The 66,191-nt window shown below is 41.5% G+C and overlaps 1 protein-coding gene across 1 annotated transcript; it reads left to right on the top strand.

Moving 5' to 3' along the window:
• Positions 1–33,276: 33,276 nt before the first annotated feature.
• CTR9 (CTR9 homolog, Paf1/RNA polymerase II complex component) lies at positions 33,277–60,697 on the top strand. Its single transcript, XM_036763548.1, has 24 exons — positions 33,277–33,502; positions 35,188–35,286; positions 36,488–36,727; positions 38,493–38,610; positions 39,163–39,252; positions 41,136–41,284; positions 41,930–42,037; positions 42,861–43,205; positions 44,148–44,237; positions 44,353–44,481; positions 44,599–44,782; positions 45,287–45,375; positions 46,150–46,335; positions 46,428–46,515; positions 46,732–46,880; positions 49,805–49,921; positions 50,078–50,223; positions 51,213–51,284; positions 52,341–52,476; positions 52,674–52,829; positions 53,355–53,509; positions 55,653–55,752; positions 56,929–57,041; positions 59,644–60,697. Exons 1-24 carry the CDS (start codon positions 33,458–33,460, stop codon positions 60,050–60,052), a joined length of 3,513 nt encoding a protein of 1,170 aa, XP_036619443.1. The 5' UTR covers positions 33,277–33,457; the 3' UTR covers positions 60,053–60,697.
• The last annotated feature ends 5,494 nt before the right edge of the window (positions 60,698–66,191 follow it).

The following is a 66,191-nucleotide window of genomic DNA, read 5'->3' on the forward strand; positions in this document are numbered from 1 at the left end:
AAGGGATCAAAGTAGTTCTGACATATTCTCACAGCCTTTTATAGACTGAAAGTCCTGTTTTCTGGGAAACCCCCTCCCCAGACTCTGCCCAGTTTGAGAAAGGTGCCAATGGATGCCAGAGTCAGAACCTAGCCTAGGGCCCTATGAGCACTCCTTCAAAGGCAACAAACATTTGGCCAGAGCCAGTGGTCCTACCTTTCTCTCCTCTTTGAGCCTCCCGCTGACCCCTTCATCTACACTGGGCCAATTTGTACTTCAGCAGCCTCCAAAAGCAGTCACACCCTGAGGAACAAGCTTCTACATCCCCAGCAGAGTCACTGTGGCTCCCGTGAAAATGTCAGAGCTACATCCAGGACCCTGAGGTTTGGCCAGGAGGAAGAAAACTTTGAGGAAATCCTGTTATCTTTAGGCAGCATGCATTCATCTCCACATATCCCCCAGCAAAGATACCCTGGTAACCACATCTCCACCCCACGATTAACACAGGAATTCACACATCAGCCCTAGCAACAGCTTCCTTCTCCTCTTCCCACACACCAGCCCGGTGGAATCAGACCAGGGATTGCTGTTGGATAGCCCCCGCAGGAAACACTGGCTCCTGCATGCCAAGCAAGCCTTCCTGCTGGCTGTTTCACCGGCAAATAAATAAAGCCTACCATTAAGGAGGACCAGGTTGGCACTAGGTGACTGACATAGACAAAAGGGAAATAGTACCTGTCCTAGAGGAACTTACATTCCACTTGGGAGTGGGGGGCAGAGATAAACACAAATGAGTTACATTGCAAAGGAAGGGACGAGGGAAGATCCTGACAAAATGTTAAGGACAATTTGAGGAGGGACCGCTTGTAGTTGGGGTGGAAGGTTGATGGAGGAGTGAGCATTGGAATTGAAGTTTGAAGGAAGAAAGGGTTTATGAAAGGAAGAGATAAGGAGGGAATATGTTCTGGGTATGGGGGAATTTGCCTGTTCAACCATGTTAGGTGGGGGAGCAGATAAGAGTCCAGTTTGACTGGGGCATTGAGTATGAGAAAAGAAATAATAGGGAAGAAGGCTAGAAAGCTGGCAGAAAGATGGTGGAGGCTCAGGTTAAGGAGCTTGTAGTAGGTCTCATGAACCACTGAAAGTTTTTAGGCAAGTGAATGACATCATCAGACAGCTAAGTGGCACAGAGGACAAAGCGTTGGACTCAGTCAAGAAGATGTGAGTTCATAGGCTACCTTGGAGCCTTAATAGCTGTGTGACCTTGGATAAGTCACTTAACCTTTCCCAGCTGAAGTTTCCTGATCCATTAAGTGGGGATAATAATAACATCATCACTGGGTTGTTGTGAGGTCCAGTGAGATAACATAGAAGGCCACTTTGCAAACCTTAATGGGCCAGACACACTTTAGCAGACCTATTAATGAGGAAGATTATTTTCATAGTTATGGATAGACTAAAAAGGAGAAGGGTTGGGGGAGGGGAAACAAAAAAGACGTCATTACAGTAGTCCCAGTAAGAAGCAAGAAAGGCCTGAAGTCCAGTAATGGCCATTTGAGTGAGGAAAAAAGAGTGGATGTAAATAAAAGAAATGGTGGAGATAGAATCCATAGAACTTAGCAGCAGGTTGAATGTTGGGGGTGAAGAAAATGGGACATTCAAAGATAATCCTGAGGTTTTGACTCTAGGGAAGTTGGGAAGAGGGGCAGGCTGTTTCGTTTTGTTTTGGAGCAGGGAAGAAATGAAAAGTTTAGTTTCGAACATACTGCATTTGAAGTGCTTGTGAGACATGTGGGTGAAGCTACCCAGCAGAGAGGTGGGGGTAGAGGCCTGGAGATCAAAGGAGAGATTAGGGATAGGACTTTGGCACAGGTGGTAACAGTGCACAGAAGAAGGAGTGCTCAGTTTTTATTTTGCTTGATTTCTCTGGCAAGGAAGATGCCCATTAGACTGGAAATGAAGAAACAAAAATGGCTAACCAGAAATTAAAAGCCACAATAATGAGAGCAAGGGGACAGTAAGAGAGTATTTAGCAGCCCTTAGTGAGTTAAGTTGGCAAGCCCACGTGAATTATATTCTGGGGCACAGGAAAGGCTGGCAGATATGATTGCTGGTCTAGCCATTACCAGTGATCTTTCAAAGACTGTAGACAAGAGGAGAGAGACTAAAGGATTGGAGAGGAGCCAATGTACCAGTTTCTAGAAGAAGGAAGAAGATAGAATCTGCAGACGATAGGCCAGTGGGCTTGACCACTTCTTTGATAATTCCTGACCAAATTAGAGAACACATTACTAAAGAAATAGTCAATGAGCTTCTTGAAAAGTTAGTTGTGATCACAAAGAACTACTATGGTTTTGTCAAGAACGGGTCTTACCAAACAAGCCCCATTTCTTTTTCTGCTGGTTCCGGGGTGGATCAGGCAGTGCTGTAGATGTGATTCCTCCAGATATTAAGCAAGCATTTAATAAAGTTTCTCATTGTATTTTTGTGAACAAGATGGAGAGATGCAGGTTCCCCACCCCTGTATAGTACAGGGAAGTAGGAACTGTTTGAATGGCTGGACTCAAAGAGTTGTCATTAATAATAGTCCAATATCAACCAGGAAGGAGTGCCCCAGGAATCTGTCCTGTGGTTTTGTATTGTTTAACATCTCCATCAACAACTTGGATAAAGACAGAGGACAAGTTTATTGAATTTGCAAAAGTCACAAAGCTAGAAGGGATGGCTAGAATGTTGAATGACCGACTTAGGTTCTCCCCAAAGAGTCAGTAAATAATAAAACGAAGTTTAAATAGGGACAGTTGTAAAGTGATATGTGACATGACTTGGTACGGGTTAAGTACTCACAGGGTGGATGTCCCAGATGACTCTTGGGGTCCTTGTCAGCATGGCCATTCTCACCCAGATCATATTCTGCTATCAGTAAATCTATAGAAAAGCAAACTATCACCTGCCTATTATTAATAAACCAATGAAGGATACCTTATGCATCAGCACAGATCATTTCAGATGGTGAAGCAAGAAGGAAACCGTCACTAACCTGAGGTCAATATTGATCTAAGGGTGTTATGACATGAAACATCAAGATTATTAAAAGATGAAAATCTCTACAGCTCCCATATCCCAACCCTGTACTTGGGAGATTTCCTCCTCTGTCAACTATCTGCCACATCCATAGCACTCAGGTTAGTAGAATTTAATGTAGACACATAATTTATTATACATTGTAAAATTATATAAAAATTCTAAGCTCCTTGAGGGCAGGGACTATTCTATAATCTCACCAGGGGCTTCAAAGGGGACTCCTTCTTGTGCCTTTGTTTCCACTGTGCATTCCAGTTCAGCAGTGGTTTCCTGATTCTTAATACGAGCCAAGCCATGTGCTAGGTGCTAAGAGGGAGACACAGAGGTATGGAATCCAATTCGATTCAACAACCATTCATTAAGCACTTACTAAGTGCCAGGCACATAATATGTGACAGAATAGACAGAACAAAATGAAATAGTTCCTACCCTAAGAAGCTTGCATTCTCCTCTGGGGTGGGGGGAATGTGGAGGGGGACCATTGCCACTAGGTCTGGAAAGAAGGAAGGAAGGAAGGAAGGAAGGAAGGAAAGAAGGAAGGAACTGTTGAACAGCAAAGCTTCTAAAGGTGAAATATTCTCTTCATTAGGAGGGCTGTCTGTTCAGGGGAATAGTTTCTGTTTGGGGAAAATTTGACTGAATTCAAAAAGCCCTAGTGAAGGTGGTTTTCCTCCCTATAAGAACATGGCACAGGAGGCTTATGAATAGTTTTATCTGGGGCACTGATCAGGAGCTCCCCCTTGTTTCTTCTGCTTGCTCTTCTCCTTCAGTGTTCTGGTCACAGTGATCTCTGCCCCCCCCCCCCTTTTATAAGCACTGAGAGTAACATAACTCCCTCCTCCAGCTCAGGCTCATTGTTTCTCACCCGGTGATCTGTCTCATGCAAGTGCTCGTGACTATCTAGGTCAAGGCCATGAGCTTCAGATGGGGTCTACCCACCACCAGCCTTTCCAGACCTTGTGGCGCTCACCCAGAGAGAAACGAATTAATGCTCCTAATCAGTCGACATTAATATCGCTCTCCTCCTGTGATTCTTTTCCAGGCTGAGATCGTTCTGGCTGTGCTTAATGAACCAAGCAAGGATCACCAAAGGAAGACTTTGAGAGGGGCCTTTTTCCCAGTCCCCCCATCCTCCTGGTATCTGGAGAATGAAGTGATTCAAAGACAATTTCCAAGGAGAACTCAGGGCTCCATTTCTTCCCCTCCCATTGAGCTATTCATCCTGTGGGGCTTTTTGACTGTAGCAATGATTAAGTAACTCCTTCCAAGAAGATCCTCTCTTAGCCATCTCCTACCTGTGCAAGTGATAGGCACACACACAGAGGGCACTGCCACACTCTGCACTATGTACACAACAGTGAAGGGGTGAAATATGGTTAATATAAAAGGAAAGCATGTACATTCATAGGGGTGCCTACAAAAGGATAAAAAGATACATTTGGAGAGAGAAGAGCTATTTGGAAGACAGCAGCTTTCTCACTGTAGTGGATAGAGAACCAGACTGAGAGTTACGAAGAGGTGGGTTCATATCTAGCCTCTGTCATAGCCTGGCTGGGTGACTCTGGGCAAATCACTTAACCTCTTGGTACCTTTTAAGATACAAGTTGCAGAGAAGGTATCTATCAGTGTTAGCAGAGGGAGTTTCATTATAGTTCCCTACAGAAATCAAACTATGAAAAGGAAGGAAGGAAGGAAGAATTGTACACAGTTGTATTCTCAGGGGTCTCTTCTTTTTCTCTGCCTGTCACAGGTCAGCACATGGCACACAAACCTCTCACCATGGGAGAACACTCTCCTCCCTCCTCTCGTGTATGGCACATACACGGCCATAGCCATGGGGCCATGGTACTAAGAGACTCACTGGAAACAAGCACTTAGGAGTCAGTCTTTGGCTGTGCAGACTCATTGGATGTGAAGGGATTCTGGCCAAGGTCTTAACTTAGCAATGGACTTTTTGCCAGTTAATGTGATTAGCAAGCTAAAATACAGAAATTGAAGAGCCACAGACCACATTTCTTCCCAATGGCCCCATTTTCTACATGAGGAAACAGATACCCAAAGAATGGGAAATGAACAATTCAAGGCCCCAGATTTCGGGAGTGATTCAGGATTGTAACCAAGGGATGCGAACTCTGAGCCCAGAACTTTTTGTTCTGCCACATAAAGTGAGAAGGCTTATCATGTAGAGGTCACAGTTTTCTCCTCTGTAAAAGAAGGGGTTAGATTAGATGACATCTAGTTCCCTCCAGAACTAATTCTGGATTCAATTGTTAGATCACCTACTGATTCATTTTGTCTTTGAGCCTCCAGTGCCTGGCATAGTGCCTGGCACACAGTAGGCACTTAATACATATTCACTGAATTGAATTAAATTCTTAGCAGCAGAACCTTGAGCACTGCATCTCTCTGAGCTTCTGTTTCCTCATCTGTAAAAAGAAGATGCAGTGAGACTCTGTACCTACTCTTCTAAGCCACCCATCTCCCTCACAGAGAATAGCCCTGAAGGGCAGTAGGGTTCTTCAAATGCTATTGGCCTGAGCCCTGATCAGGGATGTCTTCACAATCCTAGTCAACAGGGATTACTACTCCAATATCTTTTGCCAGTGCCAGTTAATATCTCTCCAGCATTCTTTGAAAACCACTTAACAACAATTTACTTTTACAAACTTTTACTGAAAAGATATAGCAAGAACCACATTCCAACAGAGGAGGGGGTGAGGAACAATATGCAAATAATTATGTATATACAAGATATATACAGGGTGTCCCATAAGTCTTAGGGAAAATTTAAGATATTAAAGCTTAAATAGTGTCCTGTGTGAAGAATAGCAAGGAGGCCAGTGTCATTGGATTACAGTAGGTGGAAGCGAGTAAGGTGTAAAAAGACTAGAAAAGTAGGAAGGTGCCAGGTTATGAAGGGTTTTAAATACTAAACAGCAGACTTTACATTTTATTCTGGAGATAATAAGGAACCCCAAGAGTTTATTGAATAGGTGGGTGACAGGGTGAGACCTGTACTTCAGGAAGATTGCTTCAGCAGTTCATTGGGCAATGCTTTGTAGTAGGGAGAGACCTGAGGCAGAAAGACCATCCAGCAGGCTATTGTCATAGTACAGGCAAGAGGTGATGAGAGCCTGAACTATAGGTGTGCTGTGTGACAGGAGAGGATAAGATGTATACAAAAGATATAAGGAAGATAGAAAGGACAAGACCGGCAACAAACTGGATTTGTGTGGTGAGAGTGAGTTGAGGATGACACTGAGGTTGTAAACAAGAGTAACTGGGAGAATGGGGGTGTCCTCAACAGTAATAAGGAAGTTGGGAAGAAGGGAGGGTTTTGGGGGAAAGTGCTAAGTTCAGTTTTATACATATTGAGTTTGAAATGCCTGTGGGACACTCAGTGTGAGATGTCCAAAAGACAGTTGGTGATATAAGACTATAGCTTAGGAAATATAGATTTATATGGATATGGATATATAGATTTGGAAATCATCTTACATAAAAATGATCATTGAACCCATGGGAGCTGATAAGATTACCAAGTGAAATAGCTTAGAGGGAAGAAGGAAAGAAGAGATATAAGATGATAGCTAGCATGGATAGTAGAATCAAGGGAGGGATTTTTTTTAAGAATGGAGGAGGTACGGACATGTTTATAGGCAACAGGTAAAGAAGCCAGTGGTTATTGGGGATACTAAAATGCGGAAATGGTAGAGGGGCAATCTGCCAAAGAGGATAGGAAGGGATGAGATCAAGGGTGCATATAGAGGGGTTGACCTTAGCAAGAAAAAGGGCCACCTCTTCATCTGAGTAATGGTTGGAAAAGATGTCAGAGTGATGAGAGATGAGGAGGAGAGGAGAAGAGGGATTTCTGGGAAATGTCCTAAATTTTTTGAGGGGGGGTTAAATTTGAAGTGAGGTCCTCAGCTGGGAGGAGAGAGAGAGGGGATGCTTTGGAAGGCTTGAGAAGGGGCATAAATCTGTAGTGGACTCCATCAGCACTGTTTCATGATTTCCTCCAGCTCCTTTCAGCAGCAAATGAATAACAGTGAAGGAGACAGATGGCAGGAGTAAATCAGGGTTGGGCCTTGATGACATGTGATCTGCAGGTAGGAGGCAAGGGATTTTAGGGTAGATGTTGGTGTAAAGTTGAATAGGTTCACCAAAGGGTTGAGATAGAAAATGGTAGAGAATAGTTGAGGGGTGATGACCTGAGGAATTGAGGGAAGGGAGTCATAGTGAAGACAGAGAACAGACTTAGGGGTCCTAAGGCATAAGGAGAGATGGAATGATAAAAGATTATGAGCAGATAAAGTAAATTTGGGAATTAATGAACATGGAAGTACAATAGTTTTGGATGATGGCAAAATTAAGAGTATAACCTTCCCCATATGTAGCTGAGGTGGAGTGGAGGAGCGGGTCATAGGTAGTGAATAGACTGGGGAAGTGAGAGCATTTGAAGGAACATTAATATATATGTTGAAGTCTCTTAGTATGAAGGAAGGAGTTGGAGATGGGGAGGTAGAGAGAAAGACTGTAGTGCAGGCATTGAACTCACTGAGGAAGAAGGAAGGAGAGTGTCCTGGGGGTTGATAGATAACAGCCACTCTGATTTAGATTGAATGATAAATTTGGATGGTATGAACCTCGAAGGAAAAGTGGATGCTGAAGGATGCTTTTAGAGGTAGAGTATGGAAGTGGCATGGGGAGCCCAGGAGTATTCTGACTCCTCTACAACATAGGAGGCAGTATAATATGTTGGGGAAAGTATTGCACTTGGACCTGGATTCAAATCCTGGTTCTATCACTTACTACATGGTTGACCTTGGGCAAGACACTTAACTTCTATATGCCTGAGTTTCCCCATTTGTAAAATGAGGAGATTGGACTAGAAGATTACCTGTCAGATCCCTTCCATCTACAAATGTATGAATAATGATAGTAACACCCTTATATGACGCAATTGGTTTTAGTAAAGTGTTTTATAATCAAAAAGTACCCTGTAAATGAAACTATTGCTGTTTTTGTCCGGACCTGTGCTTTTATTGATGTAGTACATCCCATGAGGAAACTCCCTCCACCAATACAGATCTGCCCCAGCCCTCTCCCCAACCTATTCTGCAAATTATAATCTTAGAGGGAAGCTGGGGGACACCGAAAGATTCATGATTTGGCCAGGGGTCATCCAAGCACCCAAGCAATAACTCAGACCCTCTCTTCTTGGTTCTGAGATTAACTTGATCCTCACAGCAACCCCTGCAGTGGGGTGGTACAAGTATTGCTGTACCCATTTCACAATGAAATAAACTGAGGCTCAGAGACGTGATTTGCTCAAGGTCAGTGTCAGAGTTGGGATTCAAACCTACATCTCTTAGCCCCAAGTCCAGCACTCTCTCTGTTGTGCCGAGCTTCCTTTTATGGGCATGCAGTTGCCAAAGTAATCTATGTGGTCCCTACTATTCATACTGGTTTCCTTCTGTTTCCCAGAGTTCCTGGGTCAGGCTGCCCCAGCGTGTCCACATTTTGCTTTTGGCCATCCAGATAGGCCATTATCTGCCCCACTTGACTCCAATTTTCTGTGAAAATTCAGACACAGAGGATCTGATCTGTAGAATGAGGGCAGCTTGCTTGATTTGACTCCAGTAAACATAGATAACAATGGAGATGGCTGGCATTTAGAAAGATTTCCAAAGTGATTTCCTCCAAATAGACTGGTTGGGGAGGGGGTGCAGGAGGGGCAGTCTTAACGAAGGGAGATGGCGTGCTGGGGTCCTACAGCCCAGAAGGGTAGGTGCTGTCCTCCTAGAAGGCATCCCCTGTTGCTTTCTCCTGATAACTAGGGGGCCCAGTGGAGAATTCTGGCTGGAGGCCTGTAAATCTTTGCTCTCTCCAGGTAAATAGCCCATTTTTTTTCTCTATAGTTCATTTTCTTGACAATAACATTCTACACTCCTGTTCTTTTTCAAAATTCCTCCTTGTTTATATATTGAAGCCGATTCATACCCACCATAAGAGCTAATAGGTGGCATTTATGTAGTGCTTTAAGTTTTGCAAAGCACTTTACAAATACTTCATTTTATCATCCCAACAGCCCTGGGGGGTAGATGCTACTATTTTCCCCATTTTATAGATGGGGCAGACAGAGATTAAATGATTTGTCCATAGTCACACACTTAATGAAGTGTCTGAGCCTGGATTTGAAGTTGTCTTCCTAATTCCAGTTCCAGTGCTCTATCTAATATACCACCTATCTACTTCCTACCACTTGCCTGTCCATCCACACAAGAAAAACCAAGTGGATGAAGAATGTCTTACGCCCAGATTATGTATTGTCCCTGCATTTGGATGGACAACTTACAGAGTCTCTCTATCAGCAGGAATGTGTGGGGACAAGCTGGGCCCTAGAGTTGAACTTCAGGAGGAGAGCAGGCTAGATTGCTTTGGGAAATTGTAAAACTCTTGTGTGGACTCCAAGATTCCCATGAAAGCCAACATTCATCTCTTCATTGCTGACGTTCCAATTGTGCTGCTAGATAGCAACAAGATGTCTCTGAAGAAATCTAAAAATGGATATTACATTCTACTCTCAGCTCTCCCTCTATAACAGTTTAGGGCTTATAAAATAATAGCCTTGTGAGGTAGGTAAAACCTCTGATAATAAATAAAGTAAATTACACTGGGCAAATAATCTATCTGAATTTATTTGCTGAGTATTTAATTTAATTGAAAACATAACTATTAATAGCACAACTCTTCTCTCCACTTTATCCCTTATAAATTGGAAAGACAGTTTTTTTTTCAGCACTGGTAGCATCTTGGTAGCTCTCAGGACAGCATTTTTTAAACCTTTATATCAGGCAAGTTGAATAATAGACAGTTATATCAGAAGATCCCAGCCCATGGTACAATGGAAAGAATTTTACCAGGAAAGAATATTGGCTCCGGAGCCAGAGGCTGTGGGTTCAAATCCAAACTGGGATGATTCCTATCAATGTGACCTTGGACAAGTGGATCTTAATTTCCTCTGTGGATCTTAGCTTCCTCATTTATAAAATAAGAGCAGTAGATTTTTCAGGCCTTTGAGATCCCTTCTAGTACTACTGGCTGCCTGGTAAAGCCTATGGATGCCCTATTCTGAATAATATTTTTAAATGCATTAAAATAAAATACATAGGATTACAAAGGAAACTAAAGACAGTGTTCCAGGGAGCTAGGTGGAACAATAGATAGAGTGGCTGAATCTGGAGTCATGAAGTTCCGAGTTCAAATTCGACCTCACACACTTACTATCTGTGTGACCTTAGGCAAGTCACTTCACCTCTGTCTGCCTCAGTTTCCTTAACTGTAAAATAGAGATCATAGTAGCACCTACTTCCCAGGGAGGTTGTGAGGATTAAATGAGATGATATTTGTAAAGCTTTTAGCATAGGATCTGGCACTTAGTAGGTGCTATGGAAATTTTGCTGTGGATACAGATGATACCCCTCAAAGAAAACCAAGTCTCCCTCTCCTTATAATGAAAGACATTGGGTTGGAGACTCCATTCGGAAGGGGAGAGTCAAGAGCCACCAGGAAGGCTCTCAGATTGAACGAGTAGATAAGATCTCTGATGTTACCTCGCCCAGTCCTCTCCTTTTACAGATGAGAAAACTGAGGTCTAGAGAAGTTCGGTGACTCCTTCAAGGTCACACAGGGAGTGGCAGAGCCAGGGTTCAAAGCCAGGGTTACTGACACCATTGCCAGCATTCTTTCTTCAATAGGAAGTTGCCTTCCAACCACCTCTCTTTTGTAGATGAAGAAACTAAAGCCCAAGGAAGGGAAGAGACTTTGTCCAAGGTCACTGACTAATGATGAAGCAAGGTCCAGAGCCAAGATGGAGCCTGGGGTTCCTTCTACTCTACCATAGACAAGCTTGTATGCTGGGAATTTTGAGTAGAAGATGGACCTTCGCATCCCAGCTTTCCCATTTAACTATGAGCTCTTTGTCCTTAAGCAAACGCCCTTACCTTTCTGAGCCTCAAATGGTCATAATCCCCATCCTATGTCTCCCATAGAGTTGGGCCAAATGAGATGGTGGCTGTAATCAATAATCAATCAATCAACATTTATTAAGTGCCTAATGTATGCCAGGCACTGTGTTAAATGATGGGGATACAAAAAAGAGTATAGGACTTGCCTTGAGGAGCTTACAATCTAATGGCAAGAACTTTGGGAAGCACCATGTTTTAAGGAAAAGAACTCTAGCTCTGGAGTCAGAGGAAATGGGTTCAGAAGTCCCCACTAAGCTTACTACCTTTGGGACCTGAGGCTGGCCCCTTAACCCTCACGAGCATGAATCTCCTCATCTGTAAAACGAGGGGGTTGGACTAAATGGCCCCTGAGGACCCTTTCAAGTTATTGAGCCAAGAAACCATGTAAACATGAGTGCATGAAGTTACAAGCAGAGCTCTAACCAGGCTAGGCCACCTGGGATTGAGGCCACCATGCAAAATGTAGATGGTGGCAACAGCTGTTGCATTCCTTCAGTAGAGCAGAAACAATAAAGCCCAATATCAAATTAGTAAGACTAATTAAGGTAAAATCAGAAGCTACAAGAATTGGGATGAGCTCCTCCTCTGCCTGGTCTTCTTCACCATCCACCTTCCTCCTCAGCAGTAGCTGAGTGTTCTGAGACCTCCATCTCTCTTCCACCCACCCCAACTTTACCCTACCTCCCTATTCCATCCTCAAGGATTGCCATCCCCTGCCAATAACCCCCATTTGGCTTATGGTATTTGCTCCTATTTCTTATACTTGTTCCAGGGACAAAAATTCCTAATTACTCCTAATGATAATTACCAGTAGTGTAGTGAGGTTACCAAACACCATTACAAGCTCTCCCAGGTAAGAATCCTCCTACTGCGTGCTTTTCTGGCTGTCTTCTTCAATGTCTGTTCTAAAAAGAAAGTTATTAAGACATCTGGAGATCACAAACACACTTCCATAAAATGGAAAAACATCAGTTCATGCCTTACATTTCCAACTCAACACTGCCCTCTTTAGACCTTGAGGATCTGCCTGATGGACAGTTAATTCAGCCTCATTCTCAATCTATCAGCAGGCATGCCAACTATGTGGGCACTGTGCTTGGCACCAGGAATACAAAGACAAAGATGAAAAAGTCCCTGTCCTCGAGGAGCTTACATTCTACTGCTAGGTTTCAGGAGAGATGAGTGGAAGTTAAAGAGAGGTAGATTCAGGCTCAGTGGAAAGAAAATCTTCCCTGGACCTAGATGAACAAATACAAAATGTGCATGTGAAGTAAATACAAAGTCATCTGGCTGGAGGCACTAGCATCTGGGGGGCTCAAGTTTGAGCCGAGTTTGAAGGAAGTGAAGGACTCTAAGGGGTAGGAGTGAGGAAGAGGAGCAGTCCAGGTAGAGAGCACAGCCTGAGCAAAGGCACGCAGAAGGGATATAGAACATCATATAAGAGGAGCAGCAAGTAGGTCCATTTGTCTGGAGGGTAGAGTACATGAGCAGAAGTAATGAGTTTATTGTGAAAGCCTTTTGTACTTTATTTTAGAGGTAGTAGGGAGCTACAGGAGGTTCTGGAGGAGGGAAGTGACAAGGTTTTCTTATGCTTACATTTGCACAGGCTGGTTTTCAGAGCTGTAACAGTGGAAAGGCAGGGGCCACTAAGCATCCTGTTTGTATACCACTGGATGTCCCTTCCCTTCCACCACCATCACAATAGTAATGGAAGGGGAGGTAAATACTCCTTGCTCCCCACTGTCGTCCCTGGACTCCCCCTTACCTCCTTCATTCAACAACCTTTGCTTTGAAATCAACTCAATCAAAATATTTCACTTAGTCTGAATTATGGTAGCCTTGGCATTCTGGCCCCCATATCATCCTCCCTCCTTTCTAAAGGAGCTTAATAGCTGGCTCATCATCTTCAACATTCCCCTCTCTGGCTCCTACCCTTCTATTAGGAGACCTTAATATCTACTTAGATGGCCCCCAAACTCCCTAATTCCCTGATTCCTCAGCTTCCTTAAGCCCCATGACCTACTTCTTCATTCCCCTTTAGCCACAGGGATGGTAACACACTGGATCTTGCCATCACCAGTAAATGTTCCATTTCCCTAATTAGAAACTGAAAATCCCCTGAGATTAACCTCCTATTACTGTACCTTATCCTAGGCTTCAACTCTTATAAATCCGTCTTCATTCTCATTGAGGCATCCATTCTCTCTACCCCTGCAATATTTTTCCAGGCCATTAATCCTACTCTGACTTCACTTGTCTGCCTTTCCAATGTCAACCCAGTTGTTGGCCATTTCAACTCTACACTGTCTTCTGCTCTTGAATCTCCTGCCCCATTTCCCTATCAGAGCTCTTCTCTTGCCAAACCTCAGTACCAGATTATTACCACCATACCTATTCAATAGCTCCTGAATGAAGCTGGAGGAAATCTCATAATTGTTCCAAGGACATTAGAAATTCATCTTATGGCACCTCCACTGGACCCTCACCACAGCAATGCAGTCCTTTTATTCCTCCCTAATTGATTCCATGACTCACTCCTCACAGAAGCTGTTCCAAGACCTCTTGTCTCCTCAACTCCCTACATCTCTGCCTTCTCCTCCTCTCTCATCTTCCCTGGAAAATTGAGACCATTCCATTTGGGCTTCCTCTCCCCCCATTCTCTTCATCTCAAAACCCTTTGACATCACCACTCTTTCCCCCAACCTTTGAGAGAGATCCAGCCCTTCTCTTTGCCGAGATTGATAGCTCTACATGCGCATTTGACCCCGTTAAACAAAACAAAAACTGCTCTTTCCAAAGTCACTGATTCTCTCTCTCTCTTGTGTATGTGTGTGTGTGTGTGTGTGTGTGTGTGTGTGTGTGTTCAAATTTATAGCAAATGGAGTGAGGCCTGGTATGTCAGAAGGAAGGGGGTAAAGGAATAAGCATTTATATAGCACTTACTATGCACTAGGCATTAACCTTACCAGGTGCTTTACAAATAGTACCTTATTGGATCCTCACAACAACCCTGTTATTCCTGTTTTACAGTTGAGGAAACTAAGACAATTAAGTGACTTGCCCAGTCTCCCAAAGCTAGTACATGTCTGAGGCAGGATTTGAACTCAAGAATTCCTGACTCCAGGCTCAGCACTCTATCTACTGCACCACCTACTGAGACTCGGTGTACACACAATCCACATAACTGAAGAAGATGTAGCTTGAATGAGATGTTGGGGAGAGGGGAGTAAATATCACAAGCATATGAGAAGGGGGAGGGAGGTTGCCAATTCCTGAGTGAGAGGGTCAAATTAAGGGCTTACTTTTTGAATTAGATGATGTCTCTAAATTCAGGCTTAAGGGAAGCTTCCTTTCATCAGCCTAGGTAACTACATCCTTACGCTTGACCCCTGACAGACACAGAGCCTCTGTAATGATCCTGGTAGATGGGGCTAGAGGATCTCAGATGCAGGTGGGCCTGCTGGGGCGGTGTTGTCTTGCCAGTACAATAGCCCAGACTGGCTCACAGGCGAGGAAGACTTTGCTCCAGTCCTTCACATTATTTGCAGTGGCCTTAGTCTGTTCAAAAACAACCTTCTCGCTCTAAGACAACTTTGAAAGGCCCATGATGGAAAATGCTGTCCACATCCAGAAAAAGAACTATGGAGTCTGAATGCAGATCGAAGCATACAATTTGCTCTCTCTTTTTTGTTTTGTTTCTTTTTTTTCGTGGTTCATTCCATTGGTTATAATTCTTTGCAACATGACTAATGTGAAAATATGTTTAATGTGAATGTATATGTAGAACTTATATGGGATTGCATGCTGCCTTGGGGAGGCCATAGGGGAGGGAAGGGAGAAAATTTGGAACTCCAAAGCTTGTGGAACTGAATGTTGTAAACTAAAAATAAATAAATTTAAAAACCAAAAACAACCTTCTCAGTGATTCCAGCTTCCCTCTCATCCAACTTTTCATCAATACAGGCAATCACCTCCAGGTCTTCTGGTTCCCCAAAGATATGTTTTCTCTCCAAGTATCCCAGGATTTCCCAGCTGTCCCCACAGTCTTAATCATGGCAGGACTGATCTCCCCAGTAAATCTCCCCATTGCCAATTTGTAAAAATACTGAACAACTATACCCCAATGCTATTACTCTCCCTTCCAAAATATCTTGATTTAACTACTCTGTATTTTATATTTGTTCTCTTTATGTTCATTCGGTATATGCTTATATATGTATATAACACATACATATACATATGTCTGTATATATGTACTTGCCTCCCCCATCGGAATGTAAGCACTTTGTGCGTGGGCATCACTTCATTCCCTGTACTTGTATCCCCAGGATCTAGGAGCTTAATAAATGCTTATTGATTGACAGCAAACTAAAGAAAATCATGTAACCTCTCGGTTTCTCACTCTTCTCTCCCTCAGTTTCTGAGATAAAGCCTCAGTTTCCTCTTCTGAAAAATAAAACTAGTCACCCTTGCCGCATCTTCTCATATGGCAGTTATGAGCCAGTTTTACGAACTGTAACAAAGGCTTCGTAAACTGTCAAGCGCTCAAAGATGGGCTGAATCACCTTTATCCTAAATACTGAGCATTGGTTAGTGGCCACTTTGCCTATGATGGACCTTGCAGGGAAAGAGGTCCCCATCCTGGAGTGCTCCCCTGCTGGTTTTGATTCTCTTTCATTTGTCACTGGGCCTGGAGATTTGAAGATAGACTTAAGCAACATCCAGCTCCTACTCCCAGAGCCTCAGACTACAATTCAGTCAGTCAACGGGTGCATATTAAGGGCCTACTATGTGCAATTCTAGAAGCAGCATGTGAAGTAAATGCAGGGCTGGCCTTGGACTCGAGGAGACCCAAGTTCAAGCATTGAATCTGACGGGCACATACTGACTGGGCAATGACCATGGACAAATCACTTAACTTCTCAGTGTCCCAGGAAGTTCCAAGATGACATTTATCCCTTCAGTATTGTGGGGGCTAGGGGTGCAAGGCCTCCATGATCTGGAAAATCTGACTAAAAATTTTTGGCCCTCCCTTTATCCCAGAGAAATCTGATTTTTTTTCTTTTTCTTTTATGGAGTGTTGAGGGTATCTTACTATAAAATTTGGGTTAAGTGTTTCATTATAGGTTTTGTGTCATCTGCTGTCTTTCACGTGTCATCTGTGGCTGTGGCAAAATTCTAAAATTTAATTTTTTATGCCGACCTGCAATATACCGAAACCACGATGGGGAAAGTCCCAATATGGAAGGGATAACTATATAAGTTGCTGATCTGCTCACTGCATAGAAGGAGTTTCCTCACCCAGTTGTTCCTTCTACTGATGAAATAGCAGAACCAACCCAACTCTCCTCCTTCGGGGTAATGCTCCGGGCTAGTTACTGTGGGATACAAATAAAAATGAATGTGCTCTATTGGGAAGGGCTCTGGACTTGGGGTCTGGAAACCAAGCTCTGACACTGACTAACTGTGGGTTGTTGGAAAAGTCACTTTTTCTCTCTGGGACTCGGTTTCTTTATCTATAAAATAGAGCTAATACTTGTACTACCTACCTAATAGGGTTGTTGTAAAGAAAAACTAAGGTGATGTATGGAGCATCCTTTCTGTAAAATGAAAAGTATGGCTACTTGTATCACATTATTATAAGACACAGTCCCTGCTTGCAAGAAACAGGATCTAGTAAGGGTGATTAGACATACACCCCCAGAGTAAATACAGAAGACAATTTTTACTGTAAGTCAGGGGAAAAAGATAAAGAACAGAGTGGAGACCTTCTAACCCTCTTCATCAACCTTATTCTGAAACCATGGGCAGGGCTGGAAGAGACCTGACAGATCCTTTGTAGCAGTAACTCTTCTTTCATAGTGGTCTAGAGTGCAGTGGAGAAGCATTTTCTCCATGATGGCCCTGTGAGGTGGGCCATTAATGCATCGTTCTTATGTGGAGGTTCAGCAGGGACAAAATGCCCCAATCACCCAGTTAGCACGTGTCAGAGCTGGAGCTAAAACCCAAGCCTTCTGGTTCTAAAACCACAACTCCTTCCACAGAACCAGAGTGTCAGAGCTCAGCAGTGATTCCTGGATATATATGTACCACATCCTAAAGTAGGACTCAACCCATCCAAAGTCTGTGCAGCTCACACTGGGGGATGCTATGCTTCCTTCCCATTTCCTCTTCTGGCTCCCCAAGGCTTCTCTACAGACATCCTGCTGCCTCCAGCCAGAAGGCAGGCCCCATGTGGGGAGCCCAGATGATAACAATCAACAGAAAAATAAAAAAAAACAGCTTGCAATGATCAACAAACATTTATTAGGCAGGTGCTGATTATGTGTCAGGCACTGTACCAGGGAAAAAATGAAATGGAAAAGTCCCTGCCCTGGAGGAGGTAACATCTTATAAAGGGAGATAGCATGAACACATTTAGGTATATACACAATTTGGTGGGGGGAACTAGCCAAGGGGAAGATGAGGAAAGGCCTCATTGTAGGAAGCAGAATTTGAACTGAGCTCTGAAAGACATTGAGGAATGGAAAAGGTGGAGGTGAAAAGAGAAGACACTCCAGGCATGGGTCACAGCCTCTGCAAAGGGAAGATGAGGGGAGATGGCCTGTCATGTGAGAAGAATAGCCAAGTCAGTTTGCCTGGACAAACGAGACTGTGGGAAGGAGTAAAACATACTAGGCCAAGGAAAGGAGGTAGGATCCAGGTTGCAAAGGGCTTTGAGCCCCAAACAGATTGACACCCCAAATTTCCACTGGGTATCTCTTTCTAGAGCCTCTCTGCTCTAGGCCTCACCCTTATTCTGCCACTAAGAATGCTGATCCCTCACCCTATTACTAAGAATACCCAATTTTCCCCACCAATTATCTGAATACCTACATCCTGCCACCAGAAACTATTAACAAAGCGGCCACAATCCCAAACATGTTAAGGGCCATTACCATTTTCCCACTACAGATCTGTGCTAATGGTGGCCTTCCAAATGCTTGGTGGGCTGAACCCTACTAAATAAATGCACAATCAAGAGAGATTTAATAGGAATCATCTAGCACATGGATTATCAGGGGACATTCCAAGTCCAGTACAAACATCCAAGTTCATCAAAACTGAATTCTTCATGAAGAAAATAGAATTCTTAGCAATGATCCTTTAAAAATGAGACAATAAGTTTTGGGGTGCTCTTTTTTGTTTTCTTTTTCACATTGCAGTCACTTCCCACTTACTCCCTTCACCTCAACCAATAGATTCTTCCCTTCCAACAAAGAAATACAGCTAAGCAAAACCAACTAACATGTTGGTGAGATATGTCTGACAAGAAATGCATCTTTCCACACCAAGAGTCCCTCACCTCTCTGCCAAGACGTACACAGAAAGCTTCATCATCAGTCCTTTGAAGCCATGATGCACCACAGCTTTTGGCCCAAGTTCTCATACCTTTCAATGTTTTTCCCCTTTTACATTATTGTGGTCATTGTGTAAATTGGTTGTCCTGGTTCTGCTTACTTTACTCTGAATCTAGTGATTCTGTGCCCAAAGGTGAGTGTCAGATTCGGGGCACATGGGGCCTTCTGAAGAAGAATAGAGGAGAGAGAAGGTATTGGTGACCTATTTGCCTTTGGGGTGTCTTTGTCTCTCTGATTGCTTTGGTAGGTGACCAGACAGTTTGCAACCCATGGGGAAATGCCCTAGGACTCTGCCTATGATATAGAGACAGTGGTACAAATTAAATGTACACCTCAGAATGAGCTAGAGTAGATTCTCAGCCTCTTGGAAGTAGGGCCAATACCAATCTATTTATGTAGCCACCTGTGCCATCTGGCAGAAACAGCGGCATATCACATTTCTGTATCCTATTAACAGTCTGGACTCTGATCTCCCATGGAGGTTTGCCATGAGAGAAAAAGCCCTAAGCAAATACTCCTAGCTGGCTCCCTACTGACAGCAGCTGGGCAGATCTGAACTTCCAGCCTTTAGGGCCCACCTGTATCTGGGGACTTGATGTGAGGACTGAAGGAAAACTAGAAGAGACAGGGAATGTGTAATCACTGGGCACCATGATGTTAACTTGCTGATTTACTTTTCTTCTGATTAAAGATTGGATACAAGGATATGATGGGTATATGTAAGAACCTTCACAGACACACAGCAGGAATTGGGCCAAGGAGAAGAGAGTTTCCCTAAATGGAATGGGGGCTATGTGTATTGATCTGATTGGGTAATCCTCGTCAACTCATATAAATGAGAACGATGGTGGATCCAAGGGGTAGGTGACAGCCAGCTCTCAGAGAGACAAAAAACTGTTCTAAGAGTTTAGTATTCACCCCAGAGTGCTCTGTGGTGGTGTGTGATACATGAGACTCGTTGGGCTGAGCATTTTGATCACACTACTCTGGCCATGACTCCAGAAGAGTACTTAACACTGTTTAGAGTGAATGAATAATGCATTTATTATGTGCTTACTAGGCACAAGGCATCTCAATAAGCACCGCTCTCAAGTAGCTCACATTCTAATGGAGTGTCCTCCCCATCCTCAAATGAATAACCTCTTTAGAACTGGCCAGTAAACATTTTAGACATCTTCCAAACTCAAGTACATTTGATAAAAGGGAAATTTGTGCATCATGAAAAATTTTTCTGGAAACAAATATTTTTAGATGGCTGTCTGGTTTTCATACCCACTAAGCAATGTTTATTCATATTCACATGGAATAATTGAATAGTTTTAATACCAAGGTTGGAAAGCAAGGTTGGAATAGCCCTCTGGGAGGTAGATTCTACATTCCCACAAGGACTCTGGCATTTATAGTTTCAGATTATGAGACATGGGAGCTCTCTGAGGTTCAAGCCAAAACTACAAATCCCAGCATTATCATAGGGAAAGTGGACTGTCCTAAGAATGTAGTTATTCAGAATCATGTGGTTGATATAAAATTAATTCCTTGAACCATAACTGCTTGTAGCCCCCTTAAAGCATATCTCCCTAGCTCTAATCCATAGAACCCCCTAACCCTACACACATACCTTATCAAGAGAGGTACCTTTTGCATCAAATTTCTAATTAGAATTTAGTCTGATGAGGGCTAATGTAGTCCTGAAGATTCTCCATATTTGTTATTCCCTGTGGCTTGTGAATTTGGTATCTCCCATCCTTGACATTCATCGTTATGTCCCAATGAGACAATCCATCCTACACACTTGTATGTATCCATGCAGCTCAGCCCCACCTCTTCTGAGTTTCTCTGCTCCTTTGCCCTCTCCTCCCATCATGCCCTCTGGAGCCCCTGCTAATCATCTCTTTAATAATATGCCCTACAATTCTGCCAGGAATCCAAGCCAAGCTCTTTTTCCTATAGTGTACAGACTCTCTTATTATCCCTTTTTTGAAAGTCAAGACATCTGCCCTTGTAGAGTGCTGGCTGTGGCATTATCTCCCACTGTCCAAAAGTTTCCTGTAGTCACTGAGAGTAAATTAGCAATTATATCCGCCAGTTGTTTCTCCAATGCAGGATGTAGTTTGTCTGGGCCTGAGGACTTGAATTAGCTACATTTGCTCTGTTCTTTCTAAGTCAACGATCATCAGAACAAAAATCAGAACTAAAATGAATAAAGCCTTCTCTTCATCACCATTATCATAATTTCATCTATCTTGAGCTGAAACAATTTAGAAAGAAGACAAACTCTCAGAATAAAAAGGGGTCTAGGTTTTTGTTTTTGTTGTTTTCTGTTTGGGGTATAGCAGGGATGATGGAGGGAATCCCTAGCGTTGATCTGGTAGGACCTCATCTACCCAATGAGATTAAAAGATGTAGACCTATGACAGACTAGAGTCCTTTCCATGGAGCCGGACAAGTGCCCTTGACACCACTTTCTGAGGGATGTTTTTCTTGTAAAGAAAATAAAGGGGGCTTCTCTGATTGATTTCAGGTGGCTGTAGCTGTCTTCTCATGATTATTTGAATGAGGCCCAGGAGGATGAATTACAGGAAGAACCTTTCTCTCTGCAACCTAGAAGAGGTGCAAGGAAAAATGGCTCCATTGTATCTTTTGGGTGTCTCTCAAGTTCTTTCTGTCCCCTGTGCTTCCAGAGAGAGTATGCTAAGAAAGGGAGGAGGGAATTGTTCCTCCCCAGCCTGGCAGAAAATGATGACAGATCCATCAAATCGCCTCAGGAGATAAGCACAAAATTCCTAGACTTCCCAATCACTGACTCCTTCTGCCTTTCTGGTCCCTTCTCTTAGTTTAGATTAGTGTCTATAATACTTGAGAAATGGATGTTTCAAGCCTTGGGAGATACCTCATGAGTCATCTTGAGTTCAGAATCTCCTGAGGTCCAGAGTTAAATACCCATCACCCAGAAGAATGCCAATGAGAAGAGGATCCTGCAGCTGACAGACCACAGAAAGCCATTTGTGGTGAGAGTGTAGAAGACCTGGACCTGATCAACCCTCTAGGATACTTGTTGTGAGTTGCTCATACAGTACAGCTCCAAGGTAAATGTAAAAAAGAGAAACAAAAGCTTATTTCTTTCCTTCTATATTCTTCAACTAGTTTGTTGTTGTTTTGCAAATGTTAATGACTTTCACACAGTTTGTCTTCTGAGCCTTGGGCCCAGCATCACAGACTGAAGAGAGGGAGTCAGGTTCATGTTGGCCTTGGCCTCAGGAACACTGAATTGTGGTACGGTGGATAGAGTGCCAGGCCTGAAGTCAGGAGGACTGGCCTCAGACGCTTACTAGCTGTGTGACCCCAAGCAATTCACTTCACCCTATTTGCCTCAGTTTCCTCATCTGTAAAATGAGCTGGAGAAGGAAATGGTGAACCATTCCAGTATCTTTGCCAAGAAAACCCTAAATGGGGTCATGGAGAGTCAAAACTGACTGAAGAACAACAGAATGCTTTTTATGGATCCACTTGACTTCATTCTCAAATGCCAGAAAGCACATGGCAACCCTCTTCAGTATCTGGAGCACAGACACATGTTTGTCCTCTACAGAAGCATTCTTCTTAGAATGACTTCTCTTGCAAGTCGTTTGGTAAATATTGTAAGCTTCCCCCAGGGCAGCTTTGGGCTGTGAAGTACAGGATGTTAATCCCAACCACATTGTCTTTAATAGGCAACACTCCCGTAAGTGGAAGTTGTGGAGCCTGCCTCATGTCAGCTTGGTTTATAAATCTCCTGAGGAGGAGGCAGAGCAGCCTGTGGGCACTCACTAGCTACTTAACTCCCTGACTGAGTCACTGAGAGGCAGAGACCGCTCACAGGACCTTGAACATAGTAGGTGCATAATAAATGCTTGTCGACTTGCAATACTGTTAACAATACTGTTAAATGCTTTTGTGGTCCCTGCCCTCTAATAGTAATGATGAGAATGATAATACTGCTTTATGGTTTGCAAAGTATTGATAAATATTATTTCATTTTATGCTCAAAACCATCCTGGGAGGATTGTCAGTTCTATTTTGTTCTTGTTCAGTTGTTTCCATTGTGTCCAACTCTTCATGACTCCATTTGGGGTTTTCTTGGCAAAGATACTGGAATGGTTTGCCATTTTCTTCTCCAGCCCATTTTTTACAGATGAGGAAACTGAGGCAAACAGGGTTAAGTGACTTGCCCTCTGTCACACAGCTAGTAAGTGTCTGAGGCCAGATTTGAACTTAGGAAGATGAATTTTCCTGATTCCAAGCCCAGTGCTCTACCCACTGTGCCACCTAGCTGTCCTATCCCTATTTCACAAATGAGGAAACTGAGGTAGACAGATTAAGTGACTTGCCCATTATCACACAGCTAGGAAATATCTCAGGCTGGATTTGATCAGGTCTTCTTGACCTGTCATTCTATCTACTGCTCTAGGAGGACAGAATCTAACAATGGAAGAGACAAACAGTCTAAGCTAATATGTTGAGAAAGCTCTGACTCACTGGCTTTAATTATCAATCTGGGCCATCCCTGCCTTCCTGCTGACTCTCAAAGGTTTGGAGGATGAGGAAGGACCTTTAAGGCTTCCATAGATCCTTCTTTAAAGCAAAGCAAAACCTTAAGCATGTACTTCCACAAGGTTGTGTTTGTTCAAACCTTTAAGTCTTATTCCCGGACCTTTCCACTCTGTTTCAGCCTCCTTGCCTTATTGCTGGTTTTTAGGTTGAAATGGAAACACAACTAGTCTCAAAAGATAAAGGCATATGGACATTTCGTTAAGACAGAGTCAACACACTAGGACCTTTATTTCCTCAAATAAGAGGCCGTGTTGTTTTGGGACCACCAAACAGAGGAGGGCTGCTGATTTGAACAGTAACTAAAATGATACAATAGGACTACGTATAAGCCTGAAGAGTTTGAAGAGAACCTGGGTTCTCTTCCTATAACAACAGGCAGGTCTGTCTTGGGAGGGACAAGGTGAGAGCATAGACCCATCTCAGGGGTGTCCTTGACTCCAAGGGTAACAGGCTTTTTTCTGGCAAGAAATCTTTGCTACAAAACTATCTATGATTCCATATTTGACCAACCACATTGGATGCTTTTAGCACAAGTGGGCAAGGAATATATTTAAAAACATCACTAAAAATGCAATAAATGGTTTGTGAACACTTAGAAAAGAATGTGATGATCACTAGAAGTTTGCTTCTGGGTTCACTGCAAAAAGTCAGACCAAACTGACCTTACTTCTTTTTCTGATAGTTACTAGATTGATCCTGTTGACATACTGAATTATGACATGAGGACTGGAGAGTTATTGTGAGTTAAGCCTTTGTCACACATATTTCTTACACATGTGCCTCACTACTACTATGGGCATTGCCTCAGACAAACTGAGATCTGGGAAAGACCTAATTTAGAAAGGCCAAGGTCACCGACTGCATCCTGGGCCATTGCCATTATCTTGACTTATCTTTCCACCGGACTTTGATGACTACAGAGAAGAAATGAGGCTGATAAGTTTGTGCAGCTCTGCCTCACTTCAATCCAAAATGGGCAAATTAAGACATCACCCTTGTGATGACATTGGTCCTCTTTGAGAGTGAGGGAGGAACAACAGCTACTCAGCCTCATTGCATATTACTATCCTTCACACTGGCCTGCTACACACAACATTCCACCTGTATGCCTGGGCCTTTGCACAGATTATCCTCCATGCCTAGAATACATTCCCTTCTCATCTCAGGCATCATTGGGCGGCTAGGTGGTGCAGTGGAGAGAGTAGTAGGCCTGAAAGTCAGGATAGACCTGGATGTGTTGCTACATACCATATCACCCACAGTCGTGTTACCTTTTTTTTTTTTTAAAGAGCCTTAATAAAATGGACAAAAGGAAGAATACTTTAGATGGAAGCACTGCCATTGCAGAAAGAGAGAGAGAGACAGAGAGAGACAGAGAGAGAGAGACAGAGACAACGAGAGAGAGGGAGGAAGAAAGGGGGGGAGAGAGAGAGAGAGAGAGAAAGAGAGAGAGAGAGAGAGAGAGAGAGAGAGAGAGAGAGAGAGAGAGAGAGAGAGAGAGAGAGAGAGAGAGAGAGAGAGGCTTGTTATTACATTAGAACAAAGTCTTGGTGCAATTGAATCATAGTCACTCTTACACAGGACAAGATATTGGAATGCCTCAATTTATAGTACAATATGTTGGGTATTAATTACTGTAGGAGTGTCTATGATGCAGAATATTACAAAACATTCAGGCAAAATAAAAGAAAGAAAAGGCAAAGTTGCATCAGCTTTTTGTGATTTGCTAACCACTCCAAAGAAACAAGGTATTACAGTGACAGAAAGAAGTGTCTTTTGGTGGTATGGACTGAAGATTGCAATAAAAAATGCATTCCTCTAAGCAGAGCAGCCATTTGGACTGTGTCAGGTTTACTTAAGGCAAGAAAAGAAAACAGAAATGAAGCACATAGTGAAGAAACTTCAACTGCAAGCATTAGTTTAAAATGAAGTTCGATTCAATAATGTTAAAATTGCAGAAGAGGAGGTCAGTGTAGGTGAGGGTGTAGCAGCTAGATATCCTGATGTTTTCAAGAAAATCAAAGACAGTGGATACACTGATCAGAAAATTTTAATGTGGATGAAACAGGAATATTTTTGAAAAGGATACCTTTTAGAACTTAAATTTCTAAGAAATAAAAAACTCAACCTGGATTTAAAGCATCCAAGGATCACTTACCACTTTTATTGAAAGGTAATGCTGAACAGAATATTAAATTAAAACCAGTCCTCTTGATCTGAAAGGTGACAACCATGGATTGCTTCCAGTTCTTTCATGGTCAAATAAGAAATCTGGGGTTGCTAAAGCTGTTTTTGAATACTGATCTTCAAGTTATTTTAGCTCAGCTGTTGGAAAATATTGCAAGGGCAACAATATACTCTTTAAAATTTTACTCATTTTAGATAATGCCATAGGCAAGTTATTGTAACCAGAATGGCCTTTGTTTTCTTTGAGTGACTCAATTTATCTCAGCTTTACTAGGTGCTAAGCCCCAGGCCCAAACCCCATTAGGTGGTAATGTAATCCATGTGGATGTGAACCTCCCAGGGTCCTAAGGGGAGGGGCCAACTCAAGAACCAATCACCAGAGCCTGAGCTCTGGTGATTCAGATGATGTTTGATGATGTCTGAAGCCCTATAAGAAGGGAGGACAGAGCCATTTGTGCGGGGCTCTGGAGGTGGTGTTGATGAGGAGACTCTGGGCAGCTGTAGCTAAGGAGCCCTCCAGCTTGTAAACCTGGATGTTGAGACTTTGTTGAACTCTGGTAATTATGTGTTGGGACTTGAATCAGACAAAGTCTGTTGATGTTTGTAATTTGCTTGCATTTTGTTTTGAAGTTCAGGGTGCTGGCTTTTTCCCCTGAACTAACTGAATGATATTTGAACGCTGAATTAAAAGTAAGCTTGTCAACCCCTTCACCTTGCTTTCCTTAATTAAGCAGATCAGAAGAACCTGTGCTGTTGGCAGCTTTCTGGGTGCTGGCTGTGGGTGAATCTTATACCCCCACAGAAGCTGCTAGCCAGATTGTTCAAACAGTTATCCAGTCACACTTGGTTCACTGTGTGAGAATGTAAGTATACAAATTTACAAAGATGTAGATAAAGATCTTTGTACCTACCAGGGTATGTATAAAGGTTTAAAGAGAAGATAGCTCAGTTTATGTTGTTAAAAATATTTTAAATGACATTTGATAATGACATTTTTATCATATTACCAGTGCAGGCTTATCTTTAGGTATGATATTTAGTAATTTTTTAATACTTAAAATTTTGCTTTTGGTAATTATTACTTTGTAATTAATTTGAATTAGAAATAGAATTTTCTTATACTTTGCTGTTATTTTAATAAAAGATAAAAAACTTATTTAAAAATTTTCATTACATATTTCCATTGGGCTGAAATCAACTACCGTATTCTACATACAATTATAACTTCCAGTAGTGCGAATTCAAGTAATGAGGCCACTTAACAGGATTCATTATTTGCATTAATTGGTATCTAGCTGTGGTTGCTATTTAATAAATGCTTGTTGAATGAATAAATGATTGATGCAGTCGGGTGGCTTCATAGCCACTTAAACAACCATGTGTTAACTGCTGATGGATTGACGTGAACCTAGAAGAAGGTTTCTAGTTTCATGTTTCAGGGCTCTATCCTTGATCCTACCCTGTACAGTATTTTCGGCAATGACTGAATGAAGATGGTGACGGGGGCGGGGGGGATGGGGAGCATACCTATAAAACTCACAGATGACACAAGCCAGAAGTCATTAAGTGATAGGAATCCAAAATGATTTGGCAGGCTAGAATGTGGAGTTGAATTTAGTAAGATAAAATTTAATATGATAAATATAGTCATATTTCTTGGTTCACAAAATCAACTTCATGAGCAAAAACTGGGGAGATCCATGGCTAAATCACGGAAGCTCAGAGTTGAAATGGACCTAGCAGACCTGTGCGAACAAGAATCCCTTCCACAACATTCCACAACATCCTGCCAAATGGTCATTCTGCCTTCTGTTGAGGACCTCCAATGAGGAATCCCATCACCTTCATTACACTTTTAAATATTTCTAATTGTTAGGAATTTTCTTTTTCCATTACACCAAAATTTGTCTCTTTGCAACTTCTTGCAATAGTCTCAGCCCTGTGTTTAACATCTCAAAAAATCATTTGCATAAGTATGAGATGAAGGTGTCAGTCATGGTGGCAGAAGAGCTAGAGGGGAGAGTGAGCACCTGGAAGAACACCCAGGGCAGCCTTAGAAGAGGTACTTACCGGATGTCGATCTGATGAGAGGAAATGATGTTAGTCTTTCTTCTGGTGGCAGGGATGAGCAGATCCCAGCACAGATAGAGCAGTTGCCAGGCCCTGGTTTGCCTTTGTAATGAAAGAAAAGATAGCTCAAAAGAATAATAATTCATCTAGAAGGACAAAAAAGCAAGAATATCAAAGGAGTCAATGGAAAAAAAAACTGTGAAGGAGGGTGGTCCAACAGTCCCAGAACTCAAACTGGTTTATAACGTGGCAATCATCAACAGTCTGGTGCTGGCTAAGTGGTACAGTGATGGATCAGTGTAATAGATTAGAAACACAATACACAGTAGTAAATAACCATAATAATCTAACCCAAAGATCCAAACTTTTGGGGTAAGAACTCAACATTTGACAAAAATTGTTGGGAAAACTGGAAAGCAACTTTGGCAGAAACTAGGCATATACCAACATATCATATCACATACCAAGATAAGGTCAAAATGGATAAATGATTTAGACTTAAAGGGAGCATAAGATATAAATTAGGGGAGCATGAAAAGATGTACCTGTTAGATCTATAGATAAGGGAAGAGTTTGTGACCAAACAAGAGATAGAGGATTACAAAAAGTAAAATAGATAATTTTGATTACATGAAATTAAAAAGCTTTTACACAAACTAAAACAGCCAAAATTAGAAGGAAAACAGGAAACTGGGGGGAGGGGAGTTTACCTCAATTTTCTCTGATAAAGGCTTCATCTCAGCCAAATTTATAAAAATAAGAGCCATGGGGCAACTAAATGGTGCAATGGATAGAGCACTGGCCCTGGAGTCAGGAAGACCTAAGTTCAAATCCAACCTCAGACATTTGTTAGCTGTGTGACCCTGACCACTTATCCCTGATTGCCCCTTGCCCCCCAAAATAAGAGCCATTCCCCAGCTGATAAATGGTCAAAGGGTATGTGTAGACAGTTTCAGAAGAAATCAAAGCTATCGATAGTCACATGAAAAAATTCTCTAAAAATCATTACTGATTAGAGAAATGCAAATTTAAATAACTCTACCTCATACCTATCAGATTGGCTAATGTTACACAAAAAGCAAATGACAAATGCTGAAGGGGATGTGGAAAACTAGGACACTAATATACTAATATGTTGGTGGAGCTGTGAACTGGTCCAGCCTTTCTGGAGAAGAATTCGTAGCTAAGCCCAAAGGGCTATAAAACTGTCCCAACCTGTTGACCAGCAATACCACCACTAGGTCCCAAAGAGATCAAAGAAAAGGGAAAATGATCTATTTGCACAAAAAAAATTTATAGCAGCTCTTTTGTGATGACAAAGAATTGGAAATCAAGGGCATACTTGTCAATTGGGGAATGGCTGAACAAGTTGTGATATATGATTGGGATGAAATAGTATTGTGTTAGAAGAAATGATGAGCAAGATGGTTTCAGAAAAACCTGGAAAGACATATAAATTCGTGCAAAGCGAAGCAAGCAGAAGCAGGAGACCACTGTACACCATAACAACAATATTGTAAAGATGACCGACTATGAAAGACTTGGTGGACAGATTGGAGGAAGTAACCGGTCTACTATAATCTGAGCTGGTCAAACTGCATGTGAAGAACTGGACTGAGCCCTGGTCGTCACATTTTAGGAGGAACACTGATAAGCTGGAAGTGTGTATGGAGGAGGGTGACCAGGAGGGTAAGGATGATGCGACATCCTAGGAGGAAAACATATCGGTTGAAGGAAATAGTGGTGGTGGTGGTGGTGGGGTGTTTAGTCTGTAGAGAAGATTTAAGGGAGACAGGATAGTATAACAACAATTTGGCTAGCAGCAGCTGTTGAGGTATAAGACCCAACAAGACTAGTAACAAGAAATGCCAGCATAGGTTCTTTGATCTGCTTTGCTAAGGAAAGTAACTTTAGGGTGTTAACAATTTCACTTTAATCCATACAAATATCATTCACTTAGTTCAGGAGGAAAAGCCAATAACCTGAACTTCAGAGCAAATACAAACCAACATTTGGGTTAGCAAAGCCGGGGGTGGGGGTGGGGACAGTTACAAGTTACAAGTCACGGCTTGCCCAGAGTCTCACTCCTTCCATGAGTGAGTCCCCAAACAAAACATCTGGATTTCTTCAAAGCTGGAGGGCTCCTAACAACGGCTGCCCTGAGTCTCCACATCAACACTCCTCCAGTGAGTGAGAGACCCAAACAAAGCATCTGGGTTTCTTCAAAGCTGGGGGGTGGGGTGTTCTTAACAACAGCTACCCAGAATCTCCACACCAACACTCTTCCAGTGAGTGAGAGCCCCAGACAAAATGCTAACCTCTGAGTTTATACACCCTTCTCAGGGCCAGAAGGGTTCACGTCTAATCAGCAAAAGGGTGTAAGGCTGGGGCTTTGCACCAATAAGACGTAATCAAAGGCACTTGATTACTTTAGCATTCTCAAAGAGAAAACAGTAAAAAATAGAAAAGTCCCACCTTAATTAATATTACAGATAGCCATCTTCAAATATTTGAAGAGTAGTTAGTCAAACATTTACTAAGCACTGGGTAGTCATGTGAAAAAGGAGTTAAAACTTATTCTATATTGCTCCAGAGAGCAGAACCTGGATCAATGGGCATAAGTTTGCAGGTTTTGAATCAATATTAAAGAATTTTCTAAAAAGCAGGACAAATTACAGCTTTCCAGCTACCTCACAAGGTAGTGAAATCTGTCTCTGAAAGTGTTCAAGCAGAGGCTGAATGACCTCCACTCCAATATCCCTGGAAAAGAATACTAGTGTGATGGGAGGTGCACTAGATGACCTCCAAGTTCCCTGCCAACCAATTAATAAGCATTTATTAAGCACCAATTATATACCCCACACTGTGCTACACTAGGGATGCAAAGACAAAGAATAAAACAATCCCTGATCTCAAAGATTCTCAAACATTCTCAAACAAAGATTCTCAAACATTCTAACTCTAAGATTCCATTCTTTAGTTCCTTTGTGGAAGTGATATGTCACCAAAACACAGAAAATAAAATGCTTTCTCTAAAACTTCAAGTTCTCCCTTTATTCCACTGCAAAATGAAGTAAATTATTTTATAAGTAGGTTTTTTGGATATTGGGAAATAATTTCTCCAAAAAAAAGGAGATGAATTAAAAGTCAACAACATTAGTGCCCTGAACTCAATGGTTTTTTTTTAATTTACTTTTGACCTTTGTAAACATCTAAAGCTGGCCAGACAACTCCTCTTTGGTGTACCTGTGTCAGTATGATGGATAATTAACATCTTATTCAGAGATGATCCTAAAACTGTCTGTTAGCAAATCAGTGGGAAATTAAGTAAATTTTATACTAGAGTATGAACCACTAAATTGTTCACAAAGAAACTAAAGAGCCAACTTGATTACCTATGCTACTGAGAACCGCCAACTTGTTACCTATGCTAATGAGCAGACAGGTTCTTAGGATAATATGAAAAAAGTTTACATGGTAATTATTAAGCAATCGTCAAAATATAAAAAGATCCCTCAAAATGACTAATAAAAGTCCATTATGCATCCCATGCACATTCTCCTCTGCCCCAGAAGGTTTTAAACCACAATGGTGTGTGTGTAATGTAGACAGAGATGGAGTAAGAATTAAACAAAAAGATTTTTGAAACATTTTAAGATCCACTTCATAAACAAAAATCTCTTAGTATGCAAACCCAAGTAGGTTCAGCTAAAACAAACTTTTTTTAGCTTCAAATCTTGGTAGCTCATAGCAATGAAGTTTTTTTTTTTTTCTTAACAGTTAGAAAAACTTCTTATCGTTCTTTATGGGAGGAATGGGAGTAACCAACAAACAATCCGAAGTTTCCAATGCCTATCCTGTCATATCTTCTAAATACCTTCATAAACACTGCACTAGAAACTGCTTATCTGTATAAAATAAAAACATGCAAAATATATTTTCCAACTTGCCTCGGAAAGAAATAGATTCTGCTGACTTGTTCAAACTTTGCTATCACTACTAAGAGAAGAGGCTGCCTGTTGTGAGGTATTTTACACTTTACAATCCATTTGCATCATAGAATCTTATGATTACAGAATTGGAAGGGAGTTCGTTGGTCATTTGGTTCAACTTGAAATAGAATTCCCTCAAATCCTCACTTTTGTGTAGATGATGAAGTAGTCCCTTTCTGGTCAAGACCTGTTCCTCTACTTTTAGTCATCATCCTGTTATCTATCACATCTAGGAGCTTGTTGCTTTCCATCATCCTCCCTCTCTCATCTTTAATTTTTCCTTATCTTTTGTTCCTGCTACATACATTTTGTTTCTTATATTTCTTCCTTGCTACCCACAAACAGATTAAAAAGAGACTCTCCCATTTTCAAAAAACCACTGGACCGTACCATCCCTTCAGGCTATGCCTCTTCTTTCAAAGCCCAATATATACAATCTTTCCTCCCCCACTCCACAACTTTTTATATTCTGGTTTCAGAGCCTACCACTTAACTGAAACCATTCTCTCTTAAGATACCAAATCCAATGCTCTTTTCCTCAGTCCTCTTCCTTCTTGACCTCTGTGTGGTGTTTTACACTGCTGACTGCCCGCTCTTCCAGGATACTCTCTCCCTCTTGGTTCCTCTACTTGTCTGACCATTCCTCAGTTTCATTTCTTCAACTGTCATCCAAATCCCACAAGTCACTAAACCATGAATGTCCCTGAAGTCTTGGTCTTGGGCTTTCTTTTCTCTTTATACCCTTTCTTTTAGTGATTCCATTGACTTCCACAGGTTCAAGGATCATCTTTATACAAATGATGCCCAAATCTACACATCCAGTCCTAATCTCTCCTCTAATCTATCACCACCATCCACTTATCTGCTTTTGAACAAACAGGGCTCTCCCCCATGCCTGAAATTCTCACCTTCCTTACCTCCACCTCTTAGAATCTCAAGCTTCCTTCAAGACTAATTTCAGGTGTTATCTCCTTCTAGAAATCTTTCCAGATTTCCTTAGCTTTCCCTCTCTTTAAATGTACTTATCTGATAAATTGTATCCACTCAGTAGATATGGAAGCAATGTGGTGGGATGGAGAAGTGAAGGGGGAGAGAGAGAGAGAGAGAGAGAGAGAGAGAGAGAGAGAGAGAGAGAGAGAGAGAGAGAGAGAGAGAGAGAGAGAGAGAGAGAGAGAGAGAGAGAGAGAGAGAGAGAGCCTATTAATTGGGGAAATTTTCGTGTAGTTTTAATAAAAGACAGCCTGGTTAACACCACTGAGGAAGTCCTTCCTTCAAGCTCTGCTCCTGACGTTAATAACCGTGGCCACAAGCAATTCTCTAAGATTACAAATAATGGACAACATCGGCAGAGGGAATTTCCACACTGGGAGATCCCCACACCAATGACACGAAGCCAGTTTCCTAAGGTCACAGAGGCAGTTAGTGGCAGAACGGAGGTTTGAACCCTGGTCCTCTGACTCCAAATCCAGGATTCTTCCTGAGACCTTCCTTTCCCTCGGGTTATTGCAGGGGAAGCGTCACAGAGTGACGTAATTACTGCCACTCTACTTAAATCGATTATGACGCAAGTTCCTTTGCACAGTTGTTTTGTGTGCGCCATTTAAAATATTCCCTTTGAGCTATGCCCCCGTGCGCACCCTCCGCCCGAAGAGATGAGGACCACAGTCTTCCTGAGTTTGTTTTTACTTTTGTCATTAGTTAGACAAACTGTTGTTCAGGCGCTGGGGCTGGACCCGGAGTCAGCGAACGAGAACTCCAAGCCTGACTCTGACTGCTGTTCCTTGGCTCCAGTGACCTTGGGAGTCCCTGCCCCCACCTCCGGGCCTCAGTGTCCCCGTCTGTCAGGGCGAGGGGCGGGGACGAGTGAATCTCGTGGCCTCCTCCAGCCGCTCCCGCCCCGCCCCCTGTGGAAGCCCCGCCCCTTTCGCGCTGGTGAGTTCTTCCGGTTCAAAAGGGTCGGGAGCCGGAAGCGCCTGGGCCCCCTCGGCTGTGGCGGCGGTGGCGGCGTCTGCTCGTTGTGTTCGCGGCCGGAGGGGAGTTGCAGAGGAGCGCTTGACGCCGCCGGAGCCGGGCGCCGAGGAGGAGCAGGAGCCGGCCCCGCCAGCGTCGGCTTCCCGGCCTCACCATGTCGCGAGGCTCCATTGAGATTCCCCTCCGGGACACTGACGAGGTGAGCGGAGCCGGGGGCCGGGAGGTGCCCCCGCCCCGCGAGGGGTGGGGTGGGGCGGGGCAGCGTGGGACCCCCCCGCCCAGTTCCCTCCTCCTTGCCCTCTTCACCACCCCCCACCATGCCCCGGGTTTGCCCCGAGCCCTTACCCCCCAGTCCGGGGTCTGACCCGCCCCCACCCCCGGACCCGGGTCCGAGCCGACCTGGGACGCCTGTACGGACCAGAGGTAGGGGTGGCTCGAGGAGGCAGAGAGCTCACACACCCTCCCTCTTTCCTTTAGTCCGCGAGCCCTTCTACCTCGCCCCGGCTCGAGGAGCCCTGATAACTTTGCCTGGGACCCCTTACCTGTAACACCCCTCCCCCCTCCCGTTGACCCCATCCAACATTTGCATGAGCGCCCGGAGCCCCCCACCCCCACTTATTCATAGGGTCCCAGCTCTAGAGCTGGATGGGACTTTTACAGAGGTGGAAGCTGAGGGAGGTGGAAACTGAGGCAGGCGGAGCTGAGGGAATGAACCGATTTTACCCAAGGTCGCAGGGGCGGTTTGACAGCAGGGGCAGCGTCTGGATCCAGAGCCCCTGCTCGGGAAAGACCTTCAGGGGTCTTTACTCCTCGGTCTAGCAAGGAGGCACAGAGGACCAGAACAGTTAAGGGGCTTTCCCGGGGCTAGCAAGAAGCGGGGGGTCTGTGATTGCCACAGTCCAAGTTTCCTTCCTCTGCACCCTTTCCCCTCTGTGAGAGGTTATAGATAGCGCCTTCCTTCAGTGAGGTCCCGCCGCTCTGTCTTCACCCGAATTTTAGACTTCCGCCGATGTTCCGTTGTGCTATCTAAAGTCATCAAAAGTGCAGTTACATCCACTCGTGGTTGGTTGTGCACACATTGAAGTGTTTCTCCGACTTAAAGTTGCATGCTTGGATCCATTTGCAAAGCTGATTATTATGCAGAGAGTGTAGTTGGCTTTATACCTACTCTAAATCAGTTCTCCACTGAAGTCCTTCCCTCAGGGTGGTGTTGAGGTGATTCTGGGTTCTCGAAGACTGTACCAGTTCCGTGTAAACTTGGGGGGTGGGAGTGGTATTGTACCAGCCTGAATTAAGGGCCATCACAGACTGTATGTCTGTTTCCTGAGGGCTAGCCTAGCTAGCAAAGGTCTGTTCATTAACAGTTTGGTTATATGGTGATATGGTATTTTTGGCCACAGAAACTCCTGAAGGCCTGCTAAGTCATAGAGGAGACTTGCAGTCTGTACCTACAGTAATGAAATCACAGGTTATTGAAGTATTAAAATATATCCAACTTAGGGCCATTTTCCTTAGTAATTAGGGTGGCATACTTGGGTTCTAAGTACAAATGCAAAGCAGTGTTTGTTGCATAGAGCGTACCAAGACATCTGTGGCATTTTATAGCTAAAATGGTTCTGCTTTATCCAGCAATGCCAACTTTTTTTGTGCTGATACTTATGAATATATTTCTTGTACTTGCCAAAAGCATTTCTCTCACATTGAATGGTATCAGTATTTTTGAGCCGGGCATTTTGTCTCAGTTGAAAATGAACATAAGCCATTTTTTTTCTTGTTTGTTACATAAATATGCATACGTGTACTGATAAATAAAATTAGTGCTTTGGGAAAAATAACTGTGAACAAGGATGCGAATAATGAGTAACAAATATTTTTGTATTTTAGGTCATTGAACTTGACTTTGATCAGTTACCGGAGGGGGATGAAGTTATCAGTATTCTGAAACAGGAGCATACTCAGTTGCACATATGGATCGCCTTAGCGGTTAGTGTTTATTTAAATAAATGTTTTTCATTTACTGACCAGGAAAATAAGTTCAGAGTATGTATCTTTTAAGACGCTATGTATATCTGATTTCTAGTCAGGCAAATTTTAGGTCCATTGTAGAGTTATATTGTGTCCAAAGAAGTTCACGCTCTTATCGTCTGTAGAACAGTTCTGACGTGTTAAAAATATTTCATCGTTTTTTAAAGAAAAGTTATTTAAAATAATCCATATAGCATAAGGTTTTTTTTATTTTCTTTAAAGTGAAAACTCATATCAGCTAAAGACTCTCCCTCCTCCCAAGTTTCTAGGAAAACAAAAGCAATTGCCTGTACAAATACAATAGATGTTTCTTAAGTGCCTATCATGTGCTGGCCTTTTTGCTAGGAGCTTAGGATGTAAAGGCAAACCCAAAATCATATCTCCTTATCCTGCTTATATTCTCTTGAACGATGGCACATAGAAAAAGAGTTATTTTAGAGAGAGGTAGAGTTTCAACCATCATCTCTATGCACAGGATTCCCAGTTTATAATACAACATTAATCTCTTTCCTGAACTCCAGTCCCATGGCACCATCTGCCTTAGATCTCCTGTTAGTATCTCAAACACATGTTCAAAACAGAACTAACCTTCCCCAATAAACTGACCCCTCCTCCAAATGTTCCCATTTCTTGTTCCAGTCTCCCAGGTGCTCACCCTGGGAATAATCTTTGACTCTTCCCTCAACCCCATGCCCAGTCACTTGATCTATTAGGTTCCACCTCCACAAAACTTCTTAAATCTGCCGTTTTTTCCATTTATATAATTTTTACTTTTATCAGGGTTTTATCATCTCTTGCCTAGACAATTGTAGTAGGTTCCTAATTCCTTGCTTCTAATTTTTCTATTCTCCGATATATCTTCTGCATACCTGCCAATTAATATTCATGAAACAGATCAACCCACATCACTACCATGTTCAAAATCTGGCTTCCGCCTCCTTGTCCAGATATATTTCATGCTACTACTCCCCTCCACACACTCTTGAGTTGCAGTCAAATTGAGTTACTATTGTATCCCAAATTTGGCATTCTATCTCCTTTGCACATCTGCACAGACTGACCCCTGTGACTGATATGTCTGTGTCTCTGAATCCCTAGTTTGCTTTAGGGTTCAGCTCAGTTGCCATCTCCTATCTGATTTTTCTTTTTTACTTTCTAGCTGGAGTATTACAAGCAAGGAAAAACAGAAGATTTTGTGAAGTTGTTGGAAGCAGCTCGAATAGATGGCAACCTGGATTATAGAGACCATGAAAAAGACCAAATGACTTGCTTAGATACATTGGCAGCCTACTATGTCCAGCAGGCCAGGAAGGAAAAAAACAAGGACAACAAGAAGGAGCTCATCACCCAGGCAACCTTGCTGTATACCATGGCTGACAAAATTATCATGTATGATCAGGTAAAAAAGAAAGCTGTCCCTACCTATGGTTTCAACAGATAGCTGCTGAGTGTGATTTACATCAAGGTTGCATCTTGTTGTTTAATGAAATAGACTAATTTTTCTTAAAGAAATGAATGTTGATTTAACCAAAGTAAAAGAAGTTTCTGATGAAAAGCATCTTTGTTCTGTAAAATCTTTGGTAAAATGGCTCTAGTGAATCTGGGCTCTCTTTGATATGGTTGGTGCTCCCCTTCCCCCAGTACAGATCACACAGCACTTCCCCTCCTCACCCTGTGCTGTTCTCATTCCTCTTCTTCCCAAAGTCCTCCAGTAGAGCTGCCCAGCACACTGCGCATCTCGTACAGGCCTCTTAATATTCTGGAAGCACTGTGCAGGCCTCCAACTGCCTGTCTCTTCTTATTCGTTGCTCTCACTATGTGACCAGCCTACCTTGTTTTCTGGAAGGCGTGTCCTCAATGACATTTTACAGGTCCCAGTCACTATTGGTAACACAGGTTCATAGAGTCATTGTATTGGTAATTAAGATGGGACTTTTTTTTTACTGTTTTAGAATGCTGAATTAATTAAGTGCCTTTGATTAAGCCTTACTAGGTGCTGACCCCGGGCTCACGCCTTTTTGCTGATTAGGTGTGGCCCTGAACAGAATATAAAAACTCAAAGTTTAGCATTCTGCCTGGGGCTCTCACTCATAACTGCCCCCCAGCTTTGCTAATCCAAATGTTGGTTTGTATTTGGTCTGTTTATAATGTATGTTTGTAATTTGTATTTGCTCTGAAGTCCAGGTTGCTGGCTTTTCCTCCTGAACTGAGTGAATGATATTTGTATGTTTAATTAAAGTGAGATTGTTAACCCCTTAAAGTTACTTTCCTTGGTAAAGCAGATCAAAGAACCTGTGTTAGCAGCCCTTCTGTATGCTGGTTGTTGTTGGCTCTACACAGCCACAGTAGCTGCTAGCCACATTGTTATTACAATCATAGATGTAGAACCAGAAGGAAACCCAAAGGTTATCTAGTACAGCTCCTTCAGTTAAAAGATAAGGAAACGGAGCCCCTGAGAAATGAAGTGATTTGGCCAGAATCAGTAATGTGCAGAACTGGATTTGTACTTGGGTGCTATGAATCCCACCTTGAGTACTTTTCACTCTGCACCATGCTCTGTGGAGCCTTTTGCATCCATCAGTCAACTTTCCATTGCTTTTTGGGTTGATTCCAGGGCTGATTCTCCAGGATTGCAGTGGAAATGATTTGTAGCCATGTAGCGTCCATCATCTGGAGAGTGTTAGTGTTAAAAAGATGACATTTATGGTAGGGAATAGCTTGGGTTGGTTTAAAGTACCACTTATACCTTCCCTAATTATAGTGCAATGCATTGTTATCCTCCTAATTCACTTCTGATTGATTTTTATGAAGAAGTTAGTTGCATGAATGTAACAGGTAAATTCTCCTATATAATGCACATTTTGAATGGGCAGTTCAAGCATCATCATATTTTCTTTCAGTGGAGGATCATAGGTTCCAGACAGAATTTGGAAACTTGTAGTGTTTTTTATCATCAGAATTACTGGTGAAAAATAGGCATTTTAGCACAGTTTTTTTAGATTATAGTTAAGAACTGTCCATCAACTACTTATATGTTACAATTAAGGGAATTTACCTCCATTTATGACATTTTACCTGTCTTTTCCATTGTCACAAGTTCTTTGGAAATAAATATTGGCCACCTGCCATAAAGGAAATCTAATTTGGTGCTTCTTTTTATCCAGAACCATTTATTGGGAAGAGCCTGCTTCTGTCTGTTGGAAGGTGACAAAATGGACCAGGCTGATGCACAGTTTCATTTTGTACTCAACCAGTCTCCAAATAATATACCAGCCCTTCTTGGTAAGCTATCATTGGTAGACCTCTTAGGAATCTCACTTCTTTCCCTGTGTCAGGGATACAGCTCTCATTAATTGAAAGTCAAATCCCAGCCCTTCAGCAAAGGGGAAAGAATTTTGTTTTTAATAAAAATGAAGTTTATCCTCTGAAGAGTGCCTTAGAAAGTTCAATTGGAGAAAATCTGTGGTAAAGAGAAAACACATCCTGTAGGTTATGCTTTGAGGAGATTCAATTATTTTGGCAAAAAAAATTTTTATTGTTGAAATTAATAGAAATTAATCACTTTCTGAATTAAGAATAATACATTCCTCAGCACTGAATGTGTAATAAACAGTGATCTCTCTTTATGTGGACAGTATACCACACTGGTTTAGAGAATCATTTTAAAGATAAAGATAGAGCTGTTCTGTTTATAGGCATAAATTATTACTGCTATGTGGGGGTTAATTGCTTTTTGGGTGTATTTATTTGTACTGAAATCTTACGCTTACCTTACATTCTTTCAACTTAGCATTACCTACTGACTTTCCCTTTTATTTTTTTAAATCGTGACAGGTAAAGCTTGTATTTCTTTCAACAAGAAAGATTACAGAGGAGCCCTTGCATACTATAAAAAAGCACTGCGCACTAACCCAGGATGTCCGGGTAAGAGAAGAGCAAGACTTGGTAGTTATGTTAGGCTAAAACTGTGACCCAACGTAAAATCTTGATAGTTTAGTGGAATGTTTTTTAACTCTGAGGTTACAAGAGAAAATGTACTTCAGGTGGATGACATTGAGAATTTTAAAAATCTTCAGTTGGTCTTTAAAACAAAATAATAGGTGATATTGTGCCCCTTTAAGTCATAGAATCACACTAGAGTTGAAAGCGTGAGTCCCTTCCACAACATTCCCACCAGTCTTATAATTTAAGAACTCCATCGACAAGGAACTCACTGCTCTCCAAGGTAGCCTGTTCACTTTCAGATAGCTGGGAAATGTTGCCTTACACTGAATTAAGATCTGCCTTGCTTTGGCTTCCACCTTGGTTCTTCCCTCCTGAGCCAAGTAGAACAAGTCTAATAGCCTCTTCCTGGTGTGAACCCTTGAGATATCTGAGGATAGTCATCATACCTCTCCTAACCTATGTTGTCTCTCATACCAATACTCTGAGATTCTTCTGCTGGTCCCATCTGGCATGGTTTCAGCCCTGGTGGCTTCCTTGAGGCATCTTCTTTCTTGATATGTCCTTCCTTGAATGTCATTCCTAGAACTGAACGCAATGATCTGAGTGTGGTCCAACCAAGGTGGAGGACAGTGGGACTTTCCTGACTGCGCCCCCCCCCCCCCAAAAAAAAACCAGAACCCAACTAGATTGTATATTTTCCATTTACTAAAATGCGTTCATGTTCCCCCTGATAAAATGTCAGCTTGAGCACAAAGACTGTTTGGTTTTTGTCTTTATGTCCTCAGAGCCTAGCACAGTGCCTGACACATAGATATTTAATAAGTGCTCATTGATTGACTCGGTGAGATACTTTGCTGAAATCCAGATCTACTCTATCTACCTCTTTTGCCTATTCTTGCAGTCTCATAAGCCTATCAAAAAAGGAAGCAGGAGTAATCATTACGCTGTCTTTTTCTCTCTAATCTCTTAGTGCTAGGTTGCACTCAGGGAAGTAGATACCATCATCAATTGCTAAATCAGAAACATTTGTTAAGTGGTCACTGTGTGCCATGTACTATGATCATACCCCATAGCCAGAGATGGATTTCAGTGCTTCAGTATTTCACTGCTCTGCCTTTTGGCAACCTTCTTATATATAAGCAACAAAACTGTCAGGACCATTATGTCTCAAGAGTGTCTGTCAGTCTTATTGCTCTCTATTTAAAGAGAGTGGTTTTGGCCACAGGTGTCTGGTGCTCTTTCTAATGACACCACTGTATCACCTAAAACGTTTTCTCCTGTAGTCACTGTAGGAGTCTGCCTAGCTGTGGCTTGCTGCTTGTAGCTCTGACTCTTCACTGCCTGCACTGAACCTTTTCTTTAAATAAGTGCCCTTTCATTCTGTCAGACAAGCAAGTAGTGGTCAGTATGTGTGTGATAGCAAACCATCTTTGGCTAGGCTTTTGTGTTACGTAAGATGCAGATCTGCGAAAGGGATAAAAATGTATGGATAGTACTTCGTTGTTGATCACAGAGCTTTTCACTTTCGAGGGAACCTCTTGCTCTTTCTGTCTGCCTGAAAATTGTCATTCAAAGGACAGTCTAACAGTTGTGTTGGGAGATGTAAAACACACCAGTATTAGATATTTTGCATTCTTGTGGGGAAGGTTTATATCATTTAGTACATGGGGAAGGAACTATCAGGGAGGATATGATTTGGCCTATTGAAAAAACAAATCAGTAATGTAACAGTACTCTTGTTAATGGAGTTTTACTGTAGTTAAAGTACAGAAGGGTTGGACTTTGATTTTCATTTGATAGAAGTAATAGAACTTTAAAAATGCCTTAGTTTAACAGGTTGAATGACTTGATATTTTTTTTAGCTGAAGTCCGCCTCGGAATGGGACATTGCTTTGTGAAACTGAACAAACTGGAGAAAGCTCGTCTGGCGTTCAGCAGGGCCCTGGAGCTCAACTCCAAATGTGTGGGAGCGTTAGTCGGGTTGGCTGTCCTAGAACTCAATAATAAAGAGGTTTGTGAATAAGAAAATCATCCAGGCATCGATTGATTTGCTTAGCAATAGAGAATTCCTCAAAGAATCTGTTTAGCAAAAAAGATGAGTCCAAAATATAGGTTGGGAAAAGGAACCATATTTTCCTCTGTAAACAGGTTCTTTTTTCTCTGCAGAATATAATGATATCTTCTTACAGATCATCTAGAAAATGGTTTGTAAGATGGACTTAAGGAAGAGGAGTAATTCAGCCAGGCACTTAAATATAGATGTGGCAAACTGTTATGAAAAGTTCCTTTATGGCTAAAAATGGAATTCAAAATAGAATGTATTGGAGTATTTTCTATTGCTTGCCATATCGAGCTAGTGCTAATTTTAAATAATTTGTGTCAAATGATGTTCATATACCCAAAATTAGAACGTGGGGGAATATTTCCAAAACTAAAACTACAATAAAGTTGTACTTGCATTTGATTAATTATTGAGAGACGTAGGTGCCTTAAGTTAAATATTCAGACAAGTAAAGTAAGAGCTGAACTGTTTATCTGGGTTTGGCTTTGTGTAGTGTTCATAGCTCTAAAAGTTTGAAAAGAAAATATAGTAGAAGAAGTGTTCTCTGAATATTATTCATTCATACTCTCAACCCAAACCCTGTCTTTTGTTTAGGCTGACTCTATCAAAAATGGTGTCCAGCTTCTTTCCCGAGCTTATACAATTGATCCTAGCAACCCTATGGTACTGAACCACTTGGCAAATCACTTTTTCTTCAAAAAGGTTTGAGCAGTCTTTTATCTTTAACTCTTGATTTTGCTTCAAAACATATGATGTTTCACCCTCTTCAGTAGGTATAGGTTGGGACCTGAGTTTTGATATTGACTCCTCACTTGATTGACTTGCTCTGGGGTGTCTTTGTATTTGATGTGGAATTGGAAGAGGAGTGGGGCTAGAGTTAGCAGAAAGGTGGCTTCAAGTCCTGGCTCAGACACTTTCTAGCTGCATGCCCCAGGACAAGCCACTTAGACTCTCTGGCCTTCAGTTCCTTATCTGTAAAATGGGAAATCATAATATTTGTGCTCCCCGTCTTTGAGGGGTGTTGTAAAAAGAAAACCTTGCAGACCTTAAAGTTGTATGTAAGTTGAGCCATTATTACAAGAGTGTGATGCATGTGCCTCTTTATAGTGACAAATATGTGGAGGACATTCTATACCTCTGTTAGTGATGACAGCTTTGGTGTGGTCCCTATAGAGTAAAATTTGAGCCTTTTAATTTGTAGGAAGTGGTTTCTTATTTCTGTCAGTTTAAAATTCTAACTGGTAACTTTTAATAAATAAAACTAGGAATTAGGAATTCATTCTTTTCCTAACATACCCCACTAAAGTAAAGGATGATTGAGTGCATGATGTCCTTTTCATGGCATAGTTTTATTGAACAAGGATAATGGGAAAAACTCAATAAAAACTCAGGTGGTTTAGTACCAATGATAATACTATTTTAGTTACCTAATTTTTGTATTACTTTGGAAAAGTTTTGTATAACATCATCTTTTATGAGTGAGGTGGTTGGGTGTTTTATCTTTCTTGTGCTCTTCATTTTTCAGGATTATAGCAAAGTCCAGCACTTGGCTCTCCATGCTTTCCATAACACAGAGGTGGAAGCTATGCAGGCAGAAAGCTGTTATCAGCTGGCTAGGTCGTTCCATGTTCAGGAAGACTATGACCAAGCTTTCCAGTACTACTATCAAGCCACCCAGTTTGCCTCATCCTCTTTTGTATTACCCTTTTTTGGTTTGGGCCAGATGTATATTTACCGAGGGGACAAGGAGAACGCATCTCAATGCTTTGAGAAAGTTTTGAAAGCCTATCCCAACAATTACGAAACAATGAAAATTCTTGGCTCTCTCTATGCTGCCTCAGAAGATCAAGACAAACGAGACATTGCCAAGGTATCTCTGAAAATCTTAGTTATCCTGAAGTGATCTCCTAATGGATGTCAGTTGGTCAATAAACATTCATTAAGGACCTACTGTGTGCCAGGCACTGTGCTAAGTGCTGGGGATACAAAAAGAGTCAAAAGACAGGCCCTGCCCTCAAGGAGCTCATAGGCTAATGGAAAAGACAACAAACAAACAGATGTGTACAAGCAAGCTGTGTATAGGATAAATAGGAAATAATTAAAAGAAGGAAAGCACTAGAATTGAGGGGTTGGAAAGTCAGACTTGAAGTATTCCACGGGAAGTCATCCCTTATATCGTATGTTACTACTAGAAAAAAGCTAACAGTAGAATGCAGTATTTCAGAGAAGTGGTTATTTTATCTGTATGCCACCCTCTCTACTGACAAATATCACACAGCCCCTCTTCATCTTAAAAAGTGGTGTTTGTGACTTGTTATAACCAAAATAATTCATGCCCTGGGGCCACCCTTCTGGGGAAGCATTTAATTTCCCAGCATGGACCTAGGGCAGTAGATACCTGGAGCTAATCTTCTGAGTTGGCTTAGGATCCCCAGGGTTTGTGTTCCATTGACCTTAGCCCTTTCTAAACTCACTTCAAGGGAGAATCTTCTCAATAATAAATACACTGTTGTTATGTTTTGCCAAGGTCTTTATGGATGGGGTAACTCTAGTTTTCACATTAGCTCGGGCTCATAAAGGTTGAGTGACATGCCCAGGGCTAGACAGTGAAGTCATAGCAGATCTGGTATCCAGCCCACTTCCTAACTGCTAGGCTATGGTCTTTCTCTTCCTTGGTGCTTCCTAAACATTCATGATACAATTTTTATCGCCTTAATAAGCACCACTTTGGATGCTTGAATGCTGCATTCATGGTGACTTATCTTGGTGACTTGTGGATATCACACTGATACTGGTTTCTCCTCTGTCTCAGGGCCACTTGAAGAAAGTCACAGAGCAGTATCCGGATGATGTTGAGGCCTGGATCGAGCTGGCACAAATCCTAGAGCAGACTGACATACAGGTACGTGGTGTAGAATTCCCTTTTAGCTGAGCGCTGCCCACTCTGTGATGTAAACTGCGTAAGGCATTGGTCATCATCATGACTTGGGTCTGCCTCTGTCTTTGTGGGCTCGCAGGGTGCCCTGTCAGCGTATGGAACAGCAACGCGTATCCTGCAAGAAAAGGTTCAAGCCGATGTCCCGCCAGAGATTCTGAATAACGTCGGCGCCCTCCATTTTAGGCTCGGAAACTTGGGGGAAGCAAAGGTAAGAAAATGGGATGTCTGTATCCTACTGGAGTGGGTAGTTGATTTTTTTTTTTTTTATAAATCAGCCTTGACCTAACATTTTCTTTTTTGAAAGCTGTTTTTCTATTTTTAACAGAAATATTTTTTGGCATCTTTGGATCGTGCCAAGGCAGAAGCTGAGCATGATGAACATTACTATAATGCCATCTCAGTTACAACGTCGTACAATCTGGCCAGGCTTTATGAGGCAATGTGTGAATTCCATGAAGCAGAAAAGCTGTACAAAAATATATTACGAGAACATCCTAATTATGTTGACTGTAAGAATTTTAAGTTACTTTAAAAAAAATCCTGCAAGTCATTCAGTTATTCATTCAGCATACATTTGTTTAACAAATAAGGCAAAAATGAGAACTGTTGAAACATGTTAAATCAACAAATATTTATTAGATGCCCACTATGTACTTAGTACAACGTTAGCTGTAGAACAGAGAGAAGACACAACCTCTGGCTTCACAGAACTAAACTCTTTGCTGGGCAGATTTGAGCATGGCTTTAAGAATGAGTAGGATTGAAGCAGAAGGAGGAGATGTTCCAGGTGAGGGGGGATGGCCAGAAAAGAAGTATAGCTGAAGGGAGGTGGGAAGGGTGCATAGGCATGATGCCTGTGGGCCATAGGAAGGAGGCAGAACTTTCTTGAACTGGAGTGAATATTGGGAGAAATTTGGGTGGTGGGCAAGATTTGGGCCTTGAACAATGGTTTGAAGAAGTAGAACTGAAGTTTGATTTTGCAGAGCTGATCTTTCAGTGTACATTTCTTTCAGGCTATTTGCGCCTAGGAGCAATGGCTAGAGATAAAGGAAACTTTTATGAGGCTTCAGATTGGTTTAAAGAAGCTCTTCAGATCAATCAGGTTGGTAATCCTTTGTGAGAAATGAAAATTTTCAGGTAATTGTCTAATGAATTATTTCCTTTTAGGCTATGATCTATTGATCCCAGGTCTGTTATTTCCCAACTTGTATTTCTTTTAAACAGACAATGATGGTAGAATAATGTAGGTTGTATTATTGTATACTGGTTTTATGGACTTTTGGAAAACATAGACTCATAAAATGTCAAGAGTTGGAGGGCACCTAAAAGGTCATTTAGTCCCACCTCCTATTTTATGCATTAATTCCCCTCTACTGCATCCCTGGCAAGTGGTAATCCATTAATCAGTACTTGATACCCAATATTATGTATGTACAACTATATTCCGTCTGGTCTTATCCTCAACTACTACCCCTCCATAAAAGTAAAGTAACCTGCACTCACCTTTTCACATGACTTGTGATGAAATTCATCCCTATGTGTAGGCTGAACATACTTTTTTGTGTGATGCCTCATCCTTCAGATCTTTGGAGTTTTAATCCCAGTCCATTGGGCTTTCTATTATACCATAATATTATACCATAATTGGAGAGTTAGCATGGTACAAGAGACCACAATATCTTGGAAGTTCTGAATCTCGTCCTGGCTCTTCCATTGCCTGCCTTATAATTATAAGGGCGACCCTTCCCCTTTGAGGCTCAGTTTCCTCTTCTGTAAAATGAGGTAGGTGGGGTTAGACCACATGATAGCTAGAGTCCCTTCCATTTCTTAACTTTCTTGGACCTGAATATTTGTAATCTTTTAACATGTGTTTCAGGATCATCCAGATGCTTGGTCTCTGATTGGCAATCTTCATTTGGCCAAGCAAGAATGGGGTCCAGGTCAGAAGAAATTTGAAAGAATATTAAAGCAACCATCCACTCAAAATGACACATATTCTATGCTGGCCCTTGGCAACGTTTGGCTACAAACTTTGCATCAGCCCACTAGAGACCGAGAGAAGGTAATGTCTTTACTTACTGAGGGTGGGATTTGACTGTCTTTGACCGAACTACCCAGCATCTCTTAACTACCGTTGTTGTTTCTCTTCTTTAGGAAAAGCGACATCAGGATCGTGCACTAGCCATCTACAAGCAAGTCCTCAGAAATGATCCTAAGAATCTCTATGCTGCCAATGGCATAGGTAGTGTAAGGCTTGTATATTTGCACTAGTTTGAAATTTATGATTCGGAGACGAGTGATGGTGACCCTTAGTGCATCACTGAGGTTATTACCCTGAATTTCTCTATAAATACAATTATTCTGAAATATGATTTGCTATTTTTGTTTGTCCTGATTTCCTACTGGGCACTGTCAGCTTAAATAAAAAAATGTTTTTGTGCATTTCACTTCTCTTTAGGTGCTGTGCTGGCCCACAAAGGATATTTCCGTGAGGCTCGTGATGTATTTGCTCAAGTAAGAGAGGCAACCGCAGATATCAGTGATGTGTGGCTAAACTTAGCGCACATCTACGTGGAGCAGAAGCAATATATCAGTGCTGTTCAGATGGTAATGTATATATCTTTTCCTTGGATCATCTAAAAGTAATAGAAAACTTGGGATAAAAATATTGTTTTAAGACCAGTTTTATTGATGGACTGAAACTCTTACTTTCTTAACCACTTCTGCCCTCTAGTGGAATTAAATGTCATTTTTTGGTCATTCTTTCTAACGGTGTCCAGTATTTATGAACAAACTTAATGGGGATATCCAGGATTATAGTTTGATATTGTTATAATTGTGTTTTTAGTATGCATTAACTTGAGGCAAGATAGTGCAATGCCTGAACTCTAGTAAGTTAGGAAGTGCCCTAAATCTGATAGAGAAATGTACACACCTTAAAATTGTGAAATTTCCAAGGTGAAAGGCTAGAGATTATTTGGTCCAACGTAGCTAGCAAATGGTCACTCAGCCCTTTTCTTGAGTACCTCCAGTGAAGGGAAGCTCATGGGCCAGCTTATTCCACTTTGGGAAATATTTTTATTATCTTTTGTTTCTACATCACTTATATTTTAAGAGGATAAAGAATGAGTTCAGCAAAACTAACGAACACAGTGAAAAAATCTGACTTCTGTGTAGTATTGTACACTCATAGCCCTCTCACATGTGTAATTGTTTTTAGTGTTTTCTTGGTTCCACTTCCTTCCCTTCGTATCAGTTCATCCGTCGGGGGTGGGGAACCTGCGGCCTCAAGGCCACATGTGGCCCTCTTGGTCCTAAGGTGAGACCTTTTGACTGAATTCAAGTTGAACAGAACAGATCCTTTTATTAAGGAGATTTGTTCTGTGAAGTTTGGATTTGGTCAAAGGGACGCACATGGGGACCTAGAGGGCCACATGTGGCTTGGAGGCTGCAGATTCCCCACCCCTGGGACTCTAAATCTTCCCATACTTCTCTGTATTCATCACATTGATTCTTTCTTCCAGAGTACCACAATTGGTTTCGCCATTCCCCAATCGATGGGCATCTACTTTTTCAATTCTTTGCTAGTATAAAAAAAGGATGCTATAGATATTTGATGTACATGGGGCCTTTTTTCTTGTCAACAGCCTCTTTTGGATATATACCTAAGTAGTGGAATTTCTAGGTGTGGACAATTTAGGGTCTATCGCAAATTCAAAGATAGACTAGTCACATCCCTTTGCACATAGTAGAAGTTAGTATTTGTTGAATTGAACTAAAGGTTCTCATAGTTTCCACTCAGACAGTTCTTTTTGGGTAAGAATCGGGTCCAGAATACACATTCCCCTTTTTTCATTATTCTACCTTTTTAAAGGTGAAATTAACATTAAAACAAGTTCTGAAATTGATTTGCTCTTAGCAGAGAGAATGTGCCAACATATATCCAGGTATTTGAAGCCCCACCATCACTACTAGAGCATGTTCCTCTTTAAGGCTTATGACCTCTTTAGTAATTTCTTCATCTTTTTCCTCTTGTAGTCTAGCTAGTCTATGAGATAGTCCAGATACAGTATCCTTGATCTTTACCTCAGTGCTTTCCTGCCTTGGTTCCCAAATTTTCTCAGATGAGCGTATCTTCTTAATGTAGAATGCTGTCTATGCAATATATAAGGGAGAGCCTAGTCATGGGTCTCATCCCACCAAGTCTTAGTGATCTTTATGGGATCAAATTTGCCTCCTTCAGTAAATGTCTCTTTCTTTCCTTGCTTATTTCTTGTATTTGGTACATTTGTGATTAAACATCTCAGGCCAGGGGTTTTAAGTAATTGTCCACTTCTTTGGATTTTGTTTCCGATAAATTTCAGAGTATCACTTTCTAGTCTTTACGTAGCACTTCTTTATAGTATCCAGCATAATGGATATTTGTAGTGGTTTTCTCCTCCCTCTTATCAGTTTAAGCTCTTTTTGATTCCATTTGCAAGTTTCCAGGCAAATACAATATAATTGGCCCTTCTTAGATGTACTCCCTCCCTGACCAGGATCCTGTTGATGAACAAGCATTTATTAAATGCCTACTGTGTGCTAAGTAGTGTTGATACAATTCTAACTTGTGGTCCAGAAATCCAAATGCCATTCCCAGAATTCACCTTTCTAACTGCCTGGCCACTTCCCTTTCTGTGCCTGGTTTACTTGTTTATAAAATGGAGCTGATAATAACATTTCTGCTTACCACACATAGCTGTTGTTGAGGATCAAATGAGATAATGACTGTGAAGTGTTTTATGAATCATTAAACACTATGTAAATGTTAGCTGCTGCCATTTTATGCAGTGAGACTTAGGTAAACATGGACCAGAGAAGGCATTTATTTTACATTCATTGCAGAGATTGAGATTAACTCCAGTTGCCATCTGCCAGGCTGTGAAAATAACCTTTATTGTACAGAGCCTTATTGCAATAGTAATATTTTTGGGGGGCATTCTACCTATAAAAAAAATCACAAAGTTCTTGTGTGAGGTACTATAGTCGTCTTGATTTATCTTGGTCATCTTTAGTAGCCAGTAGGCTCCTTCTTTCTTGCTATTTGATCAGGCCCCCAGCCACCACCAGTAGGGCTGAACCAGGACAGGGTTGAAAATAGAGACTATGTGGTTGGGGCTGGGAAGAAAACATGGGAGGGCATGTTGTTGTTGTTCAGAATTATATTTTGTTGTCACCTAGTCCTCCAAAGTCATATATTTTTCTGCCTGCCATTGGTGCAGACATTTCAGAGTTGCTTGTGCCCCAAATTATAGAACAACAGAGCTTTCTCAAATACGTTTTTGAATGGTCCAGATTTATGTTACCAAAGTGTGACCTGAGGAAAGTTAAAACAAAAACACAACTGAGGTAATTTTCTGAAACTGTAGAACCTTTTGAAAAGGCCTTGCCCTTTTGGTGAGCAGAGCTTTAATTACATGGACTCATGCTGTCAGACTGGAATGGTTTTGTAATCTCCATTGTATTTCAAGCACTTTCTCTTCCCTTTATAGTATGAAAACTGCCTCCGAAAGTTCTACAAACACCAGAACACAGAGGTGGTGCTGTATTTGGCCCGTGCCCTCTTCAAGTGTGGCAAGCTACAGGAGTGCAAGCAGACTTTGCTCAAGGTAAACCAGATTGGATCCTTGGGTGGCATGAGATAGCTTTTTGGTTCATGTTTGTGCATCTCTGAAAGCTACCTGGATGAAGATGATAGACCAAGATCCGTCTCTCAGCTGCCTTAGCTCATGGAACCTATTTCCTTTTGCTTTGTGTGAACACAGGCTAGACATGTGGCACCCAGTGATACAGTTCTCATGTTCAATGTGGCTCTGGTACTTCAGAGGCTAGCTACTTCTGTTCTTAAGGATGAGAAGAGTAATCTCAAGGAGGTGCTTAATGCAGTTAAAGAACTGGAACTTGCTCACAGGTAAAGAAAGAACTTTCAGAAATGTCATTTGGGATACTGTATTTCCTTATTCTTTCAACAAATATTTCTTAAGTGTACAAGGTACTGAGAAGAGGCATCAAGAAAGAAACCTACAAAGACAAATAAAATAGGTTTGCTACCTTCAGGCTACTTAAAATCTAATTGTCGTGATCTACAAACCTGGAGTTCACAAAGTTTGCTTAAGTTAATTTCTTGACTACAAAATAAGGAAACAGTATTGCTGGGAATACATTTTGTAAGGGACTTGATATATTTCCAGCAATAGTTGACCTGGTCAAACTATTTTATGTGAGCCCTTCTTTGACTTGTCAAAGTATTCATTTTCAGTACTTAAAAAAAAAATCCACAGTTCCATTTGTGTGGTTACCTCCTTCATGGACACAGAATACTTCTTCTTAGAGGATTTTAAAGCAAGTAGAGAAACCTTTTTCCTTCAACATATCTTGTGTTTATGTTTTGATTTTTTTAAAACCTCCTCGAGGGCAGAAAACCTTTTTTAAAATAATTCTTTCTGTTCTCCCTAAGTGCCTAGAGTACAGTAAGTATCATCGAGTGGTTTTTAGGACATGCTGGCTTAATCAGAGGTTAATTTTTGGTTTAACCAAGGACAGCATTAAATATGAATTTCCTTATATTGATGAACTTTGCTACATTAAAATATTCTTCATTATTGCTTATAACTTTACTCATTATTGATTTTAATTATAAGTATATTTTGTCTGCTCTTTAAAATGTCTTTGATCTCACTTTACTTTTGATATACCTTTTTTTGGTAGAGCTAGAGTCATGGTAAGAGTCATGCATGAAAGCTAATATATGAGTCTTTTAAAGGTTTTTAAAATTGTAAAGCAAATTTAAAATTCTAAAATGATTTGTTTCTTTAGACATTGAATAATTTAAAAAATAACATAGAGAATATTCTTTCAACTTACTATCAAATATCCTTTTTTCCCTCATATTCAAACTAGGTATTTTAGTTATTTGAGTAAAGTAGGAGACAAAATGAGATTTGACTTGGCCCTCGCTGCTACAGAAGCCAGGTAAGAGTCTTCATGTTGCTAAAACATGGCATTGTTGGTACCAATAAACTTTGTCAGGTGTGGCCATTATTTTATGTCATTAGTGATTGCCTGGCAGATGTAACAACAAAATCAAAGGTCAAGACAGGCCTGAAGGGATGGTTGTAGTATTGTGGAAAGAGTCTTGGATGGGTTGGGTCTTGGGACAGCTGGGTTCTCTTCCCAGTTCTGCGACTCACTACCTGTCTGTGTGAGAGTGGAGAAGTCTTTATTCTCCCTCTCTGGGCTTTAGTTTGTTCATCTGTAAAAGTAGGCAGTTGTACTGCTTTGTATTTACTCACGTTTGTGTGTGTGATGTTTTGTGGAAGAGAATGTATGCTCCTTGAGTTCAGAGACTGCTTTTGTTCTTGTATTCTATTTTTTTTTTTGTCTCTATATCATTGCCAGCACCCTACCTGCTTCATAATAGGTGCTTAATAAATGTTTATGGGTTGGTTGATTCTTTTCAAAGGTTCTTTTCAAATATGTCATTCTCTGCCTCTGTGATGTTATAAACTTCTAAAAATGTCAACTATTCTATGAACCCTCCCTGTGCAGACCAAGGTTACTCTTGTTGAGGCCTGATATTCTCTTAGAGAATTTGAAAAACTGATTATGGACAAATGCTCTTCATGGAAAGATGATCTTAGGCCAGTCATAGAGCAACCTCTCTGGGTGTCTACGAGGTGAAGAAGTTGGGGGTTGGAGGTGAAGAAGTTCAAGGTTCCTTCCACCTCTAAACTCTGTGAACTCTGAATTTCAGTAAAGGACTTGTATGGTGTTTGCTGTGTCCCCAGAATCAAATGCACATCTCAAGTCCAAGTCACAGTTGTATCAGTCTGAGTTTCACATCCTTTCCTCCTCTCAGATGAAAAAATATTTCTGGGCATTGCTTTAAACTTGAATATATGTTTTTGATTAAGTAACTTGTTATTTTTATGAATTAAGGATTGTCATAAATATCAAATTATGCTCCTTGAGGAGTTATTTGCATTATGAGAATCAGCCCCGCCACCTGTGTTTCTCTAAACATTCTAGACAGTGCTCTGATTTACTGAGCCAGGCACAGTACCACGTGGCCCGTGCACGCAAACAGGATGAAGAGGAGAGGGAACTACGAGCCAAGCAGGAGCAAGAGAAAGAATTGTTACGGCAGAAACTGCTAAAGGAACAGGTTCTGTTGACTTGTTCACTATGGGGTGTGGCAGCGTAGGGGGGAGGTTCTAGGGACACCAAGAACAGTCATCCTATCAGTGGTGGGGGATCTTTGGGAAGACCCTACAGATTTAGCATCTATACAGCCGGGGCCCTTGGGCATGCGTTCATGGGGCATACTGACTGACTTTCTCCCTTGTTTTTTGTATTTCACAGGAAGAAAAGCGTCTTCGAGAGAAAGAAGAGCAGAAGAAACTCCTGGAGCAGCGAGCCCAATATGTAGAGAAGACCAAGAACATCCTTATGTTCACGGGAGAAGCCGAAGGAACGAAGGAAAAAAAGAGAGGTGGCGGCGGCGGAGGCGGGGGCAGGGTGCGTACTCCTCTCTGTGATGGTAGAAATAGGCCAATAAGCCCAACCCACAGTTAAAAAGATCTGACAGTATTCTTTCACTGTAGAATTGTTAAAAATTGGACCTGGCTCAGGCGCCATTCCCTGGGTAGTTACTAAATGGGATTTAATGGATAAATGGAATGGAAGAGTGGAAGAAGTATTTATCAAGTGCCTACTGCATGCCAGGCACTAAACTAAGAGCTTTATAAATATGATCTCATTTGATCCTTACAAAACCCCCTGGGAGATAGTGTGATTATTAACCCTGTTTTACACTTAGGAACTTGAGGCAAACAGGGTCACACCGTTAGTGTCTGAGGCTGGATTTGAACTCAGGTCTTCCTGTCGCAGGCCTGGAGCTCTGTCCATTTTTCCACATTGCTGCTTTAATAGAGCTGTAAAGTAAAAATAGCTCTGATAGAGTAAACAGTTACAGATCTCTTTTTACTCAAGCATGGTCCCCTTACCAAGGAGTAACTGGTTTCAGTTTCCTTTGGGTTTCAGCGTTCTAAGAAGGGAGGTGAGTTTGATGAATTTGTCAATGATGACACGGATGAAGACATGCCTGTGTCCAAGAAGAAGAAGAAAAGGAAAGGCAGTGGGAGCGAACAAGAAGGAGAAGAGGAGGAGGTGGAGAGGAAGAAGAAGAAGCGGAGGAGGTAAGGAGTCTTGAGGGAGCCCTCCACTGTTTTTCTTCGCTTCCTGAAAACAGTATTTTTCACAGATTTGTACTTAAGTATAAGAACCGTTTAGAGTTCTAGCCGTAGACCAGAGAGCAAAATCTGTTTTAAAGGCAGCATGATCTCATTAAACTTTGTAAATTAGGCGCTATGATTACCCCCGTTTTACAGATGAGGAAACTGATACTGAGAGAATTTAAGTGACTTGCCCAGAGTCACAGAGCTGAGAAGTGTCTGAGGCAGGATTCTGTCGAGTCATGTCTTCCTGACTCCAAGTCCAGCACTCTACGTGCCCCTACCTCCCAGCTTCTCAGAATTGTCGTGGGCCCCAGGATTCATCCTCTTGTGTCCATTTTTCTGGTGGTCTGACTTCACACTTAGCTAGACTAGTCCTCAAATAACGAATGAATTAATGAATGTATGAAAAAGCATCTAGTAATCACTGTGCTAAACTCTGGGGATACAAATAGAAAAATCAGGATGGTCCAGTTGGAGGAGGCAGCACGTATCTGACTATTTAGCTGCAGGGTAAATGGAAGGAAGTACTCAGGGTATAGCAGGGGGAAGATGGCAAGGCCAGGGGTCCATGTCTGTAGGTCAGATGACAGTGTCAGGCTCTGAAGGGCTGATGGTAAGACCTGGTGGTCCTCTTATCTTCCTAGAAGGAGTAGAGGTGATGAGTCTTGTCTTGTGAGGAATCAAGATTCTGAAGGGAGAGGGGAGGAGCAGGGTTCTCTTTTTCCTTCTCTCTCCACACCTCCCCCCTGCTCCTACCCTCACAGCACGCCAACCCCTATCTTCCTTCTGTGTAGCCATAATGAAGATAATGAATTGTGGCATTCAGAGTATGGCTGGCCCTGATAGATGTAGTAATATCCGCTTTTCTCTGATTGTTTGTGAATGTAAACAATTCCTGTGGTTCTTGATAGTTTTACAATTTACGTAGTTTTCTTATTTAATTGTATTTTTTCATCAACATAGAAAAACAGAAAGTACACAAAGAAAATGAGAGAAGGAAATAGACCAAGGTAGACCTGGAATATAGCTCCAAGTCAAGGAAAAAACTGGTAGCAGATAATGTGGGATAGGGAGCTGTGGGATAGAGCTAACCAGAACACTGCCTTAAGTTTAATTCCACATCTACAAACATGGAATCTTCCAAGAGAAATCTGTGAGCTTCCCTAGTGCCTTCAGCCCTTCCTTCCACAGAGCCCCCAAGCACCTGCCCCAGCTCGTGTTCTGTTGGCATCACTGCCTTTGGGAACCTGTGGTGCTTTCCATGCCACAGGGAGCGCTTAGAGCAGGATTTCTGTAGAGCTCATAGTGCTGATGTTTAGAACATTGGGAAATCCTAGTCACCATTTGATCTTCCCAGACATTTCAGTTCTTTTTTTTAACCCCTCTTTCTTTAAGATAAAAGTTCTTAACCTGGGGCCTGTGAACTTGTTTTATAAAATGCGAATAGCTGTGTTACAACATAATTGGTTTCCTTTGTAATCCTGTGTATTTAAAAACTTTTTCTGAGAAAGGAAGTCATAGGCTTCACACGAGACCATGACAAAAATTGCTAAGAATTCCTGCTCAAACTGTGGCTTTGTTGGTGGCAAAGATACTGTGATACTGAAAGACCTCAAACTATAACAGAACTTATAACCTCTCCATGTTTCATCTGTACATTCATGTTTGTGGTATCTGAGGTTGCAATGTAGACTTTTTGTTTCTAATCATTAAAGCATTTGGAAAATGAGTAACAATGGGTGCAGAAGAGCTTTGCTAATGCTCCTCAAATTGCCCCCCTTTAGGTGGCTGCCTAGCACAGACCTGTGTAAAGCTCACCCTGCATTAGATTAACAGGAGAGGGTTGGTATTTCCTTAGTTTGTGAGCACATCTTTCTTCAGTGCATAATTTTTGCTATCTTGTGCCATGTACATAGAGGAAGGATCTACGAGGAATAGAAAACCTGGTTTCTGTCCTCGAGGACTTTACAATGTAGTTAGGGACACAAACTATATATGTGTTCACGTAAAAGTACATTATGTAGCAGTGTCTGTGGATAGGGTAGTACTCTAACAGGCATGAATATTACTCAGATATGTTCTTTGTCTCTTTGTCTTTACTAAGACCACCAAAGGGAGATGATGGATCTGATGAGGAAGAGACTGAAAATGGCCCCAGGTCGAAAAAGCAGCGTCGCTCAACCAAAACAGAAAAGAAGAAGGCTGTAAGTGCATTCTGGGGGGTTTTCACACCTTGTTCATCTGCACATTTGTTTCTTTTGTGGGGGAAGGATCGAGGCTGGGTTTGTGCTTTCCTTTGGTACATGGAACTCCCAGATGAGGAACCTTTTCAGCAGCGCAGAGCCACAAGTTCTTGGCAATTTCTCCGCTTAGATAGTTGTCTAGGGAACTTGTTCCAAGTCTTCTGGATTCTGAAACCAGCTCTTTGTACTCCACCGTGACATTTCTCTTTTATTCAGTATCTGCTGTAAATAAGATAAATAAGGCAGGTGCCCTCAAGAACCTCACAGTTTTGTGGGAAATTAAATGTTTACAAATCAAGTAAAAGACTAGACTGGGAGCCTAAGTAAGGATAATACAAAGTGTGGTGAGCTCAAGAGAGGTGAGAGTTTTTTTTTCTAGCTGGGGAATCTAGGAGGGCTCTAGGAAGAGGTGGCACTTGGGCTATTCCTGGCAGAGGGTGGTTAGGATGGTAGTGGCCAGAGGGGAGGGCATTCTAGTGGTAAAACTAAGGAGAAGAGTAATGATAGCTGACCTTTATATAGCTCTTACTAGTGCTAGGCACTGTGCTATGTGCTATATAATTATTACCTCATTTTATGCTCATAACAATCCTGGGAGTTATTATCCTCACTTTATAGATGAGGAAATTGAGGTGAACAAAGGTTAAATGACTTGTCTAAGGTCTCAGAGCTAGTAAGCACCTGAGGTCGGAGTTGAAGTCAGATCTTCCAGACTCCTGACCTTGAACCCTATCCGCTGTGCCCCCAGCTGTCTAAAAAGTGGGATCAAAGGTATGGTATTGGGTAGGGTAGTAATTATGGAAGATAGTGAGGTTGGGACTTGTCTTGTTTGATTGATTCATAGAAGACATAATGAGCAGCATGGGAATTAAAGTTGACCGAACAGCTTTGAGTCCTAAATGCCTCGAATTTGGATTGTATTCAGTAAACAGTGTGGGCTTCAGGAATTAGGGGGAGCAGGGGGAAGAGTATCATTTTGTGCACCCTGAAAATAACTCCCTCACATAATGAGACTGTGGGGCACAAATGGTAGTGTTTTATTTAAAGTTACTCAATTACTCTTTGGTTCTTCATTATATAATGAGTTTAACAAAATTACCTGAGAATTAAATTTTTCACTGTGTGATTTTTTTTTAGCCTAAGCCAGAACGGTTGCCTCCTTCTATGAAGGGAAAAATAAAATCAAAAGCCATAATCTCATCAAGCGACGATTCTTCAGATGAAGATAAACTTAAAATTGCTGATGAGGGGTAGGTATTTTTTCTCTTGGCAAATTACTCTGCTGTGATAATGTGTGTGGATGAAAATAATTCTTAACTAAGCCTGTTTGCTTGAAAAAGCTTTGTGTTCTTGTACCAGGGGGGAAATGGAGTTTGGAGAACATAGGATGAGGTCTGAGTGCCTTCGCTAGTACAAGTGTCCTCTGTGTTTTTCCTCCTCCCTCCCTGCCTCTATTTTCCAGTCACAGGAGGAGAATAGTGGGCTCTGGGTGTTCGTGGGGTGGAGAATGATGAATAGGGAAAGGGAGTTTTGTATTAGGGGATTTCTCCCTTTATAATACTAGACTAAGATGAACAGAAGGGTCAGAAGACTTGAGCCTTCAGGCTGCCAAATTACAACAGCATAAAAATTGTCCCCCTTATTCAGACCAATGAGCTATTCAGCCCATGAGTCTATTTCTGACAGGCACCACAGGATGTTGCCGAAGGAGATAGTTGTCTTCTCTGATATCAGCCTTAACGATGTGGGGAATGTGCCCTGAAACATCCCAGTTCTCTTCGTTCCCCATAGCTGAATTCCTCTATGCTTTTTTTGCATCTCTCCGTATTTTCAATATTTGAGTGCTCTAATTAACATGTGAAATACTGTGAAATCTTTTCTTGGACTTAGGTTGTTTTTCATGCAAGCTTCCTCATTCAGACATGTGGTGAACAAGTCTGTATTCACTTTCTCTACTATTTGTGTGACTTCAGCAATAGTCCCCAAGCCTTCTTCTTTGCCAGCTAAAGTTTTTTCCATTTTTTAGAGGTCACCGTCCCTCCACCTGATAATTGACTGTCTGTTACAACATTCCCTCCAAATGGTTATCAAATCTCTGCTTGAGCATTTCTTGTGACAAGAAACACAAGACTGCGCAAGCCAGCTCATTCCATTCTGGGACAGGATTAGATGTTAGAAAGGTCTTCCTGATACGGAGCTGATCCAGGACCAGGTTCTCACCTTTAAGAAAACAATCCCATTACCTCTTCCTTCTGACAGCTCTTTAATTATTTGAAAACAGCTATCATGTCTTTTCCTCTTCCTCCTGTTCCCATAGAAAGCATACTTTTCTCCAGGCAAATCCTCTGTATCTCCTTCAACCATTTTTTATTTGAGGTGCTTCCCAAACACCTCACTGTCCTCATCTAGGCGTAAACCAGTTTGTAAATGTCCTTTCTAAAGTATAACACTCTGAACTGAACAACGCGGCCCCTTTCTAATTCTGGACATTGTGCGGCCCACTGATGCGACCTAAGGTCATTTTAGTTTTTTGGCAGCCACAACACATGTTGATTCATGTTAAACTAAAATCACTTGAGTCTTTTTTAACAGGAGCTGCTCTCAAATCATTTGCCCTCCTGTTTTTTTGTGTAGTTGATTTTTTTGAACCAAAGCATAAGATATTACATCTGTCCCAGTTCAGTTTCATTTTTGTTAGATTCTGTCCATGGTTCTAACTTTCCAGAGTTTCAGTATTCTTCATTGCACCATCTCATCCATGATTTTCATAAGTATATGATCTATGCTTTCATCCTAAGTGCTTTTTTACATCTTGTCTTGTTAGGATTCCTAATCTTAGTGTCCCTCCACTATATCACCATTGCACTAATTTTTAATTTTGTCCAGTTTGTTGACTGTTTTAGCAGTGGTGGCATGGTATTCAGGAAATTTGCCTTGAGTCCAAGGTCCTTTTCCTAAATATATGACTCACCCTGTACTCCCTTCTCTGCCACTTACTTACTAGTTCGAAGAGTCTGATGTGCTCGGAAGTAAACAGAAGGTGCAGTTTGTAGTTTGGGTGAAAAATCAGTGAAGATGTCTGACAGACATGAGCTTTTTGAACATCAGGGAAGATGAAGCAAGGGTGTGGCTGAGTGCTGGAGCCCTGGGCAAGGACCGAGCTGTATTTCTTGGGGCTTCTTGGAAATCTGCAGTTTTTCCTGGTAGCCACTACAGGAGGACTGTGGAATTAAGAGGGATCCTGTCTGTAGTGCTGACTTCTACTCTCTTCCCCTCATTCACTAACTAGGAAGTGTCCAGTGTTCTCCTTCCTGTTCTATGGGTTCGTCGGGTTACCCTCATTTTGTGCTTCTTGGTACATTTCATCTTTCAGTGCGATAGGATTCTCCCTGATCTCTTGTGCATATGAAGAGGTCCTGATTCCCAGGGTAGGAGTGTCTGCTTTTTCTCCATCCCCCACTGGAACATTTTTGGCAGAGCATCAAACCCTGTAGAAAACTTTCTTCTTGGAAAAATTTACCAAATCTTTGAAAACCAGAACCAGATACATTGCTATAGTTTAGGTGTTGAACATTCTCCAGTCCTCTGAGAAACTTCGATGCCCAGTGAGTTGTGGGGTTTTGCCTTAACTTCTCTAAAATTTCCCAAGAATACCATTTTACACTTTTTTCTCCACTTCATAACTTTGGGATTAGGAAGTTCTAGATTTTGATGAAAGGCCCCAGGTGCCCTAGTGAAGGAGAGCACCCCCTTAGGGTTTGTTTGCTTTTCATTTATGTAAACTCACTTTTCCGTACTTGCTGAGTCCACAGAGCCAGAGCCCTCAGCATAACTGGTGCTTTTGTTTGTCAGGCATGCCAGGAACAGCAATAGTGATTCAGATGATGGTGATCTACGCAAGAAACATGTGATGTCTGAGAGCGATTCTGATGAGAACCCAAATCAGTCTGGGAGTGAAGCGGGCAGCCCCCGGAGATCCAGCGTGCAACAGTCCGAGGAGGACTCTGACAGTGACCGGTCAGCTCCAAAGAGGAGACGCTCAGTGTCTGAACAGTCTGACAACGAGTCCGTTCAATCAGGAAGAAGCCACTCTGCAGGTTCTGACAATGAGTCCCGGCCAGCTTCACCAAGTGCTGATTCAGACCGGGAGTCAGAGAGAGCCTCTGATAATGAGGCTTCCCCAAGGGGCTCTGGGAATGACTCAGAACCAGAGGCTTCCAACAATGAGGCCTCAGAGCGGGGTTCTGATGATAGCGATTAGATTTTAGTTTGTAAATAAGCTAAATTTCTGGAAGGAAACCTTTTTTTTAATATATGAAAGCTGTGAAATGCTTGAAATGTTTAGTAAAACTTGTGAAATTTTTCTGAAGGCAATTTTTTTCTATCAAATTATATATTACTAAGCCCTGAGAGACATTTTCTTGTGCCAGAGACCAATATTTGAGTTTCTTGTGCAAATGAAGTCTATCCTCCAATGTGGAACAGAGCCACCTGTCATATGTGAAAATTACACTTAAAAATAAAACCAATCAGTCCTTGCTGGAGTAGTTTGGCTGCAGTTTTGGCCTACGTCCCAGGTCCTCTGTGTTTAGCTGCATTAGATAAATGATTCTTTAATAAAAGGTACAAGGAAGTATATATTTCCTTTATTACCTTTCCATTAATATCTTGGTCTTGGGAAGCAGGTCAAGACTTTACTTTCCAGTTAGACACATAATTTGTAATTATACCAAAATGCAAGCAAAAGAAGCAGGTTTTTTTCCCCCAAGAAAATCCTACGGAGAAGTCAATTACAGGCATGGCGTAGGATTCCTCAGGAGAAAAAAATGTGTGAAAAGACCCCTTGTTAGTCAAATATAAAGCTCTGCCTAAGCAAACCATTTAATAAAATTCTGTTGTTACAAGCTTTTGTGGATAGCCTTATTTGCTTTGTTACTGAGGTGGGAATCAGAATGCCCTGCCTGCCTTACTGTGATCAACTGAGCAGGGAAGGTGTGGCTAGACAATAGTTTGTGAAGAATATCTGGGGCTTTAAAGGAGGCTGCAGGTTCAATGGGAGTCAGAAGTTATGGCAGCCAAAAAGCTGACACCGTATTTAGCTGCATTAAGAGGGAAGTAGCCATCCTACACTCTGCTCTGACCAGACCACATCTGGGGTTTTGTGTTTGGTTATGGGAAGGTCACTGATTAGCTAGAGGTCAGCCAGAATTGGTGAAAGACTTGGAGGTCATGCCTGGAGAAGAGAGGAATTAGGGGAGACATAAAAGATCTTCAAGTATTTGTCATATGGAAGTTGGACTGAAATTGTATTGTTGAGACCCGGAGGACAGAGCTAGAAGCAACTGGCAAAAGTTGTAGAGAGGCAAATTTGGGCTCAGGTTAGGAAAAACTGGACAATTAGAGCCATCAGTAAGTGGAGTGGGTTTTACTAGGAAGTAGTGGCACTCCTCCTTCCCACCCGCCTTGAGGTTTTCAGTAAAATTTAGGCGGGCTAGGATAACCACTCAGAGTTCTTAGAGGGCATTCTTGGCCAGGCATGGGTTAGATGTGAGGGTTTCTGGGGCTCCTTCCTGCTCTTGAGCTTTATCTTCTGTAAAAGGAAGAGATTAAACTTGACCTCCAACATCCTTTCCAGCTCTAAAGCTATGTATAGTCAATAGAGGACCAATCTTGGAGTTAAGACGATTCAGGTAACATATATTCTGTGACCATTGGCTTGTTGCTTTCCCAACTCGATTAAGACCAAGGCTTGCATGAATTTCATATGCTCAGAGAGGGACCATTTCCGTATTGATGAAATCACAGGTCTGGGAGATATATGTAGGTATAATATATAGATATGTAGCACAGATGTTCAGGTACCATATACATATCAGCATACATATGTTGCTACAATCTAGATACAATTCTATTATGTATGTATATATGTATGTGCGTGTGTGAGCCGAAGCTTAAATCTACTCAGATTCAGCCCCAATCTTCCCTAGAGCTGCAGTTCTGTATTTCTAAATGCCTATTGGGCAGCTCTGCTAGGGATGCCCTTGGAACTCAACATGAACCCAAATGACTAAACTAATCATTTCCCACCTCAAACCTCCCTTCTCATGTCCAGAAAACTTCCCTGTTTCACTCAATGGCACTACTATACTCCCATGTTACCCAGCCTAAAAACCAATGATTTTCCCTACCCCACCCCCCATGTCCCTCCACTCAAACACCCTTTACCTCCACTCAACCTCTGGAATCTTAGCTAGGATGAGGGTTCTAAAAACCTCAACACTTTTTCTTGATAACGTTGCATTGAATAAAATTGTTCCAGTTCTGCTCACTTCACTCTGCATTAATTCATAGCTATGTTCCCAGTTTCTTCTGAAATTGTTTTGTCTTTTCTTATGGTGCAGTAATATTCCATTACATTCATATGCCCTAATTTGTCCATCCATTTCCCAATAGGCGAGCACCCCTTTAGTTTCCAGGTTTTTGCTACCACAAAAGCATTGCTAACAAATATTTTGGCATATATGGGGCCTTATTCATCTCTTTGATAGCTGGGTCAAATGATATGCACACTTGAATAATTTGGGGGGCTTAATTCCAAGTTGCTTTTCAGAATAAATGGACCAAGTCAACTCCACCAACAGTGTATTAGTGTGCCCATTTTCTCAGCCTCTTCATTCATCATTTTCCTCTTTTGTGCTCTTTGCCAGTCTGATAGATGTGAAGTGGAAACTCACAGATGACTTAATAAGCATTTCTCTAATTATTAATAATTTGGAACATTTTTATATGCTTATTGATAAGTTGGATTTCTGCTTTTGAAAATTGCCTCTTCATATCCTTTGATGATTTGTCTGTTGGGGCATGATCTTCGATTTGAAATCGGAATTAAGTTTCTTGTATACTTTGGAAATGACTTTTATCAAAGAAACTTGCTGCAAAGATTTTCCCCCCAGTTATGTTTTTCTTGTAGCCATAGGATTTCATCAAATCCATAGAGAATTAGTATTGGAAGAAAGCTTTGAGAATCATCCTAGAGTTGGAAGGGAACTTGGAAGTCATCTAATCTACCCTCTCACTTTTACAGATGAGGAAACTGAGGCCCAGAGAACTTAAGTGAGTTTTCTAGGGTAACATGGGTTGTAAGCAGCAACAAAAGCCTTTTGCTTTGCTCTATGGAAGTTTATTATGTCTCTACCTTAGAGAGCAGCTATAAGGGTATAATTATGACATTTATTTATTTATTACCTAAAGCCACCTACTAGGTTGGGCATGTGCCAAGTCCATTCTTTTCTCTCTCAGTGGTCTATTTTCTGCTTCATGTAGGGGTGGTGGTTGGTGTGTGTGTGTGTGTGTGTGTGTGTGTGTGTGTGTGTGTGTGTAATCCTTCTCCAGGTATTGTTCACAGGGCAGTCTTGTGTGGTACCTGCCACTGGATTACTAGCCTCAGGGTGGAGTTAGGATTGTCTCTGAGACATCTGGGGGTAGAGCCAAGATGGAGTAGAGAAGGGCTCAGCCATGCTCTCCCAATATTCCCCTTCAAATAACTTTAAAATAATGCCTTAAACTGAATTCTGGAGTGGCAGAGCCAACAGAAGGTCAGAATGAAACATTCTTCCAGGCCAAAATAACATAGGAAGTTGGAAAGAGGATTCTATGACATGGGGTCTCGGCTGGCCCAGAGCCCTGGTGTATGAAACACCAGTGGTGAGAGTAGGTGGTAGAGACAGAAGTAGCAGCAGCTTAGGGAGTTTCTAAGACAGAGACAGTAAGGGGACCTGGCAAATGGTCAGAAAGAGATTACAGGGTATCCCCTGTGCTAGGACTGAACTTAGGACAAGATACTATTTGGCAACTCCGTTGCCTATATCTACTTCTGAGTCATAGTTCAAGGGCAAAGAGGAGCACTTTTGGTCAAAGGAGTGGAAGCCCTGGGGGGCAGAATAATTTCCAGCAACAAGGGGTCAGGAACCCTGAGGAACAGTATAATTTCTGGTTCCAAGAGAGGAGGGGCCCTGAGGAGCAGTATCGATTTCAAGCCCAAAGGATCAGAGGTTCTTCCTGGCTATGGACCAGAGTGAATACCAAGAGAGCAGTGAATACACCTCTTCCCAGTTTACACCACCTTGGAAGGATCAAAAATTTCTAACCCCCAGAATTAGCTCTAAAAATAATAGTGTGGAAAATGGCTGAAACTTAAGACAGAACTTCCCCAACTCCCAACCCCACCTACCCCATGCTGGGAACAGAGCCTAATTTTAGCAAAAAAAAAAAAAAAAGTTTCCAAATCAATAAATAGGATGGAAAAAAAATGAAAGAACCTGACCATAAAAGGTTACTATGGTGACAGGGAAGATCAAGACACAAACTCAGAAGAAATGAAGTCAAAACAGCTACAATCAAAGCCTCAAAGAAAAGATGTGAATTGGACACAAGCCCAACAACAAGAATTCATGGAAGAGCTAAAGATTATTTTCAAAATCAAATAAAAGTAATAGGGGGAAAATTAGGCAAAGAAATGAAAGCAAAGGAAGAAAATTTTGAAAAGATAACAGCTTGGTAAAAGACGCATGAAAAAATAGATAGATAATAGAAGATAACACCTTATAAAACAGAATTGGCCAAATGGAAAAAGAGATGCAAAAATTCATTGATGAAAACAACTTTTAAAAGAACTGGACAAATGGAAAAAGATACAAAAACTCACTGAAGAAAATAATTTCTTAAAAATTAGAATTAGGCAAGTGAAAGCTAATTACTCCCCAAGACATCAAGAAACAATGAAACAAAGTCCAAAGACTAAAATAAAAATAGAAGAAAATGTAAAATATCTCATCAGAAAAACAGCTGACTTAGAAAATAGATTGATGAGAGATAATTTAAGAACTGTTGGATTACTTGAAAACCATGACCAAAGAAATAACCTAGACATCATGTTTCAAGAAATTAGCAAGGAAAACTGCCCTCATATTCTAGAACCAGAGAATAAAATATTAATTGGAAGAATCCACCAATCATCTCCTAAAAGAGATCCCAAAATGAAAACTCCCAGAAATATTAAATACAAATTCCAGACCTCCCAGGTCAAAGAGAAAATACTTCAAACAGCAAGAAAGAAACCATTCAAGTACCATGGAGCCATCGTCAGGATCTCACAAGATTTAGCACCTATCATATTAAAGGGACAGAGGGCTTGGAATACTATATTCCAGAAGGCAAAGGAGAATCACCTACCCAACAAAGCTAACTATTATCCTTCAAGGGAAAAAGTTCCTATTTAATGAAATAGAGGACTTTCAATCATTCCTGATAAAAAGACCGGATCTGAATAGATAATTTGACTTACAAATACAAGATTTGAGAGAATCATAAAAAAAATGAAAGAAATCATAAGGGACTCAATAAGGTTAAACTGTGTACTTTTTTACATGGGGAGATGATGCATGTATGTTCTAAGACTGTTATCATTATTAGGGCAGTTAGAAGCAGGGTGAAAGAGGGTACAGGAGTGAGGCAGTTATTTTGGGATGATATAAAAAAATGGATAGGCAAGAAAGAGGATGCCCTAGGAGAAGGGGGAAGGGAGAAAAAGAATGCAAGGAAGAACTTTTACATTGGAAGGGAAATGGTAGGGGGGATGGGCAATGTTTGAAAACCTCATTCACATCTAAATTGGTTCAAAAAGGAAATATATATATATATATATACATATATACATATATATATACATATTTAATTGGCAATAGAAATTTATCTTACCCAGTAGGAAAATAGGGGCAGAGGATAAGAGAAAGGGGAAGTGATAAAAGGGAGATCAGATTAAGGGAGGCAGTGGTCAAAAGCAAAACAGGATAAAAAAGAGAGAGAGAAGGATAAACAGAAGAAAATGCACTTGAAACAAGAGAAACAGGGAAACTACATTTTATCGTTCTCTTTAATGAAATTATCGTTTCTATGATTTGTTCTTTGACCCACTCATGCTTTAAATTACTTTCCAATTAGCTTTTAATCTATGCTTCCACAACCCTTTGTTAAATGTAATTTTTTATTACATTATGGGTTTGAAAAGGGTACATTGAATATTTCTGCTTTTCTGTATTTGGTTGTGGGGTTTTTATGCCTTAATGTATGATCAGTTTTTGTGAAGGTGCCACCTACGGTTCAGAAAAAGTATACTCATTTCTATTCCCATTCAGTTTTTTTTTTTTCCCAGCAGTCTATCATATCTAAGTTTTCTATTCAACGCCTTAACTTCTTTCTTATTTAATTTATGGTTAAATTTATCTAACTCTGAGAGGGCAAGTCGAGGTCCCTCACTAGTATAGTTTTATTATTTCCTCCTTAACTTTTCCATTAAGAATTTAGATGCTATACCATTTGATGTGTACCTGTTTGGTATCACT

This window comes from Trichosurus vulpecula, chromosome 6, assembly GCF_011100635.1.
Source record: "Trichosurus vulpecula isolate mTriVul1 chromosome 6, mTriVul1.pri, whole genome shotgun sequence".
In the NCBI taxonomy this organism is placed as follows: domain Eukaryota; kingdom Metazoa; phylum Chordata; class Mammalia; order Diprotodontia; family Phalangeridae; genus Trichosurus; species Trichosurus vulpecula.

What these genes read in the sequence shown, in the direction of transcription:
- CTR9 (XM_036763548.1), top strand. Translation starts at nt 33,458, where the DNA reads ATGTCGCGAGGCTCCATTGAGATTCCCCTCCGGGACACTGACGAG. An exon ending in AAATTATCATGTATGATCAG is followed by an intron (nt 36,728 to 38,492) that starts GTAAAAAAGAAA and finishes CTTTTTATCCAG; the next exon opens with AACCATTTATTGGGAAGAGC. An exon ending in AGAAACTGCTAAAGGAACAG is followed by an intron (nt 52,477 to 52,673) that starts GTTCTGTTGACT and finishes TGTATTTCACAG; the next exon opens with GAAGAAAAGCGTCTTCGAGA.